At 34.1% G+C, this 72089-nt stretch overlaps 7 protein-coding genes, 1 long non-coding RNA gene and 1 other non-coding gene across 11 annotated transcripts in view; 1 reads left to right on the top strand and 8 right to left on the bottom strand.

The window, feature by feature from the left end:
• LOC148929715 (uncharacterized) overlaps positions 1-1256 on the bottom strand; it is a 3235-nt gene extending 1979 nt beyond the window's left edge. Inside the window, exons 1-2 of one of the 2 annotated variants that reach the window (XR_016128926.1) lie at positions 968-1256; positions 123-240 (exon numbers count right to left, since the gene is read on the bottom strand). This is a non-coding gene — a long non-coding RNA (uncharacterized LOC148929715). The remainder of the gene's footprint in view (positions 1-122; positions 241-967) is intronic. The other variant, XR_016128927.1, reaches the window with a different exon arrangement.
• A 12103-nt stretch (positions 1257-13359) lies between these two features.
• On the top strand, positions 13360-15623 carry LOC148929714 (uncharacterized). Its single transcript, XM_089056999.1, has 4 exons — positions 13360-13751; positions 14831-15134; positions 15219-15468; positions 15574-15623. Exons 1-4 carry the CDS (start codon positions 13360-13362, stop codon positions 15621-15623), a joined length of 996 nt encoding a protein of 331 aa, XP_088913125.1.
• A 16314-nt stretch (positions 15624-31937) lies between these two features.
• LOC148929713 (receptor-like protein EIX2) lies at positions 31938-34966 on the bottom strand. Its single transcript, XM_089056177.1, has 2 exons — positions 32264-34966; positions 31938-32154 (listed from the first exon to the last, which is right to left on the bottom strand). Exon 1 carries the CDS (start codon positions 34961-34963, stop codon positions 32276-32278), a length of 2688 nt encoding a protein of 895 aa, XP_088912303.1. The 5' UTR covers positions 34964-34966; the 3' UTR covers positions 31938-32154; positions 32264-32275.
• A 4234-nt stretch (positions 34967-39200) lies between these two features.
• On the bottom strand, positions 39201-42271 carry LOC148929712 (receptor-like protein EIX1). Its single transcript, XM_089055980.1, has 2 exons — positions 39486-42271; positions 39201-39375 (listed from the first exon to the last, which is right to left on the bottom strand). The coding sequence occupies exon 1, from the start codon at positions 42261-42263 to the stop codon at positions 39498-39500; it is 2766 nt and encodes a 921-aa protein (XP_088912106.1). The 5' UTR covers positions 42264-42271; the 3' UTR covers positions 39201-39375; positions 39486-39497.
• Positions 42272-49514: 7243 nt separating this feature from the next.
• Positions 49515-52321, bottom strand: LOC148929711 (receptor-like protein EIX2). 2 transcript variants are annotated; one of them, XM_089070042.1, is made up of 3 exons: positions 51474-52321; positions 49881-51404; positions 49515-49749 (listed from the first exon to the last, which is right to left on the bottom strand). In XM_089070042.1, exons 1-3 carry the CDS (start codon positions 52290-52292, stop codon positions 49744-49746), a joined length of 2349 nt encoding a protein of 782 aa, XP_088926168.1. In that variant the 5' UTR covers positions 52293-52321; the 3' UTR covers positions 49515-49743. The 2 variants fall into 2 exon arrangements, with proteins under 2 accessions (XP_088926168.1, XP_088926167.1); XM_089070041.1 differs by having other exon boundaries at positions 49881-52321.
• A 2394-nt stretch (positions 52322-54715) lies between these two features.
• On the bottom strand, positions 54716-54823 carry LOC148929710 (U6 spliceosomal RNA). The gene has a single exon (XR_016129841.1). It is a non-coding gene; the product is annotated as a U6 spliceosomal RNA (small nuclear RNA).
• A 1877-nt stretch (positions 54824-56700) lies between these two features.
• Positions 56701-57141, bottom strand: LOC148929709 (receptor-like protein EIX2). The gene has a single exon (XM_089056998.1). The coding sequence runs from the start codon at positions 57139-57141 to the stop codon at positions 56701-56703; it is 441 nt and encodes a 146-aa protein (XP_088913124.1).
• A 5705-nt stretch (positions 57142-62846) lies between these two features.
• Positions 62847-64283, bottom strand: LOC148929708 (receptor-like protein EIX2). Its single transcript, XM_089056997.1, has one exon. The coding sequence runs from the start codon at positions 64281-64283 to the stop codon at positions 62847-62849; it is 1437 nt and encodes a 478-aa protein (XP_088913123.1).
• A 2260-nt stretch (positions 64284-66543) lies between these two features.
• LOC148929707 (receptor-like protein EIX1) lies at positions 66544-69674 on the bottom strand. The gene is made up of 2 exons (XM_089057355.1): positions 66932-69674; positions 66544-66776 (listed from the first exon to the last, which is right to left on the bottom strand). The coding sequence occupies exon 1, from the start codon at positions 69648-69650 to the stop codon at positions 66945-66947; it is 2706 nt and encodes a 901-aa protein (XP_088913481.1). The 5' UTR covers positions 69651-69674; the 3' UTR covers positions 66544-66776; positions 66932-66944.
• Between the last annotated feature and the right edge of the window lie 2415 nt (positions 69675-72089).

Raw genomic sequence — 72089 nt, 5'->3', positions numbered from 1 at the left:
TCTGTTTTGCTTCATTTAGCCTTAAAAATTGTTTACTACTATAACCTTTGGACTTAACATTCTCCAAGTTTTAAATTAGGCATTCCTACCATTCTTATCGTACTGATATTTTGATTTGTTACCTGTCAATCCAGCAAACGAACGGATGCTCGAAGACGTGGTGCTGATATAGGCGAGCAGACTCGGAGAAACAAACTGCTGCATTGGTAGAACAAGTGAAAAGCCTTTAGTCAACAATTCCTACAAATGAAAAGAAGCTAAGGATAGATTAAGCAATGTAGACTCCATGAAGAGTGTAAAACAATTTTATTTAAATGAATACATTTCTGAATTCCATTTACTCTATTCATTCGTTTGATCATAATTAATAAATAAATGTATATAATAATCCCATGGTGCTTGCAAGTTGCTTGCAACTCCCCATTTTTGCGAGCATATGGGCCTATTTGCGACTGAGAAATTTCAGAATAAGGGGTTAAATTTGCTGACCTTTCGTAATTAGGGATTCAATTCGCTGACCTTTCGTAATTAGGGATCGAGGCATGCGTATTCTTCGGAATAAGGGATTTCTGATGTTTTATCTTATTTAAGTTCTTTTTTAATATTATTTCCCTCTAAACATTTATCAATTGCCTAAATTACCCCTTCAAATTTTTACCTAAATTCAATAATAAAAAAAAAGAAATCAGCGCCGTTTTCTTCTATAAATGAGCGTTTGTTTTGTAGTGCGAAGTAATATATATTATGATGAACTGATTACTCTGTTCAACTAAGAACTAAAAAATTCAGAACTCAAATGATAAATCCTAATCAAACAATAAATTATGCTACTAGTAATTAAGATTCAAATAAAGAGATTCAAATTAAAGAATTAAATCATCACAACATTGTTCAACATCAAATAAACCAAAATCCAAAAATCAAAAAAATCCCAAATCGAAAGAAATAGGGTTAGGAAGAAACGGACTCGGATCGGAGCTCCGGCGACGGCTACGGAGCGACCTCAGCTGTGGAAAACCTCTATTACCACCCAAATTGAAAGCTTTAACCACGAGAGAAGACATGGAGTCCCCACTTCATCAGATCTGATATCTTAGAGTAGGGAGAAGGAGAGAGTGAGTTGAGTTAGAGAGAGAGAAGGAGAATAGCGTGTGGGATAGTGAGAATGGAATCTTAGATATAGATAGAGTATCTGAGAAAATTCCACTCGATTATTTAGAGGGAATTCATGCGGGCCTTGGCCGGGCCGATAAATAAACATGGGCCACAAAGATAAAGTTAACTAAGCTACCAAATAGATGTCTACCCATGATAACTTCTTTATCTTTGCCTCATCATGCCTACCAAACGGACACTTAAATATATCGGCGAGGTTGACCTACATCACGAGACTCCTGAGGCTCGAATTGTGGAGGCGGAGAGGGAAGGAGGTGGGGGGCCGCTGCCGCCATTGGTTTGTGGAGTTTTCGGGAAAACTCGGGTATTTTAATTTGAGGATTTTTGGGCATCAAGTTACCCGATTATCCAAAATTATTTATTTTTATAAATTATTACTTAATTTAGCGATATAGTACTGTTTTGGTCCTTAACATATGGTTGATTTACGATTTAGGTCCAGAACATTCACTTTTAGAAAATCAAATCCAAAACATATGAAAACACCGTCGAATAGGTTTTTTTAACGGTTTCCGTCATTTCTGTTTTTTTAACGGTTTCCGTCATTTCTTGACGGCCAACCGTCAATTAGTCCAAATTTGACCCGATTAGACTTAATTTGAGATTATTAGTAGGTTAATATTAAGCTAATTATTTTGCTAAATAACTAAATTTTTAATATTTGAATTTCAATAACAAATCTTCTAAATTCACTTAAAATATCTATTAACTTTTCATTTGAGAAAAAAACGAGACGTCAAACTCTCTCTTCTCTCGTCACTCTCCTAAGAAACGCTAGTTTGATTCCTACCAAGAACCAGTCCAATTCCGACCGATTATTGTGTTGGTTGCCATAAGTTTGAAGTTGTCGTACCCAAACTTCCGTTCTAGCGACGGTCTATGAGACGTGAAAGCTGCATATGCGAGGAAGAGGAAGTTGACACATCCGCCTGAAAATGAAGCTGAAGAAGGTCCATCGGCTACTGGTAGTTCTGAAAAGAACGATTCTTTGAAGCAAAACGGACAAGGCCCGTCAGCGGCATCAGGGTTTTTGGTTTCTTCTAACCCTAGTTCTCACGCGGAAGTCCATTCTTCTCCGATTCCAGAAGTTGAAGACGAAATTGAGTACTTGATTTCGTTGGTTTTTGGGTTTTTTATGGTTTTTGGCTTTTGATGGTGTTAGGGTTGATACAGTGCCTATGACAACATTTTTTTGGATGTAATTCGGCACTGGTGTGATTAAATTGAATATAAGGGCAATATATCAAATTAACATTATAAATAAATGTTACAATAATATATTTGGGTTAAATCCCAAAATCTTCGGCCATGATATTTGGCAAATCATTAAAATCAAATGTAACTGGGAAAATATTGTCACGACCACAACTCCCTAGTGCTAATGAGCATAGCTATTTCGCGACTGATATAAGTTCATCAAACATAGTTTTAAGCATAAAAGACACAATTTAACTCGAGGACATAGTTTCGAAGACAAAAAGGTACATAGTTGAAGTGATGTCAGAACGTCAAGACTAAATTATTACATTCCTAGGACATAAGTTTTACTGCAGCGGATGAGTCCAAGACAAAGTAGTATGTATGGAGACATACTACCTTGGGCTACCTATCTACTTATTTAAAGGTCGTTCCCAACACCTTTGCTTGCTCGTCCACGTTCAACCTGGACATTTGAAAATAATATGCATGGCTGAGTATTTGGTATACTCAGTGGGCACATTGCCAAAAACAGTTCTATTTTAATTGTCAAGCCCTAGTTGAGTGATCACGGGGTTTTATTTAAAAGACCCGAGTCAGTAAATACTTTTCTTTTCACAAAGATTTTGATTGCACAATCACATACTTAAATATACCATATCTGAACATTGTGTGAACCGGGAATGTGGCCACATTCCACGACGGTCACTGGACCGGCCAACTCTTATGTTAGCTCACTGTCCCCTTATGTGTACATGACTCGACTTATTTTAACACAAGTGATACCCGCAAGTGTACGGGGCTAGTGTAGCAATTAGCAAGCAAGAGTATCGTATCCCACAGAGACAAATTCGTATCAACTTAACTACAACGAACAAATGTTGACTACTATCTAGAGAATCAGGAAATGTTTGGTTTTGTTCTAACACTATGAAAAACATATAATGAACAATTAATTAAATGAAAGCAAGTAAACACGGAGTGAAAACATAATATGGAGAAAAATGTAGAACTCAAGGATCTGATGCACAATTTCAAGCTCTTATCCAATTAAATTGTCTTACCTTTTGGTGTCTCTAGAGTTACTAAGTCGACCACAATTATAGATTAAACCCCCTCCCGGGGTGAGAAACCTGTAGATTAGATGCTAGGATTGAAGTCCCCTTCTAATCCTAAAACCCCTAACTCCCAAAAGCTCGATTAGGTCCAAGACCTCAGTCAAAACCTCAACTCTCCCGAGTTTTATTGCATTAAGGTGTGAACTATTCCTATTTCCAGATTAATTATTTCATCTCCCGATTAATTTAATTAATCCTACACAATCTCAAGTGGTGATCAAGCAATTGAAAGGAACAAACCCAAGAATAATCAAATAACTACAAGAGCAAGATAAGAACAAGATTAATTGGATAAAAACTATGAAATTAATGCATCATCACCAAGAATTCTACAAAAAGGTGTTTAGCTACTCATGTTCTTCACAAAAACCATGTTTAAAACAAAGAATTTAATGAAAGACATAAGAGATGGATACTAAGAACTCCTGTGGAATGAATCTAGGGATGAAGTCTTCAATCTTCCGATCTAGAGTCTTCAATCTTCAATTCTCTCTCCAAGTGTTCTTGGGGGTGTGTGTGAGTGTTGGAGGCGGTAGATGTTGAATGCTCTGAACCCTAGGCGTTTTCCCTTTAATCTTCCATCAAAAATCGTGTTTTTGCCAAAAGAAGACGCCAAAATAGCGTACCCGGCCGGGTAAAATTATAAAGAGTAAAATTCACCCGGCCGGGTGGTCACTTCGACCCCTTTCTGGCCATTTTCCGCTGAGTTACAGTACCCGGCCTGGTGAATTTACAGTGTATAAATTCACCCGGTCGCGTGGAGGTTTCTGGACTGCGCAGTGTTCTTATAACGGCCATAACTTCTTCTACCGAACTCCGATTGAGGCGTACAAGATACCCACGCGAAGCTCTTTCGAAGAGGAAGAGACTGATATGCATTATAGGCTGATTGGACTTCAAAATCTCTAGTAAATATTGTCTCAAAATAAGGCTGCTGCGCATCCACATATTTTGTACTTTTTCTACACATTCTTAACAAAATGGTCAACATACCGATATAATAGAGAAGTATATATAAACATGTCCAATAATAGACAAAATATGATCAAATTCATACATAACCACCCTCTAAAACCATGTAAAATCCAAGTATATCAACTCCCCCAAGCTTAAATAATTGCTAGTCCTCGAGCATGAAGAATTAGAACTAATAGAAGAATTGGATTTAAAGGGGTTTAGACATCATCATTGTTTCAAAGAGTATGGAATAAAACAGCATATCAAAATACAAATTCTATCAAGTCAAGCCGTCGGGTACACTTTTACTACTAACTCGTATATCACCTTGGATTCATGCTTCTCTCAAGATATTGTGTATGTGTATCTCACTCTCAAAAGTGTATGTATAGAAAATAATACTCTCAAATCAAAATACAAGTAGTGTATACCATAGGCTTGCTCAAAATCAAACATCTCCTCTACTAGAATATGAAAGTGAATCTAAAATCAGAAAGGACTTTATTAAGGTTGTAATATGGCTTTTTGGACGGTAGGGAACATTTTGGCTAAAGTGGCTGAAAAGTAAGAGAAGCCCAAGTACTCGCATATTACAAATCCCAACAAAAGACCATTTCCCATAACAAATCTCAGATAAGTAAGACTTTGTCGAACTTCTTCCTCCTATCCGGTCCCCACTTATTTAGGAACCCAACCAATAACTCTTCTAGACTTCGTCTAGCTTATACCTCCACAAATTTATTATTTTTTTTTCCTTTTTTTTTCTTCCTCTAGACTTCGTCTAGCTTATACCTCCATTTTTTTTTACAACGCCCCATAATGTGCTTCCAAGTTTGTAGGCTTATCACTCTTGACAGTGACTTAACATATATTTGACATTTGGACACTTTTTAGGCTAGGAGGGCTAACTAGGGATTAAGACAAAAATATAAACATTTGTGAAGGGGAAAACAAAGAATGCCTAACGTCATCTCCTAAATTCACATTCATTATGTAGACTTAATATGATTAGGAGCAAGTTCTAGAAACAACAACGAGCATATGATAAATCACACAGAAACGAAGTTTTGGCTCAAATCTCACTCGGGTAATAGCATGAATCAAGGCAAACAAGCTATTCGTAAAATTAAAAAATAAAAATAAAGCAAATTAAATCTAGACTAGTAATCTCAATTATTATCACGATATTAAGCTCTAACGACACAAAATTGTCCCCGGCAACGGCGCCAAAAACTTGACTCGACTTATTTTAACACAAGTGATACCCGCAAGTGTACGGGGCTAGTTTAGCAATTAGCAAGAAAGAGTATCGTATCCCACAGAGACAAATTCGTATCAACTTAACTACCACGAACAAATGTTGACTACTATCTAGAGAATCAGGAAATGTTTGGTTTTGTTCTAACACTATGAAAAACATATAATGAACAATTAATTAAATGAAAGCAAGTAAACACGGAGTGAAAACATAATATGGAGAAAAATGTAGAACTCAAGGATCCGATGCACAATTTCAAGCTCTTATCCAATCAAATTGTCTTACCTTTTGGTGTCTCTAGAGTTACTAAGTCGACCACAATTATAGATTAAACCCTCTCCCGGGGTGAGAAACCTGTAGATTAGGTGCTAGGATTGAAGTCCCCTTCTAATCCTAAAACCCCTAACTCCCAAAAGCTCGATTAGGTCCAAGACCTCACTCAAAACCTCAACTCTCCCGAGTTTTATTGCATTAAGGTGTGAACTATTCCTATTTCCAGATTAATTATTTCATCTCCCGATTAATTTAATTAATCCTACACAATCAAGTGGTGATCAATCAATTGAAAGGAATAAACCCAAGAATAATCAAATAACTACAAGAGCAAGATAAGAACAAGATTAATTGGATAAAAACTATGAAATCAATGCATCATCACCAAGAATTCTACAAAAAGGTGTTTAGCTACTCATGTTCTTCACAAAAACCATGTTTAAAACAAAGAATTTAATGAAAGACATAAGAGATGGATACTAAGAACTCCTGTGGAATGAATCTAGGGATGAAGTCTTCAATCTTCCGATCTAGAGTCTTCAATCTTCAATTCTCTCTCCAAGTGTTCTTGGGGGTGTGTGTGAGTGTTGGAGGCGGTAGATGTTGAATGCTCTGAACCCTAGGCGTTTTCCCTTTAATCTTCCATCAAAAATCGTGTTTTTGCCAAAAGAAGACGCCAAAATAGCGTACCCGGCCGGGTAAAATTATAAAGAGTAAAATTCACCCGGCCGGGTGGTCATTTCGACCCCTTTCTGGCCATTTTCCGCTGAGTTACAGCACCCGGCCGGGTGAATTTACAGTGTATAAATTCATCCGGCCGAGATAAATTCACCATTTAAAATCCAAGTATATCAGTACACTAGTCCGAGTAGGGTTTGCGGCCCTACTGGGACCCGAATTCGATTTAACTTAATTGGCATAGCCAAGCAGATAGGTAAGTATAAAACAAAACATGACATGGCAACATACTTGAATAAAAAATAACATTTTCATACTAAAGTCAAAAAATAACATTTTCATACTAAAGTCACGTTTTGAAAGAATGGCCACCTCAAAAGCTAAAACTCTTTCCGTAATTTCTTTAACTTGGCCTTAGACGACGTGCGAAGACGTCCCTTTAGGGAAATAAAATAAAATAATACTTAATTAGACTTTGAGAAATCAATTAAGCTTAAACGTGAATGCATTCTAAGTGCGTGCTCTTTTATTCTTTTCTTATTTTTCTAGAAAAAGTTCTAGAATTCTTGAATATTAGTTAAATCAGTAGATTTAATTAAGTTGCGAAAATTATTCGCTTAACTAGAGGGTGTTACTTCGCTCCTATGCCATTTATTTAAGCACTAAAAGGTAGGTTCGAGGTCTATTCATCGTTAGCGTATCATAAATTCTTAAAAATAATTACTCGAGCACTTAAATTAAGGTCCGGAAAAATTAGACTTATCTTCGTGAAAATAATTAGCGGACTAATAATTATTTAATCGATAACATAGGAGAGCCCCTAATTTAATTAGATTCCTAGTCCATACTTTAATTTAGTTGGTGGCCCAACTTAATACTTTATATCACTAGCCCATCTTCCATTTAAACTCTAGCCCATGTTTTTTAGTTAATAGAGGCCCAAACAAGATAATAAAAGAAAGAGAGAGGCCCAATAACTAATAAAATCAAAGAGGCCCGACACTTTCTCTCCATTTCCATCGACCTCTCTCTCTCAGCATTCTCAAATCAAACAAAAATCCCGAAGAACAACAGGCGGCTCCGCCTCTTCTCGCAGCTCGCCGTCGCCGCCTTACATCTCGACTACATCGCCGGAGCACCGCCGGCTCCTGCTCCTCGACGTCACGGAATCGCCGACGTGCGTAGCTCGCCGCTGCTCCGCAGTCCTCCATCGTCGTCCAGATCGGGCAGCTCATGTATAAACATAAAAGCTAAGTTCTTTCACTCCTTTCATTCCTTAGCATTTTGTTTAAAAAATCTGGGCAGTAGCTATGTGATTAAAGACTGGATTGTGGAGCTCAACTCACTGGAATGAGCTTGAGTTGTTTATCTTGCTAGGCTAAGTGTTGCTTCTATAATTCTAAGAGTTGGAGTTTTACTGGGGCTTTACTAATCTGAAGTTATCCTATGAGTTTGGCTAAGAAATGTTGATCCCTTGATTATTAAAGCTTGCTACTTGTTGTGAGGCTGGATTTAGTATAGTTAACACTTGTGCGACTAAGTTCTTGTACTATGTTGTGATTGTTCTAAACATGATGCAAGATAAGGTGTTGGGGTGTTGAGGTGTTTACCTCTTGAAACTGCGGCTGCTTCGAGAAAATCAGCCCTTAACCTCAGTTTTCTCCCTCTCAAACTTGCTATGTTGATGGAAAATTTGAAGGTGTGAAGGAGAGTGTTCAAAGGTGGTGTGGAGGGGTGTCTTTATAGGAGAACTTTAGTGTACTTAGATGAATTAAATGGCTGCTATGGTAGTTTGTCTTCACCTTGCAGCAAGATCTCTTATGATTCATTTTTTTGTAGCATTAATTCAAGTTGTTTTGGTTTCATTTGATGGTACTTGGTACTTAGCCATAAAATTCTTTGTTTGTTCTTGCATGAGATGCCAAGGGAATGCAGGGGCTGCCTTGATGGGAGGAGAAAACAGACTTTGACTTGCCCTAAATGGTAAGTCTTGGGTCTTCAAGCTAAAAAGAATGTTGTTCTTTTTCTTTAATAAGAAGATCTCTTAGAGCATCCACAATGGATGTCCTAGTGGAAGCCCCTAGAGGTTGCCACATCAGCATGCCCTATCTTTCTACAATGGTGGAGCCCTAGCGGATGCCTTATCTCTTATCCATTTCTCATTTTAATTTTAATATTATTTTTTTTATATTTTCACATATTATAAATAAAAAAATTAAATACTAAATTAAATGAAAATCATGCATTACTTAATTTTAAAAAAAGAATTTGTAAATTTCATATTTAATTTTAATCAAATAAAAAATAGCAAAAATTAATACACTATTATAGAACACAATAAATTTAAATAAAACACTTACATTAATCAAATAAAATGAGAAAAGTATAATAAAAAAAATATGTTGAGTTTGGGGCTTGAACACACAAACTCTATAATTTAACAAGATACATTTACCATTAGACTAACCTAGATTATGTAATGAAATCAAACAAATTTTTACATAAAGCAAAAAAAAACTCTCTTTTAAGTTTAAAACTAATTGTCCCACATCGAAATCACAAAGAAATTTGGAGTTGAAAATCTATCTATAAAACTACCATTTGTCCCACATCGAAGTCACAATGAAAGTTAGAGTTGAAAACCTATCTATAAAAGGTTTACTCAAGTAATGCAGAACTTGCTCACTAATTCACGGATCCGTACGGATCGTTGTGAAATTATAGTTTTTTTTTATTTCAAGTTAAAAAATGATTTTTTAATATAAAAATTGACTTTTTAGAATTAAAAAATTGGTTTTTATAATTAAAAATTGATTTTTTTATAATTTTTTTTTAGATCGGGCTCGGGCTTTGTGCCACAATGGGTGTCCGATCTCACGCCCGATCGATCGGGTGGACGATCGGTCGCGACCGACGCCTGCAATGGATGCCCGACCACGCCCGAGCCCGATCTCGGCCGATCGGGCATCCATTGTAGATGCTCTTAAACCTCTTGTACATATGCATTAAATACTTTGTTTTGGAGCTTTGTAGGTGAGGAAGGAAGGTGTGGCTGTTGTGTTGCTCTCAGCTCGGGCCGCTCCCCTCGGCCCGACGGACTGCTCAAGGCCGGCCCGCTTTTTCGGCCCGAGAGAAGGCCCGAAGCGCCCTCAAGACTTTCTCCTTTTTTTTTGTTTTCTTTCTTTGAGGCCTTTGACCCATGTAAACTTATTTTGTTAGTTCATTTTATTGAATATGTAATGCCATTCGAAAATCCTTATTTTCCGTAGTCTATTTTAGTTTGTTTTAATTAGCTCGATTATTTCTTTAGTTTTTACTTTGCAACTAAAAAGATAAAGTTTCATTAACGGCTCGAGTTCCATTTATTTTCACGAAAGAAGAGATCATTACATCTTTCATTCGACATTAATATAACGAAAGAAAAGAAATAAGGGTGCGGGTATTACAAATATCTTAATCTTCGCAAGTCTCTCAATATTCGCGCAAGTCTATATTCAATGCTCCCAATATTTGAATGGTCATCTATGCTTTGTATATCATTGTCTTTATGTTATAGCTTGTTATGGATTGATGATTGTTGAGTTGAGATAAAAAAGTTTTGCTCCTATTTGCTCTTCTACTCAGTCCATTGATTCTCTCATGTCATGACTCTAGAATGATCTTTGTTTCCATGCATGTTAAGTTCCATCCCTTTTAAATTCTGTTTGCAGCCTGACTTCTTTGGAAGTTGTTCAAGTGTTTAGATAGAAAAGTTTCCGGCCAATATCTTTCATGCTTCAAGTTCTGTTTTATGTCCATAGTTCCCTAAACATGATTACATTCTCTTTTGAATAAGCTGCAATCAGTCTAAGTTTTGTTTAATCTTTAGATGCTTCACCAACTCATTTCTCCCTCGTGATGTGACATGTACGCTTTTAGTCATGAACTTATTGATAGGTGTTGTGTTTGGTTGGTTTAAATGAAAGTATTGTTGGTTATTAAGTAACATTTGTCTGCCAATCTATTAGCAGAATTCACATGGTTGATTTATGATTTAGGTCTAGGGGTGGGTAGGTACGTTATACCTTACCGAAACCATCATACCGTATACCTTACCGAAAATTCGGTATGAGAAAAAATCACATTTTGGTTCATGTAATCTACAATTTGTGCATTAAGTTCGTGTAATCTACAATTAACACTATATTTAATTAGACAGGTAGCATTAAAAAAACTAAAATTTGAAAAATATATGAAAAATATTAGAAAAATCTTTAAAACATAGTTGACAAAATAGCCATGCACTCATTCAAAGATATTATCAAACAAATGTTAGGCCATAATTCGATATGATGTCTCATTAAATCTCAAGAGATAGAAGGCAATGTGGTAAAAACTGATTGCATAATATATAGATGATTGATTACCCAAATCCATTAGAAATCTAAATCTCTCTCTATATATGTATTAAACCAAGGAGAGAAAGAAGCAAGACGGTGGAAATGGGAAATGGGTGCTTCAAGCCTTTATCAGAGCCCAAGGTTTGCTTCATTTACTTGTTATTTTTTCAAAACTCATATTCTATTTCTATTTAGATTATCTTAAGCCTCTTTAAATTTTATGATATATTTTGGTAATTATGAAGGATGATTTGTTTGCAACTCTACCACAAAAGATTATAAGAGAGATACTGCGCAGACTCACGATTTGGAGCATTATGCAATGCAAATTTGTTTGCAAATCATGGCACCATCTTATACAGACATTGTACACTCCGAAACAATGCCTGGCATTCTCTCTTCCAGACCATGAGTATAGAGTCTGGGATGAGGCCTTCAGGCCACTTCTCCGAGTCTTGTTTCCTTGTCCTAACAAAATATGTTCAAAACGACCTAATTATCGTGTAATTGATTCAGCTAATGGTTTGTTGTGGTATGCATGCGTTAAAAATCTTTTCGTGTGCAATCCAATGACTCGTGAATATGCAGTGCTTCCTCCTCCGCCTATAACTGAGTTTATCTGGAATGTCATTTTTGGAGTTGGATTGAGTAAAGTAAGTGGACAATATAAGATATTATGCGGTACTTATATTATGCCGTCTTGGTCTTTTTATTTATGCACTCTAGGAGGAAGAGGAAGGTTGTGGAGACCCATACCGGTTCCAACGCTAGACGGAGATAGTTCTACACAAAACTGGCAAGTGGGACTGCCATATGTTGCTCCGTATTTTAATGGAAATCTTCACTGCTTGACATCTAAAAATGGGGAGAATCTCTTGATGTGTTGCATTGATCTTGAGATTGAGGTGTTGACCAGTTTTTCTGTTTCTCTTCCCGATATATCACAATATTCTTATGCTAAACTATGTATTTTAGAGGATCGACTATGTTTATGTTTAAGTGATACTACTTTGGATGATTCCCGTATTGTTATATGGAGGATGAATACCTATGGAGATATGGATTCTTGGATTAAAGAATATGCCATCAACAATCTACTACGTGAGAATGGACATGTTTACCCACTCAAAGTATTGGCAGACGGTGACTTATTGTTTGTAATGAATCATAGTAAAGAACTATATATCTACTCCAAAACCACAAGATCCATTGTGACAAAATGCCATCTTAAAGGTTTTTATTCACTGTTTTCTTGCAACCTCTCTTTTTATTCCCCAAACTTTCTTTCGCTCAAGAGGACACTGGGAATTCACCGTGTTAAATCATTAAAAGGCAATATATTTCCTGACTTTTGAGATTCAAAATCTTGAGGTCTATTATATATCTGTGGATTCTTACATTTTTGTAGTCTAATCGATATGTGCATGTTAAAAGTATTATTATATGATAAATTTTAAGTATATATTTCAAAGCTAGTACCATAGAGAAATTCTTTAAAGATATAGTAATTCATAATGACATAACATTGAAACCGGGCCGGAGATTTAAACGACGAATGAATTTCCTACATATAAACAAAAATTAAGTGAAAAAAAACACATAGAAAAGTGAAGGAAAAAAATTAACTTATGAATATTCAAAAGGGTGCGTTAAAATGACAACACCTCTTAAAATAACATCATACCACCATTCCTAGCCGATCATTTGTACACGTGGACGAATAATAAGCTTCCATGTGTCAATAAAAAAAAAAACCTCAAGTGTAAAAATCTCGGCCAGCAATATACAACACTGTATACAACAATTTTTTCTCGGTCAGCAATATCCAAACGCTATACAACAATCTATAGATTGTTGTGTAACGTTTATAATATTGTTGTGTAGCGTTTATAATATTGCTAGATATGTGGTGTCACGGTGTCACTTTAAGAGGTGTTGTCATTTTAACACAAACCTATTCAAAATAAATGAAAAAAAACACATAGAACAGTGAAGGATGACTAAACTACAACCACTAATAGTCTACTTAATAAATTGGAAGATAACTCGTGATGATTATATATATATATATATATATATATAGGATTGTGATCAATTGAGATTATTTAGACTAATTGAGAAATGAGATGCAATATCAGCCCCTCATTTTTATTAAATGAGTGGTCCAGATTTTGCCACACAATAAATATTTTTAGATTAATTTAATATGAAAGGGCAGAATAGTAATTTCTGGTAATTTTAAAAAGCCACTCTAAGCCACTGCACCAGCTTCAGTCGCTTCTCCTTCAAGCTTCCGCCGAGCTCGCCTGATCAAGTGACGGCGATGAAACCGCACCGATCATCGGACTCCTCGTTCCAGGCGATCCGCCTGAAATCGAACCTCACGTTCCGCGATTTCAGTCTCGTGCGCCAGATCGGCAGTGGCGACATCGGCCACCTCTACCTCTGCCGCCTCCGCGGCGCGGCGGACGACGGCCACCTCTACGCGATGAAGGTGGTGGACAACGACGTTCTCGTGTTGAAGAAGAAGACGCAGAGAGCGGAGATAGAGAGGAAGATCATGCGCCTCATCGATCATCCGTTTCTCCCTACACTTTTCGCCGAATTCGAAGCTTCGAATTTCTCCTGCGTCGTTATGGAGTTATTCGTCGGCGGCGATTTGCACACGCTTAGGCATAAACAGCCGCAGAAACGATTCTCTCTCAACGCCGCTAGGTAATATTCAGATTTTTCAAAATTGAATTCCACTTAATCGCAAATCCTCAATGAAATCAATTTTTAATTTACTAATTTAGTGTTGTTGCAATTATTTAATTAGTTAGAATTAGTGTATTTTTGCAGATTTTATGCTCCGATTTTGACCTCTCTCTATGCTTTGCCGCTGTCCCCGCCGTCAAGTACCCTGTCTTCTCGCCGCATCTGCCGTCACCGACGAAATCCTCTGCCGCGTCTGCATTGACTACGTTCACCTGCATCTCCAACCACTTCATTTGATCTGTGATTTGGTGATGGTAGTGGGGAGGAATTGGATTGGATTCGATTTGGTGATGACAGTCGGGAGGAAATGGATTGGATTTGATTGGAGAATCAAGCTTAATCATAATGCACTCTAGGTGTTTAGTGATATTCCCCAATTGGAAATTAGTTGCTAAGAGTTAGATTTAAGATTTAACTATCTCCCTTTTTTTACGGTTAACTAATGTCAACCACATACACAAATTCATGTCAACTATACACATATTTGGCTGAATTGAATTTTTTTATGCAGTTGTTCGAATTTCGATAAATCTCGTTGTATTTGCCTATGACTGAAGGTTCAATTCGTAGGAGAAATAGGAGTACATAGGAGTACACTGCATATTCTGTTCAATTCGGATCGTTTTGAGTTGTGTATAAAAGGTGTTTGTGATATTGTCTAAATTATTATTGTTGACATAAATTATATAAGTTGTTGACATAAAGATGTTTATTTTTTACATGAATTGTATAGCTCGTTGACATAATAACGTTTGTTGTTTTTTTTTTTTTTTTGCCTTGTAGTGCTTGCTGTGATGACTGTAGACTAAGTAGTTGTTTTTCCTTGATCATGATTTGATGAGTTGCTATTAACTTGTGTTTTTGCTAGCAACATTTTTATGAGATTTTTGCTTCTGTTGCAACCATATTACCATATTTTTGCAGTAGATGATTCAATTGTATTGGATGTGAACTCATTTGAGAGATTGATTTTCCAATATTTGCTTTTGTTATAGGATTTGAACTTTTTGCAAGCTTAATTGTTGATTTGTTTATAGAATTGGAAGTATTATCAGGAATTGGATGTCAACAAAACTTGGATTTGGGTTGCAGAATTTACCCCAAGAGAAGATGCCTCAACTTGTACAGATAATCAGGAAGAGGGATGAGCATTTGGCACAGGATGTCAATGAAATTGAGCTTGATATTGAGGCTCTTGATACGGAAACGTTGTGGGAACTTGATCGGTTTGTGACCAATTCGAAGAAGATGGTGAGCAAGACAAAGCGGCAAGCGTTGATGATGAACAACAATCCAGCTGCTAGAGTTTCTATTCCCACCAGTCCTGTTACTGATGCTGATGTGGTAAGTTAAATTTGCATCAAGATTTTTGTCTTTTTTGTGGTGTTTTCACTGTTTACTCATGTTGTTGGTAATGTTGTGTAGGGCGCATTGAGCGACAAGAATGATGATTGTGGCAAGATGATGAAACAAAATGATGAAGAAGATGTAGATATTGATGACGATATGCCAGCAACGAGTTTCCCTGCTGTTGTGGAGATTGAGTCTGTGAAAGAAGGTGTTGTTGGGCAGGAGAATGATGGTGTTGTTGGACAGGAGAATGATGGTAGAGGCAATGGCAGCAGTAGCTCAAGCAGTTCTGGCAGCTCAAGCAGCGATTCGTCATCCTCGAGTGGTATTGATACTGATTCTTCTTGCGTTTCTACATTGTGTTGGGGGTGAAAGTATGGAAAACGGAAACAGAAACAGATGTTCATTCGTTTGAGCTTGTTTTTTACAGATTTTGCTTCAGGGAGTTCCTCTGGTAGTGAGTCTGACGCAGATGATTGACCAATTTGATGATTGAACTTTTATTTGATGATTGAATTGGATGTCTGGCAGTTTTATTGCTTTTTCTTGCCTGTTAACTGTGATATCTCAACTTTGTTTTAGTTCATTTGATATTTTGGCTATTGATATGTGAATTATAAGTGTTATTTTTTAGTTGTTGACATTCGATATTTTCGGTATTGATATGTCAATTGTAAGTGTTATTTTTTAGTTGTTGACATTTTAATACGAGTTATTGACATTCGATATTTTCGGTATTGATATGTCAATTATAAGTGTTATTTGTTAGTTGTTGACATTTGATATTCTCGATATTGAAGAAATGTTAAATGTACAATTTTTTTATTGTTGTTGGATGATTTATCAAGTATGAAAGGAACGAAAAATACGTAAAGAATTCTGCTTTTGAGGCAAATGTTACGTGTCTCTCTCTTTTATTTCTCCAAATTAAAGCATGAAATATTTTGCACTCTGATTGTTTGGTAATATTTCTCATTTGAAAATTAGTTGCTAAGATTTAGTTATCTCCCCTTTTTAATATCAACTATGCATGTCAACTACCTATATAATCTATGTCAACTACATATACAATTAATGTTAACTACACACATATAATGTCAACTACATTTACAATTCATGTCAACTATGTGTACAATCCATGTCAACTATATATACAATCCATATCAACTACACACATATAATGTCAACTACATATACAATTCGTGTCAACTATACACATATAATGTCAACTATAAGTTGTTAACATTTGATGCAGGCTATTGACATTTGATGTGCAAGCTATTGACGATAATACCCCTAGTTGACATAAACTACACGCTGTTGACATCGCACGAAAATTATGAATGAGTGGCTGCATCAAATGTCAACAACTTATAGTTGACATTATATGTGTATAGTTGACATGATTATGCCAACTAGGGGTATTATCGTCATTTTATTTCTAAAATGGCGGAATATCGAATGTCAACAACTCGTTTAAAATGTCAACAACTAAAAAATAATACTTATAATTCACATATCAATACCGAGAATATCGAATGTCAATAACTCGTATTAAAATGTCAACAACTAAAAAATAACACTTATAATTCACATATCAATTGACATGTAGTTGACATGGCTCGAAAGTGTAGTTGACATGGCTTGAAAGTGTAGTTGACATGACTTATAATTTCGTGACATGGCTTGTACATGTAGTTGACATGGCTTGAAAGTGCAGTTGACATTACTTATAATTGTTGACATGGCTTGTGCATGTAGTTGACATGACTTGTATGTGTAGTTGACACGTTTTTTTTTTAATTTTTTTTACATTTTAAAAAAAAATTAATTTTTTTTTTTAAAAATTTAATTTTTTTCAATTTTAAATTTTTTTTTTATGTCAACTACACAGTTGTTGACATTTGATGTCAACTACATAGTTGTTGACATTTGATATGTAGTTGACATGAATTGTACACATAGTTGACATTATATGTGTGTGCAGTTGATATGATATGGCTTGTACGTGTAGTTGACATGACTTGTACGTGTAGTTGACATGGTTTGAAAGTGTAGTTGACATGGCTTATAATTATTGTTGACATAGCTTGTAGTGTAGTTGACATGGCTTGAAAGTGTAGTTGACATGACATATAATTGTTGACATGACTTTTACGTGTAGTTGACATGACTTGAAAGTGTAGCTGACATATTACTTACTTTCAGAAACATCGCAGAGCTTCCACCAACATACACAAAATCTATTAGTCAATTAAAAAATTGAACAATTTCGACACAAGGATTCAATATCTCACAAATCTTATTGTTCCAATTTTTAGATCTACAAATTCCAATTCAGGAAAAATGAGTAAAATTGCAGATCTCACTACAAAATCCAACAAAGAGTAGAAATCAATGCTGTCGGCGAGGAGCTCTCGGCATCCATCTCGAGATCGGGCAAAACGTCGCCGTCTTCGATTCCGAGGAAGAGATCGTTGAAATCAATGCTATCGAGCAGAATGACGCCTAAGAAATCGGGGAACTCGGCAGCGTCGATCGAGAAGCCTTCCATTTCGCCTTCCATGTCGGAAGGCGAAATGTCAACATCTTGTCAACAACTTGTATATAGTGTCAACAACTAAAACAATTCTTGTAATTAAAAGATAACTACTATTTTATGGCTCTGCACATCATCATCGTCATCATCAATATTGAGAGTGCTGCTTTTCACTCTATTCCTTACAAGATCAAGATGTTTTCCTCTCTCTCTCTCACTCTTTCTCTCAAATAGATCAATATGTTTCTTTCAGGAACCAAGAAGCTATGGAAATCTTAGCTCAAGAGGCAAACAGAGAGAGAGATTAGATATGGTAAGATATCAAGACCAATAAAAAATCAGCAGAATTAAGTAAGACAGCAACTCCATCAAGAACAATTTCAGCTCAAGAATAAGAAAAACAATCCACCAAAAAAAATCCCTCATAGAAAAGAAAGGAAACATTTGCTAGAAAAACAGAACACATTCAACCATCACTATAAACAAGAAAAAAGAACATTTTATTCTGGAAAAAAAATCGAATCTTAATAATTAGATTAGAGAGACAATTCACTCTAAACTTTAACACGCATAAACGCACACACCTTCTGAATCAATTCATCAAACACCTGGAGAATCCGATCGAGCTCCACCACCTCTGCCGCCCCCTTGCGCTGCTGGTGGCTCCAAAACGGCACAAACGCTCTCTTCACCTACTGCAGCACGGAGAAGAGCTCCGGCGGCACGCCCTGCGGCGGCTGCTGCTGCTTCGTGATCCACCACGGCGACAACTCCTCCCTCGAAGCCTTCCTCCTCTCCAACGGCTTCACCGTCCCCCCCTCCCTTAGCTCGATCCCCTCAAATTTGCCATGGAAATCCTCACCGACCTCCAACCACTGGAACAACATGAGCAGTAGCCGGAAAAATCAATCGAATCCATCTCTCCTCCTCCAATTGAACACAAAATCAGATCTGGAAGCTCGAGAATCCATGAAATCACACTCCTATCCTTCCGATTCTGGAAATTGATTTACAGAACGAAGCAATTGCTCGTCAGCAACACATTGCAAGCCATAGGAGTCGGAATCGTGCTCGGCACGATCTACATCAACATCGGATTAGACAAATCGGGGATCGAGAAGCGATTAGGTCTCTTCGTGTACACACTCACCTTCCTCCTCTCCTCCACCACCGAAACCCTCCCGATCTTCATCAACGATCGACCAATCCTCCTCCGAGAAGCCTCCAGCGGCGTCTACCGCCTCTCTTCCTACCAATCCGTCTTTCAGATTTTCCTCTTCATTCGTCATTTAGATCAGCGAGATTTTGAATGTTGAAGATCAGCGAGATTTTGCAGATGAAGATTTGAAGATTTTGGAAGAGAGATTTTAGAGAAATTTTAGAAATTGGTTTGAAATCAGTTTGGATGTTTCACGCTTTTTTTATTAAAGAAATTACAATTTTACCCCCTTGTTGACATAATGTTGTATTTGTTGACATTTTGTTTAGCTTGTGGATTAGTGGCCCATATTGCATCTCATTTCTCAATTTAGCTAAATAATCTCAACCTAACAAGACCCTATATATATATATATATATATATATATATATATATATATATATATATATATAGAGTCCTATTATCCACAAATCCACTCTTAAAGACCGAACCACCGAACCCTACCAAATTAGGGCTTTTAGATCTAGTTTTTTATGGATAAAATACAGAAATTTATAAATTATTTTCGCTTTCATCACGAGCCTATTTTAATTCATCCGAAGGTAAATAAGTCATACTAACATGTTACGAAGATTTAACTTCGTTCCAGAATGTATTACTTCATTCTAGTAGGTTTTTACTTCATTCTAGTGAGTTTTTACTTCATTCCAGTAGGTTTTTACTTCATTTCAGTACGTAAATGTGGTTTCGCCGTTGCGTGTCGGTCTTTCTCTCTACAATATCTATCACCAACGCCATGGCGCTAATATGGTTTAATAAACACATTGAATAATGTAATAAATTGTTGGAATGAAGTATGTGTAGAAGCATTTGAAGTACAGAATGAAGTAATAAACCTATATAATGAAGTAACATGGGCTAGTAATGAAGAAGAAAAAAATTTCGCAGCAACACATCTCATCAAAAAAACTAGATCTAATACTTGTCGGTCTTTCTCTCTACAATATCTATCACCAACGCCATGGCGCTAATATGGTTTAATAAACACATTGAATAATGTAATAAATTGTTGGAATGAAGTATGTGTAGAAGCATTTGAAGTACAGAATGAAGTAATAAACCTATATAATGAAGTAACATGGGCTAGTAATGAAGAAGAAAAAAATTTCGCAGCAGCACATCTCATCAAAAAAACTAGATCTAATGGCCCAGATTTGGTCTCTAGTTCGGTCTTTAAAATTGGTTCGACATTGATCACACCTCTATATATATATATATATATATATATATATATATATAGGGGTGCGTTAGGCTCCTTTGCACTCTAAGTGTCCTATTTCCTTCTTAATCTCAGCCCTTGAATCCTTGAATTGGATGGTTGTGATCAATGCATTATTAGTCTATAATGTTGCATTATTAGCCGCTGTGCATTATTAGAATGAAAATGTGCATTATTAGTCTTTAATGTTGCATTATTAGCCGCTGTGCATTATTAGAATGAAAATGTGCATTATTAAATGACACGTGGCATTAATCTAACCGTCAGATGACAAAATCGTGGGGCTAGGATTAAGAAGGAAAAAGGACAAAAGATATGAAAAGGATTTGAATACATCCCTATATATATATATATAGAGATGTGATCATATCATAACCCCCAAATCACATAATAACTCTATAACTAAATCTGGACCACACATATTTGATAATCTTGTGGTTGAGATTCAAACTTAGATTTACTTCATAAAAAAGGTGCAGAGGGGTAAAAGTGTAATTTCCTCATTTAATTTCTGAATTTTACTCTAAACGCGTGATTCACGCTTTCATTCTGTTTGAACTCAATTCTCTCATCTTCATCTTCATCTTCATCTTCATCTTCACAATTAACAGATCGATTCTCTCATCTTCATCTTCCATATTTCTCGCCTATTTTATTTCAACATCTCCAGATTTTCTTCGATTGTTCATTATTCCGTAGTCTCCAGATTTTGTTTCCATATTTCTCGCATAATTGTGATCGGGAAGATGTTTTGAATTTTGCGTTCTTATTTTCATTGATTACCTCTTCAATTGCTGTGAAAATTTGCTTCGATGGAATCTGTAGCAAATAACGAAGATAACAATCATTATTGATTGTGTTCATATTCATGTATTGAATTTGATTTTAGATTAATATTAGTTGTCGATTGGTTTATGTTTCTGATGTACTGAAATTCTTATTTGATTATATTATGTATTGTCGATTCTGTGTTAAAATGATACTTTTGGCTTATAAATATGAGGTTTACTGCATGACATGATAGTTTTGTCGGATAAAATGATACTATGATAAAATGATACTTTGGGCTGATAAAATGATAGTCATAGCTGATAAAATGATACTTTTCAGACGTGTCATAGCTGATAAAATGATAGTCCTAGGTGATAAAATGATACTTTTGGCTGATAAAATGATAGTCATAGCTGATAAAATGATACTTTTTGCAAATAAAATGATACTTTTGGCTGATAAAATGATAGTCATAGCTGATAAAATGATACTTTTGGCTGATAAAATGATAGTCATAGCTGATAAAATGATACTTTTGACTGATAAAATGATACTTTTCAGACGTGTTATAGCTGATAAAATGATAGTCCTAGGTGATAAAATAATACTTTTGGCTAATAAAATGATAGTCATAGCTGATAAAATGATAGTCATAGTAGTTGATAAAATGATACTTCTTACTAATAAAATGATGCTTTTGGCTGATAACATGATACTTTTTAGCTGATAAAATGAGCAACCTTTGGAACAAAGTTTCTACAACGGTTTACATCTACAAGGAAACTTCTGTGACAAACTATCTTTGAAGAAGGCTTCCAAAATAATTTCAATTGAACAATACAGAAGAGTTCTCTTTCACATTGCACATACCTACAAATGAAAAGTCTAATCTAGTTCAAATTGAACCACAAACAATGGCAAAATAATGTTTAAAGCCTACATAAGTAAATGTCTACCAACAGAATCTATGCTGAAGCATGGTAATTAAAACAAGCGCTGAGTTTCAGTTAGAGATCCTATCATGCTCGCGCTTGGCTTCACCATCTACGCACTTCATGCCTGTTAGGCGGCATCTTCCTGGGCGCCATTAACAGTAGGCGTTGGCTGTTCACTGTCAGCGACAACAGCTTCTGTTTTCTTCCGCTTTGTGGCGGACTTCTTTCTCGTTTGAGCCGCAGGACTCTTCGAAGGCTGCGGAAGCAATAAGCACCAAAATATTCAGGAAGCAGAAAAATCTAGAAAGAAGAATTCAACATCATCAATGTGCTTACCTAATAAACAAATGATTTCAGTGTGTTAAACAATTTATGTAATTATATAAAGTCAAAGTATCATTTTATCCCATGAAACTATCATTTTATCTCATGAAACTATCATTTTATCAAGAGCAATTATCATTTTATCTTCTGAAACTATCATTTACTAAATTTCAGTGAGTTCAAAAAAGCAGAGAGGGCATAACTTGTCAATTAAGTAGAACAAAACACTATTCACAAATTATCATTTTATCATTTTCAGAAACTATCATTTTATGCACCCAAAGTATCATTTTATCAAGCAAAAGCAAAATTTCTACATTTAAACAGATCATCCAAACATATAGCAACACACACACACACACACAAAAACACAGAGACACACACAACAACACACACAAACACAGCAGCAGTAGTCTCAGGACACACATACACACAAACATAAAGTATCATTTTATCCCATGAAACTATCCTTTTATCCCATGAAACTATCATTTTATCTTCTGAAACTATCATTTTATCAAGGACAATTATCATTTTATCAACTATCATTTTATAATCTGAAACTATCATTTTATCCCATGAAACTATCATTTTATCTTCTGAAACTATCATTTTATCAAGGGCAATTATCATTTTATCAACTATCATTTTATAATTTGAAACTATCATTTTATCCCATGAAACTATCATTTTATCTTCTGAAACTATCATTTTATCAAGGGCAATTATCATTTTATCAACTATCATTTTATAATCTGAAACTATCATTTTATTCCATGAAATTATCATTTTATCTTCCGAAACTATCATTTTCAAGGGCAGTTATCATTTTATCTTCTAAAACTATCATTTTATAAATTTCAATGAGTTCAAAAAAGCAGAGAGGGCATAACTTGTCACTTAAGTAGAACAAAACACTATTCACAAAGTATCATTTTATCATTTTCAGAAACTATCATTTTATGCACCCAAAGTATCATTTTATCAAGCAAAAGCACAATTTCTACATTTAAACAGATTATCCAAACACATAGCAACACACACACACAACAAAACACACACAAACACAGAAAAACACACACCAGCAGCACACACAACAAAATGTAAATCTAAATATATAGACTGTTCTCAATATTGTTATGCATGAATGATATTGTATAAATATAAGAAATATCTACACTAAAAAACTACAGAATCTAAAAAATCGAGAAAATCTCCAGCAAAATGATAAATCGAGCAAAATCAAAAGTGAAATAAGTAATAAACTTCATCCAACCTTTCTTCGATGATGCTTGATCGTTTTCCTTCGACATTTTCCAGAATCGGATGATTTTTCCTTCGATTCGAAGGCTTTGAAACGTGATTCAGAGGGTTTGATTGTGAGAGAAATTGATGCAGGGTTTGAGTCAAGTTTCCTTCTTTCCCACCAAATTTTAAAATGAAATGACAATTTTGCCCTTAATATATCCGAAAATGATAGTTTTATTTGATAAAATGATAGTTTTGTTAGATTAAATCTAGACCACATATTTTAAAAATGTGTGGTGGAGATTTAGTTATAGGGTTATCACATAAATTGGGGTTATCATTATAATGCACCCCTATATATATATATATATATATATATATATATATATATATATATATATATATATGATTTTGATCAAAACAAAAATCCCTTTAAACCAAGAAATACAGGCCGAATGTCAACCATAGGATTAGGCGAGATCATCTTAAAATTAGAATATCTAATGGCTAGATTAATTTATGAAATATTATTAATTTAATCACTAATAATCCTATAAGGTTACTTATGTCATATCATCTGATCGGCTGTTATGGAAAATCCTATAATGTTGCCTCTCAATAACAAATCATCTGCGTGAGTGATGAATCAATATTCCATAACTTCAATCTCCTTCATATCTTCCATATTCTTCACACGATGTTCTACTCATCGTCCATTAAACTTAAGTCCAAGGAGAGTTATTATTCTCGAGCAATTAGTTTCCAGATTTCGTCGTTGTCGTGTTCCAGATCAATCTGTTCCAATTTCAATTCTATACCATCGTTGTTGGCAGATCTCACATATACTGACATCGTTTCTCAAATTATTTTTCAATTCACCCGGAGGTCAGAATCGTAACCTACAATTCTAGTTTATGAAACTTCATTGTTTTCGTTTAATGTTTTGATAACATGTTCTTGAGAATACATGTTATGGTTATGTTTTTCATTTTCATTTGTTTGTTATGCTCTGATTCATATTTTTGTATATGTGACTGTCATCGTCTTCTGTTTTATGAATCTTTTCACTTATATTATCTTATCGATTTTTCTGTTATGCTTCGATTTGTGTTTAGTATGACCCGTTTTCATGGAAGATAGTTTGTACGCGTTGTATGCCATGATTTGTCTTTATTATGACCTATTATCATTCTAAATCTAGTAGATGGAAACTTGTCTTTACTTCATCGTTAGTTTTTTAGGAGTGTTCTAATTATGAATTATTACACATTTAAACCAGAATGTCCTGTAGAGCTTAAACCATTTGTTGGTCGTAGCTTCCCAACATTGGACAATGCCATTGAGTTTGAAATCTCCTCTAGTTAAGGTTGTTCATGTTGTCCAATGCCAATATGTAGCAACACATATGAGAAGAAGAAGGCACTAGCAATTTTGTTGGGAGAGATTTTGGGTTTGTACCAGGCTATATGTGTTGACATGGATTAAATTCATGAGCTGATATCTATAGTTCGTGAAGCAAGACAACAGATTTTCGCCAACGGCGTAGTAACATCTACATCCTAGAAGAAGAAACTAATTGAGGAATTTTATGGGACAGAGGCACCCCAGGAAGTAGATGTTCGACCACCTGAAGTCGTCAGCACGAAGGGATCTGGTAGTAGACTCCCTCAAGAGTGGAAAAGACTTTGAAGCTTAAGAGCAAGCCTTTGCGTCAATACAAGATATGTCAGAAGTGGGGTCACCACGATTCAAGGAATTGCGAAAAATTCAAAGAGAAAGAAAAGCGACGGTCTAGAAAAAATTCTGAAGTTTGGAACCATGTATTTTGTTTTTTGAAGTAACGTCAGTTTAAGTTTTTTTTTTTGGAGTCCATTTTATTTGCAATGTCACATTGTTTGAAATTACTCAGTTCATTCAGATTTGTATTAGGCATTCTGGTAGGTAGTAGTTTTTTGTAATGACTCGAATATTGGATTATTATGACTCAATTTATCTATAAACTTCCATGACCCAAATATTCATCTAGTATGACCCGAAAGAATAGATTATGTTTTGGGAATTATAACGGTATCCTTGTACTCAGTAGTTTTATGTCATGTCTAGAATATTCAATTATTATGACTCAATTTACCCATATGTTTCCATGACTCAAATATTCGTTTAGTATGACCCAAAAACATAGATGATGTTTTTGGTTATTGATTGTGTATTCTTCTGTTGTACTAATATTTGGTTTTTTTAATATGTTTAAAACATGAGAACAATCGTGTATTTGGTTTTTTTAATATGTTTAAAACATGAGAACAATCGTGTATTTGGTTTTTTTAATATGTCCAAAACATGAGAATATTCCACGGTCGTACTAATATTCAGTTTGTTTGATACGAACATTTCGATCAAATTGTATGAGACATACTCAGTAGTTTTATGCCATGCCTCGAATGTTGGTATATTATGACACAAATTAACCTAACAATGCTATGACACAAATATTCATTTACTATGACCCAATGTATCGAGTAATGCTCATCACATGGACTATCGTCTACAAGAAACAAGAGGAAAGCATTCCAAGGCCATTGTAATGGAAGTTTTTCTCATCTTACATATTAAATAATATATAGTAACAATGACATCCAGCCGACATATAAACATGGTTTAAAAAATGTGAATTACAAGCTCTAAACATCGTTTCATTAAAATAGTGGTAATCTAAACATCCTTTCGGTGCTTTTGGGATCGGCGATATCTTCTTCTTCACCGTCGTTCTCTGATACACTACGAGACATCCAACCAATTGAAGTGAAAATTTTTCCAGATTTTGTCAATTTTAAGCAATCATTGTACGAAATCTTACTAACCTTTTTCCGTCATGCCTTGCCGATCCAGAAGCTCGAGTGTCGACCATTGTTGAAGTAGGCTTTTGGTTCACCCTCCTCGTCGATTTCAGAATTGTAAATTAGGATTAGGGTTTTTGTGGAGTAGCAGCTTTGTGTGGAGGTAGGGTTTTTCTTGATTTTGTGGAAGAAGAAGAAGAAGAAGAATTGAGGGAAAATAGAAGAGTTTAGCGTGTGGAGTAATTATCCCAATAAATCCGCTCTTAAAAAACGGAAGGGCGGTTCATTATATTTTCAGTTCCTCTTTTACCCTTACATGACACAAAATGCTTATATTATGACCCACAGTCATGCTCTTCTCTATCTTTAGTCAGGTACACATTATCACCACTGCTTTGCGATGGAAATAGAAGCACACACAGTGTAGTACCTTTTTGAAAGACAGAATGCAAAGAAAACCTATATTTTGTAACATGTTAGGCATGCTGTCAAAAAAGAGTGGAGTTTTCTCTAACAAATTTTGAATTTGTATCATGGATGCAGCAACATACCATATCTATGTCTCCCCATCTGAAGTGTGGTATTTCGCTGACCTCTTTGTCAATGTTTGTGGCAAATTCATTTAGTTTGTCTGCATCATCAGTTTTTCCATTTGCTTCCACAACCCGTCGTATGTGATGCACTGCCACCACTGTGTAATGATGTACCAGTATTTGGGTTGCGCTCCTGATACTCACTCTATAACAGTCATAGATAATAAGTACTATACACTAACTCAACAAACATTTCAGTACATATAGTTTTTGAATTACATTATAACATAATCATTTACCTTCGATGCACATAAACGTGCTGCTCCGGAACCAAAACTCATAACGGATTTTTCTGTGTCTGAGCATTGATTTCTTCCTATAGCCGTGAAACTACTGATTTGTGAAACAGACTAAATAAAACAGTAATATTAATGAAGGTTTAAGTATGACATTCATATGCAAACAAATGTAATCTAAAAATCATCATACTAAACACATATCTGAGTCAAACTAAATGCATATCTGAGTTTGGGTCATACTAAACGCATATCCGAGTCATGGAAAAATAAGTGATTACTGGGTAATAGCAAGCGGTTCCTGGGTCCCATATCGTCATTGCACCATTACAAGCTTATCTGATATGAAGCATCAATAGATTAGTGTTTTATATTTACACAAATAAAGCATAATAGTATTGCCTTTTTACAGTAAATATATCCCACGTTTGTCCTATTATAATAGTAAATCACATCTTTCCTCATTCACTCTACTCAAAACAGAGGTACATAATGTAAATACATATATGTTTAACCTGTATACCAAATCCAATTTTTTAATTACGAACTTTCAAAATTCAGATTATGAAAAAAACAACGAACAAAAATCAGATCTCACAAAAAGAATTAAAACTTCATTCCTTCAAATAATAATTCAGTAAAAGGAATTCGTCATACCTTTCCGTTCCTTAGGATTTGGGGGTGCCTTCTGCTTCCCAGTATTCCGTTTATAGACTAGGTTACATCAAAATAATGAATTCGATTTTTGGTCAGATTTCAGTCGAGTTTCGCTCATATTGTAAAAAAAAACATACAAACCTTTTCTGTCATGAAGCGAGTTTCCTGAAGATCTTGTTTCCACCATGGTTGGAGAAGACGATACACAAATCGTGCTTCACAATGTGATTTTGATTCCGACTCGATTTAGGTGATAAATCATGGGGAATTGTTGGGGGTTTTTGGTTTTAGTGGTGATTTTGGGAGAGAGAGGGAATTGAATGACGTGGGAACTGAAGAATCAACTTAATATTGTGGGGAGTAATTACTATCCCAATAAATCAGCTCTTAAAAAACGGAAGGGCGTTTCATTAAATTTCCAGTTCCTGTTTTACCCTTGCATGACACAGAACGATCCTATTATGACCCACGAAAATTAAAAACCAATCCAGATCGTGGCCATTCATCTCCAGATCTAACGGACCATATATGGTCTTTATTTCTTTACTTAGGGGGCTTACTTTGGTAGATTAAAACCCTATATATATATATATATATATATATATATATATATATATATATATATATATATATATATAGATATTTCTTGTACATGATTTTTCCAACATATAAACAAAATCAAACGTTAGAATTGCGTTCAAAATCAATGAAAAAAAATCGAAGTTATTGACTAAATTAATATCACTATAATTATGCATAATAAATTGAAAGATAATCCGTGATGATAATATACAAAGATATTTTCATCAATTTAATGACGAATTCAACTGTATTTTAGGTTGCTGATGATTTTTGAGGAAAAAGTATTGTCCGTTTTATGCTACAGTGAGATAGTAATTGTGAAATAAATTATAAATTGATTATGGAGTAATCGTAATTAATAGTATGCTTACATATAAAAATTTCACTCATAATTACAGTAATCTAAATAAAATTATATAAATCAACATGCATTTAATACGGGGTCATAAACTATGCATAAACTAGATAAAACAAATACCTACCAATAGGCCTGTCGAAGTGGATATCGGATATTGGATACCCAATATCCAAACCCGAAAAAGTCGGGTAATTGAATACCCAAAACCCAAATTTTCGGGTTTCGGATCGGGATCGGGTAGTGAAATTTTGGATTATCGGATATCGGGTTACCAGATACTCGATCGGCTATACCCGAATTATCCGATTTTTTTTTAAATTTATGATTTATGTATTTATTCTGATTTTTAAATATGTTTAAATATTTAAGCAATTAAAAAATTAAAACAGTGATTGCATGTTTTCAATAATCAATATAATCTTTTTAAATCCAATTTTTTTATGGGTTGTATTTTTTTAAGAGTTAATGTGCATATCTATACATATATAAAAGCCGAGTTTTGACCTTAATTGCAAATATTTATAAGTTTTGGATTGTTTTGTAAAATGTAGATATTTTGGTTGGTCTATCAAAAAATTAATTCAATTTATGAATATGGCTGTTACAATTTAATCACCAATTATACAAATTATTATTTGAATTAATTCATCTAATTATATTTCATTCATACGATAGACTGTGACACTAATTAGAGTGCTAAAAATGTTGTGGAAGTTTTCTTCATAAAGGTTTATAAATTTTAGGCAGTTACAAATTTTAATAATTAGTATGATTTAATCTCAGTATTCAATTATACATAGTAACCGCCACATTATTGCACACTATTTGGAATTGTGTTAATCATAATTTAATATAAATTTTAACACATTATAACTTCTCTATAATTTTTGTCTATATATATGTGTCATTCACTAGCTTATTACTAACTTTCTCATTACCTTTATCTATAATCTATTCCATCACTAAATTTTCTGCAAAACGAATTTGTTTCTGGTATGGTTCTTGCTCTTTATCAATAGTATCTTTTTATATTTCTTCATTTTACACATTCTTTAAGTGTGATTATTATATTACTAATATTTGTTGTTATGTTTTTACCCGATGATAGTTGAAACCATGAACATGGAATTAATCTATCTTAGTGATCTACAATCTACCATAACTTTATCAATCAAGGGTTGAAATCATGGAAGCATTCACTTTGCCAAATTTGGTTTTGAAATTGGTAAGTACTTTATGAAATTTTATTGTACAAACGCTAAGTTGTATTCGCATTATTCATGAATGAAAATATTTCTCGAATTTGCAATATGGAGTCTGTAGTTGACTTTTGTTTGAAGTTCTTATCTACATGTAAGAACAAATTGGCGTGACTAAGAAGATGGTGTCGATGCAGGATGATGAAAGTGTTGGAGACGATGAGCGGAGAAGATGAAGGCTATTGGAAATAGATGGTGGCCAATGGGCGATGGGGCAGAGTTGCATGAGCATAAATGCTTTTGGATTCTATTTTTCATTTCTTGGTTGCAATTCTGATTATTTTTTTATTAATGGAATTGACTAATTTATGTTGTTAATCAATTTTCTTATTAGTGAAATTATTGAATGTTGTATGATTAGTAATTAAATGGATAGATGAACAATATGTATAATTAGTTTCAACATTATTTAATTAAAATTTCAATATTTTAAGACAATCGTGAAAAGCTATTTTATTTTTTCAACATTGCCAAAATTTATTAATAACATAATCAAGATTGCGTCTTAATTGATGCCATTGGTTTGAATTGGATTAGCGATTTAAAAACTCTATATAATTCTATTGAATTTATCATAGTTTATTTAATTTATATTTTCAATTTTGTATGAAAAAATTCAATAGGTCGTGCAACGCACAGGGGTTGATACTAATTTTCCTAAAAGCCAACTCACTTATAATTTAAAATTTCTAAATCTGTAAGATCTAAATCTGTATGCGACAAAAAATACTTAATTAGTACTGTTCGCATCGATAAATTAAGGTGCACGGATAAGTTATACTCCCTCCGTCCCCATTAGCAGTCACAGTTTGACCGGACACGAGTTTTAAGAAATGTAATGAAAAGTTGGTTGAAAAAGTTAGTGGAATGTGGGACCCACTTTTTTTATATTGGTTTTATAATAAAATGTGAGTGAAGTGAGTTAGTGGAATGTGGGACCTTAGTGGAATGTGGGACCTACTACCATTTATGGTAAAAATGAAGTATGACTCTTAATTGGGGACGAACCGAAATGGAAAAAAGTGACTTTTAATGGGGACGGAGGGAGTAATTTATTTACGCTCGCGCAAGAATTAATCACCTAAAATTTTGAAAAAATTTAATACATCCAACCTATGCAATGTTTTCATCTTTAACTGTAGAATATAGGATGCTTATCAGAAATGAATAATATATCATATCCATATTGTTATGTGCAATTTAATTTTTCTAATCCATTGACTTTATAAAAACGAATAATTTATTTTAACAAAATCACAATCACAATCGGGACTGGAAACCCGAGTCGGGTATCCGGGTACCCTAAATAAAATTTGAGCTGGGTATTGGGTATGAGATTTTGGAAATTTCGAGGTCGGGTACCCAAAAATTTCGGATCGGGTATCCGCAAGTAGTATATGATAAATTTTAAGTATATATTTCAAACCTAGTACTACCATATATAAATTCTTTAAAGATAATTCATGATGACATAACGTTGAAACAGGACCGGAGATTTAAACGATGAAAGAATTTCCTACATATAAACAAAAATTAAGTGAAAAAAATACATAGAAAAGTGAAGGAAAAAAATTAACTAAAGAATATTCAAAATAAGTGAAAAAAAACATAGAAAAGTGAAGGATGACTCAACTACAACCACTAATAGTCTACTTAATAAATTGGAAGATAATTCGTGATGACTATATATATAGATATTTCTTGTACATGATTTTCCAACATATAAACAAAATCAAACGTTAAAATTGCGTTCAAAATCAATGAAAAAAAAATCAAACTTATTGACTAAATTAATATCACTATAATAATTATGCATAATAAATTGAAAGATTATCCGTACGTGATGATAATATACAAAGATATTTTCATCAATTTAATGACGAATTCAACTGTATTTTAGGTTGCTGATGATTTTTGAGGAAATAGTATTGTCCGTTTTATGCTACAATAAGATAGTAATTGTGAAATACATTATATATTGATAATGGAGTAATCTTTATTAAATTATGCTTACACATAAAAAATTCACTCATAATTACAATAATCTAAATAAAATTATATAAATCAACATATGCATTTAATACGGGGTCATGAACTATGCATAAACTATATAATAAAACAAATACATACCAACATTACAAAGGAAAGTAAAAACACAAACATTAAAATTAAATAAGCTCACCAACTCCAAGTTTGTTCACCTTGTTTCATCTCTAAAGCGAGTAGTGTCACAGCTGAAAAAATTGGAAATGTTATAAATCTAAAAAATAAAATCTTGGTTGCAATATTTTAAAGTAATGTGAATGTAACAAATTCGAGTAAATGAAATGTAGTTGATATTACCTGTATTGCATTTCAATTTCTTCTCCATTTGGATACAAACACAGCAATCCTGACGTAGAACCAATCTCCAGCAGCATCAAACAAGTTGAAGAATGCTATTCTCCATGATTTCTTCAATATGAATGAACCAATGACTCCCCAAAATCCAAAGATAAAACCAAAGCCCATTGATATGCCAACTTCTTGCATAAATGAGAAGACGTTGTCTTTCTCATTCATGTTTCCCTTCGAATTAGTGGTGGATGGCCTCAAGATATCTCCAGGGCACTTTGGTAGCGGGTCGCCACATAGTCCATCATTGTCAGCATAAGCCGATGCATTGAAGCTCTGAAGTTGAGTACCTGTTGGAATTTTTCCAGACAAATCGTTGTTCGACAAATCGAGAAAACCAAGAGTGTGTATTCCTGCCAAACTTATAGGTATCTTGCCAGAGAGTTGGTTGTGAGATAGATCAAGAGCATCTAGCACCTCCATATTACCAATATCTGAAATTATATATCCGGTCAAACTATTTCTTGATAGATTCAAGGATATTAATCCCCTCATAGTGGAAAATGATTTGGGAATCTTTCCGGTCAATCTATTGCTCGAGAAATCAATGAGTTTGAGTTGTTTGATGTTATTCCAATATTCCGATTCCTTGCCTTTCCATTGAAATGATGAATATCCATTGTGCTTATTGTCATTCACAAGGATTATTGGACCAAAACGAGTTTCATCAAAAAATGGTTTTCGGATATACTCATATTCACTAGACAAGACAGTAAAATTGTTGAAGCAATCAGGTATTATCGAAGAAAAGTTATTTATCGACAAATCCAAAACGTGAATATCAGTAAGATTGCATATCTGGGAAGGAATACTGCCATGCAATTTATTTCCACGAAGATTTAGAATCATCATGTTATGCAATTGGCCAATCCAAGTTGGGATCTCTCCTGTTAACTTGTTCCCTCCAACATCAAAGAAACTCAATCTTTGGCAATGTCTCAAACTATTTGGCAACTCACCAGATAAATTATTACCATGCATCTGCAGGGCACGAAGGTTTCGTAACCCGTCCAAAGAGGCAGGTATTTCACCTGAAAATTTGTTGTTAGCCAAGTTGAGGGAGAACAATTTCAGCATTTTCTTCCAGCAGTTGGGTACCTGTCCTTCCAACAGATTATTGGAGAGGCGAAGAGTGTCAAGCTGATCGTGGTGTGTTTCACAAATAGATGAAATTGAACCGGAAAACATATTTCCACTCAACTGAATCTCATAAGTAGTTGCAGGAAATAATGGTATAGGACCTGAGAATTGATTGTAACTAAGATCCATGTAGTAGATGGAGGTGGATGAGAGATTCGGAATCATACCACTTATTTGATTGTCGGAGAGATATAGGGAATATAATAAGGAAGACGTATTCCACAACCATATGGGGACTTCATCTCTTATATTGGCACCCCTGAGATCAAGGAATGACAAATTCCTCTGAGATCGTATCCATTTTGGAAAATCTGGACCCACATCGCACTGAGCTAAATATATTCTACTCAACTGAAAAGGAGGACTCCAATCAGGGGCAATATCCAAGTTCAATAATGGATTGAAGGATAAATCCAGTGTAGTCAACTTATCAAGCTTTATGAAGTGGGATTCAGACACTAAACCTTCCAAAGAATTATGATAAAGATATAGATATTGAAGCTCAGAGAGTTGGCCAAGACTCAATGGAATGGGACCTGTAAAGTTGTTTCTGGAGAGGTCCAAGTCTGTCAACGAAGGAAATGGTCTCAGGTCTGGGAACGATCCGTTGAATTGATTTCCAGACAGGTTTAGTATTTGGAGTGATTCCAACACAAAACCAAGTATAGAAAGAGTCATTGAAGTCAAAGAGTTAAACGAGAGATCAAGTGAGCGTAGATTGGTAAGGTTTCCAAACTGTGGAGGAACAACCCCAGAAAAATTAGAATCCTGAAGAGACAAGTGTTGCAATTGTTTCATGGAACCAATGAATTCTGGGATTGAAGTGCCTCCAAAATCATTTCCACTGAGGTCAAGTAAGTGTAGGTTGGTAAGGTTTTCCAATTGAGGAGGGATGATCACCAAACTATTGAAATTAAGATAAAGTGAGCGTAGGTTGGTAAGGTTCCACAATTGGGGAGGAACGATCCTCAGATAATTCCCACTAAGGTCAAGTGACCGTAGATTGGTAAGGTTCCCTAACTCAGGAGGGACAGTCTCAAAACCATTCGAACCGAGTGCAAGTGAGCGTAGGTTGGTAAGGTTCCCTAACTGAGGAGGAAATTTCCCATAAAAGCCAGAATTTTCAAGAGACAAGTGTTGTAATTGTTTCATAGACCCAATGAATTCTGGAATTGGAACGTATCCAAACTCATTCCAACTCAGGTTGAGATGACTTAAATGATGCAACTCAAGCAATGAAGAACGAACCTCACCTCGCAATCCAAAATGATCACATTTGAGGGTGATGACATGGCCAGTGGTGTTGCTGCACTCAACACCGCGCCATTCACAGCATTCGTCGCTTCGCCATGACGAGAGAATATCAAGCTCATCGATGGTGCCATTCTTGAAGCTAAGAAGAGCTTCTCTCTCACTCTCGATGCATCTCACTTCTGCATCTCCTGAAACAAACACACAAGAAAGAACAACAAGAAAAAATTTGATTGCTATTCTTTTTTCAGAAATCATACTCTCTTTGCTCATGTATTGAAGTGAATTGTTTTTTGTAGGATGCTCCATTGTATATTAAGAGTAACAGGTTAAATAGGCAAAATCTCTTAATTGAAATCCAACATACCTCGATGATTTGACAGTCAACTTGAAAAACAAAACAAGAAAGTGAAACTTGACTAAGTTATAATCACAAATCATATAAAAATAATTTTTTAAGATATAATTCATGATAAGATATAGTAACGTAAAAAGAGGTCCGAGCTTATATATTACGAAATAGTTTTTCAACATACAAACAAATCTGAATGTAAGAATTGCGTTCGAAATCAGAGAAAAGAAAAAGACGTATAGTAAAGCGAAGGTTGGCTAATTTATTATCACTAAAATTATGTACAAAGATATTCTTCTATCAATTTTATGTGGAAATTTAACTGTACAGACATCAATGAAATGAAGAATTGAACGAACCATATTCATTATTTTGGTCGAAGCGAAAATTTATAAAATAAGTAACTACTTATTGTTACTATATTCTTTGTTAATATAATTGTACAAAATAAATCTTTTGAAATTTTATATATATCTGACTCTATTCTGCTTACCAAATTTTTCTCAATCTTAAAATTGTACTATCAAAGACGAAATAATTCGTGATAACATAGAGTGGAAATTGGGTTGGTGTTATAATTTTCCAAGATAGAGTAGTGATATAGGACAACTATTACTTTAATGCATAACTATACACTAGAACACGGAGTTCACTATGATTGCGTTTTGGTCACTATAAATTTGTTAGAGTTCATTATAAAGGCGTTTTAGTTCATAACATAAATTTGAAAACACGGATTGAACGGAAATGTCATTATAGTGAAGGGTATAGGTTTAGATGGTTCATGTTTTCAAAATTCATCTAATCTCATCCTTCCATTTTTTTCATCTAATGGTTGAATTTATTTTTTAATTATGCATTTTATTTAGTTGTACATTAATCGCTTCTCCTCCAAGATATAAATAAAATATAACGTAATAATGTCGTTCAAAATCAATGGAAACAAAAAACAAATAGTAAAGCGAAGGTTGACTAATTCATGATCACTTAAAATATACAAAATATAATGGAAGACAAAAAATAAAAGATAAAATATATGTGGTATTCAAAAACAAATACAAAAAATTCAGATGAGTTTGACTGATTCATAAACAAAAGGTAGTATAATTTCGCGTAAGAACTTGAGTCCAAATTCAAAGAAAAGTTATGTACAAAATAGCAAATTTATGTTTGATTATATTAAAAACTAATAAATTTTGTGTTCATTATTTTTTTTCCTATTATAAATTTTGTACTACTATTTTTGAAAAAAAAATCACATACTTCTAAATTGTTGGATTAACTATGGATGATGAAACAAAATTATATTAGTTTAATACTCCTGTAATTTCAACCAATAATTCAGAGATATAAGTCATCCAATTTGTGTGAGTTTAGTATAGTGAATAATGGTTATACTTATAGATAAGAAAATAAAAATTACAGAAATAAAACGATTAAAAGATAGTGACATTAATTATTGGGCCCATTAGGCCCAGCTTAATTTTACAAACCTCCGTTGTGGTCTTTGTTTCAGCAATATCAGTTTAGGCCCATTAGTTTTGTCGTTTAATTAATTATTATTCATTACATTAATTTCGTAATTCATATATATATAAATCATTTGGGTTAACATGTTTTTCTTTTCAAAACCAATTTTTAAATATTTTTTGTTTGACCTAGATTAACAAAAATTGAATATTTTGGCGGAATTTAAATATTGTACATGATTTTCTCATTAGTAAAATCAAGAATTCACTAATTAGTTCAACACGAACTATATTTTTCATTTTAGTTAGAGTCGATTAGTAAAAGAGAAATTATTAAGAAATGTGTTAATTTACTAATACGTTGAACGAACAATGTAGGGGTTCATTTTCTACGTATATATGTTTGTTCTAAAATTTTCATCCTACTTTTTTTCTCTTCTAGAATTCTAGAATTCTCTACTTTTTCATTTTCTCTTTTTTTTTCCTTAGGACTTATAGAATTCTATACTTCTATAGGGGTTCATGTCTACAGCTCGTTCATTTTTTTTTCATATTTTAGTTTCCTTCTCGGGTCTGGACCTCATATAAATAGTGTGAAAGAATTGGGTGTTTTAGAAACTAGACTTTCTTAATAATTTTTCTTTTACTAGTCGACTCTAATTTTTCTTGTTTAAGTATAGGAGTAGTTTGACCATGATTACTAGAGTTTTATCATCAACAATATGAAGAATTTATATATTTATAAAGGTGAGGGAGGCGTTTTCCCCGACTGCTTAAGGACTGGCTCCGCCCCTGTATACGAGTAACGTGGAGTCGATGAATTCGTGACTATATTCAGTAAATTTCAATTCTATCCAGACTTTTGAAATTAAGGTTAATGCATTGTGTATTTGTCTGTCTTAGACTACGAAAAAAACACATTTTCATTTAAAGAAGCAAGACACACCAAGTCACCAACATAAAGTATACGAATAAAAGTAAATACAATGATAATAAATTGAAATATTATACGATGATTATAAACAAAATTGAGCACTTAAAATATTTCGTAAATTGAGCACTTATTCCAAGATATAAACAAAATTTAACGTAAGAATTGCATTCAAAATCAATGGAAAAAAGACAAAATAGTAATTCGAAGGTAGACTAAATCATCATCACTTAAAATATTGTACATAATAAATTGAAATATTATACGATGATAATAAATTCTCAAATAAAAAAAAAAATAAATGATAAGAATATATCTGGTATAGTACTGATCATAAATTAATAATATAATTTCGCGTAAGAATTGAAAATCAAAGAAAAATTACAAATTAGCAAAGTTATGTTTGACAATATTACAAACTCATAAAATTTTATTTTTATGATTTTTTTTTCCTAGTTGTTTGTGTCATGTCATATCTTATTACAAATTTTAGTATTTTACGCAGTACTCACTCCGTCCATAAAAAATAGATCACTTTTGTCATTTTGGGACGTCCACAAAAAATAGATCACTTTCTAAAAATGGAAAGTTTATCTCTCATCATTTTCCTACTTTTTCTTCCCTCTCTCATATTTTACTCACTTTTTCTTCCCCTCTCTCTTACTTTCCCTACTTTTTGTCCCTCTCTCTTTTACTTTACCAATTCTACATTAAAACCCGTGTCGAACAACAATAGATCTATTGTTTGTAGACGGAGGGAGTACTAGTTTTTGAAAAAAAATCATACAATAAATTGTTGGATTAGTAAAACACTACTCAAATATCAACCAATAATTCATCACCCAATTTGTGTCAGTTTAGTTAGTGAATTATAGTTATACTAAAATTGTCGAAATAAAAACGATATAAAATGATTAAAAGATAGTGACATTAATTTTCGGCCCATTTTAAGCCCAGCTAAAGTTGATCAACCTTCCTTAGGTGGACTTTGTTTCATCAATATCAGTTTAGGCCCATTAGGTAATTTGACATTATAATTATTACTTCCTCCGTGTTTTAAAAATAGCAACTCTCTCCATTTTAGTACTGTTATTTAAAGATAGCAACTTTCAAGCTTTCTATTTTAGGAAATCTTTACACCTCTATATATCAATTTAATTATCACTTATACCACTACAATTAATAACCTAAAGTGGGCCTCATAATCCACCAACATTAATTCCATTACTTTTTTCTCTCCTTCTCTCCTACTATATCAATTTTTTTTTTCTCTCTCTCTCTTACTTTATCTATTTTTTTTTCTTTCTCTTACTATACCAAATTGTGCATTAAAACCCGTGTCGTTTCAAATGTTCCTATTTGTAAAAAGCGGAGGAATAGTATTCATTACAAATTAATTTTGTCATTCAAAATACATAACACATTGGGAGTAACATGTTTTTATTTTCAAAACCAAAACTTTTAAATAGTTTTTGTTTGACCATGATTAACAAATTCAATATGTTGGTAGAATTAAAAATTGTACATGATTTTCTCATTAGTAAAATGAAGAATTCACTAGTACGTTCAACGAAGAACTATTATATATTTTTTTTATTTTAGTTAGAGTACTCGACTAGTAAAAGAAAAATTACTAAGAAACCTCAAGTTTCTTAAACACCCACCAAGGTATTTTGGCTATTTATAGTTTAGAGAAAAATAGTGCATAAGCATAACATTTCCCTACTATGAAAACAAAGTGAGTGAACGTACAAAAACACAAACATCCATGTCTAGAAAAAAACAAATACATACCAACATAGAGTTTACAAAGGAAAGTAAAAACACTAAAAAATTAAAATTAAAATAACTTAGAAATAAGATCACCAGCTCCGAGTTTGTTCACCTTGTTTCATCTCTAAATCAAGTAGTGTCACCGCTGGAAACAATTGGGAATGTTATAAATTCAAAAAATAAAATCTAGATTGCAATATTTTAAAGTAATGTGAATATAACAAATTCGAGTAAATGAAATGTAGTTGATATTACCTGTATTGCATTTCAATTTCTTTTCCATTTGGATACAAACACAACAATCCTGACGTAGAACCAATCTCCAACAACATCCAACAAGTTGAAGAATGCGATTCTCCATGACTTCTTCAGTATGAATGAACCAATAACTCCCCAAAATCCAAAGATAAAACCAAAGCCCATTGATATGCCAACCTCTTGCATAAATGAGAAGACGTCGTCTTTATCATTTATATTTCCTTTCGAATTAGTGGTGAATGGCCTTAAGATATCTCCGGGGCACTTTGGTAGAGGGTCGCCACATAGTCCATCATTACCGGCATAATACGATGCATTGAAGCTCTGAAGTTGAGTACCCGTTGGAATTTTTCCAGACAAACTGTTGTTTGACAAATCGAGATAACCAAGAGTGTGTATTCCTGCCAAACTTATAGGTATCTTGCCAGAGAGTTGGTTGTGAGATAGATCAAGAGCATCTAACACCTCCATATTACCAATATCGGGAATTATATATCCTGTCAAACTATTTCTTGATAGATTCAAGGATATTAATCCCCTCATAGTGGAAAACGATTTGGGAATGTTTCCGGTCAATCTATTGCTCGAAAAATCAATGAGTTTGAGCTCTACGATGTTATTCCAATATTCTGATTCCTTGCCTTTCCATTGAAATGATGAATATCCATTGTGCTTATTTTTATTCATAAGGTATATTGAATCAAAAAGATATTCATCAAAACCTGGATTTTGGATATACTTACTAGACAAGACCGTAAAATTATTGAAGCAATCAGGTATTATCGAAGAAAAGTTATTTATCGACAAATCCAGAGTTTGAATATCTGTAAGATTGCATATCTGGGAAGGAATACTGCCATGCAATTTATTTCCACGAAGATTTAGAATTATCATGTTATGCAACTGGCCAATCCAAGTTGGGATCTCTCCTGTTAACTTGTTCCCTCCAACATCAAAGACACTCAATGTTTGGCAATGTCTCAAACTATAAGGCAATTCGCCGGATAAATTATTACCATGCATCTGTAGGGCAAGAAGGTTTTGTAACTCGAACAAAGAGCCAGGTATTTCACCTGTAAATTTGTTGTTAGCCAAATTGAGGGAGAACAATTTAGGCATTTTCTCCCAGCAGTTGGGAACCTGTCCTTCCAACAGATTATTGGAGAGGAGAAGAGTATCAAGCTGATCGTGGTGTGTTTCACAAATAGATGAAATTGAACCGGAAAACATATTTCCACTCAACTGAATCTCATAAGTAGTTGCAGGAAATAATGGTATAGGACCTGAGAATTGATTGTAACTAACATCCATATACATAATGGAGGTGGATGACAGATTCGGAATCGTACCACTTATTTGATTGTCAGAGAGAAATAGGGAATGAAATAAGGAAGTCATATTCCACAACCATATAGGGACTTCATCTGTTATATTGGCACCGGTGAGATCAAGCGATGACAAATTCCTCTGAGATCGAATCCATTTTGGAAAATATGGACCCACATCGCACTCAGCTAAATATATTCTATTCAACTGAAAAGGAGGACTCCAATCAGGGGCAATATCCAAGTTCAATAATGGATTGTAGGATAATTCCAGTGTAGTTAACTTATCAAGCTTTATGAAGTGGGATTCAGACACTAAACCTTCCAAAGAATTATCAGAAAGATGTAGATTTTGAAGCTCGGAGAGTTGGCCAAGACTCAGAGGAATGGGACCTGTAAAGTTGTTCCAGGAGAGGTCCAAGTGTGTCAATGAAGGAAATGGTCTCAGGTCTGGGATCGATCCGTTGAATTGATTTCCAGACAAGTTTAGTATTTGGAGTGATTCCAGCACAGAACCAAGTATAGAAAGAGACATTGAGGTCAAAGAGTTGAGAGAAAGATCAAGTGAGCGTAGATTGGTGAGGTTTCCAAACTGTGGAGGAACAACCCCAGAAAAATTAGAATAATGAAGAGACAAGTGTTGCAACTGTTTCATGGAACCAATCAATTCTGGGATTGAAGTGCCTCCAAAATCATTCTCACTAAGGTCAAGTGAGCGTAGGTTGGTAAGATCCCCCAACTGAGGAGGGACCGTCACCAAACTATTCCTGCTAAGATCAAGTGAGCGTAGGTTGGTAAGGTTCCCCAATTGAGGAGGGATGGTCACCAAACTATCGGAACTAAGGTCAAGTGAGCGTAGGTTGGTAAGGTTTCCTAATTGAGGAGGAACGGTACTCAGATTATTCCAACTAAGGTCAAGTGACCGTAGATTGGTAAGGTTCCCTAACTCAGGAGGGACAGTCTCAAAACCATTCCAACCGAGTGCAAGTGAGCGTAGGTTGGTAAGGTTCCCTAATTGAGGAGGAAATTTCCCATAAAAGCCATAATGCTCAAGAGACAAGTGTTGTAATTGTTTCATAGACCCAATGAATTCTGGAATTGGAATGGATCCAAACTCATTCCAATCCAGGTTTAGATGACTTAAATGATGCAACTCAAGCAATGAAGAACGAACCTCACCTCGCAATCCAAAATTATCACATTTGAGGGCGATGACATGGCCAGTGGTGTTGCTGCACTGAACACCACGCCATTCGCAGCATTCGTCACTTTGCCACGACGAGAGAACACCACGCTCATCGATGAGGCCATTCTTGAAGCTAAGAAGAGCATCTCTCTCACTTTCTATGCATCTCACTTCCGCGTCTCCTGAAACAAACACACAAGAAAGAACAACAAGAACAAATTTGATTGCTATTCTTTTTTCAGAAATCGTACTCTCTTTGCTCATGTATTGAAGTGAATTGTTTTTGTAGGATGCTCCATTGTATATTAAGAGTAACAGTTTAAATAGGCAAAATCTCTTAATTGAATTCCAACATGCCTCAACGATTTGACAGTCATCTTGAAAAACATAACAAGAAAGTGACACTTGACTAAGTTATAATCACAAATCATATAAAAATTAAATTTTTAAGATATAATTTATGATAAGATATAGTATAACGTAAAAAGAGGTCTGTGCTTTTATATTTCGAAATTTTTTTTTCAACATATAAAAAATTTGAACGTAAGTGCGTTCCAAATAGGAGAAGAAAAATGACACATTATAAATTATTATCACTAAATTATTATCACTAAAGCGAAGGTTGACTAAATTATTATCACTAAAAATATGTACATTATAAATTGAAACATAATTCGTGATTATGTACAAAGATATTCTTCCATCAATTTAATATGGAAATTTAACTGTACATGCATGAAGATTGTACAATATGATTTTTACATCAACGAAATGAAGAATTGAACGAACCATATTCATTATTTTGGTCGAATCGAAAAATTATAAAATTATTACTTATTGTTATATTCTTTGTTAAAATAATTCTCCAAGTCTTAGTTTCAATTTGTATATATTAGTTTTAAATGAAATGTGAGTGGAATGAGAAGGTGAGACCCTATTATCATTTATGGTAAAAGTGAACTGGGACTCCTATTCGCGGATGGACTAAAATGACAAAATGAGACTCCTATTCGCGGACGAAGGGAGTATTATTTAGGAAAAATACTAGCACATTTAAAGTATAGGATAAAAATATTGAGGAGACGTAGAGATCAATTTTGGACTTTAGTCTATAATTTAATTTTCGAAGAGTTCGAAGAGTCTTGGGATGACTTCAAAGTCAAGTCTATAATTAATTTGAAAGTGATTTATGAAAAAGATATCGGCCACCTGTTTGGAATTTCTTTATTTTCCACATCAACTCATTTAATGCAATATAATAATATTGTAATAGAAAAATAAAATATCCATGATAATAATTCTAGTTGAAAAGTCCTCCATGAGGAATTTCAATTATGTAAAGTGATTAAGTGATCCTCGTCATTTTTATGGCATCTGACTACATGTTTTGTATTTAAATGACACTACGAAGATCGGAGATATATGTTGAAAATACATTATTACGCAGAGATGAAATTAGACAAGTGTAAATATGAATAAATTTAAAAGTTAGAAAAAAAAACTAACAGAGTTTTATAATATGCCTACGCATATTTTGATGATTAATTATTGCTAATGAGTTATCAAATAATCTAAGAGAATTTTATTAGTAAATGAGGTAACATATCATTTTTATGAAAACAACTGATATTTATATACGAAAAAGTTTGGTCAATAGCTTAAAATACACCAATTTTTGGTCAATTCAAGTTTTTATCATGAACTTTAATTCTTTAAATGTGGTGAAAAATTATACTACCTCCGTTTTTTAAAAATAACAACGCTTTTCTTTTTAGTCCATTCTTTAAAAATAGCAACTTTAGAACTTTCCACTTTAGAAGAAATTTACACCCCTAATAAAGTGAACCCCATCATGCACTTACATTAATTTTAAAAAAAATTTCTCTCCATCTCTCTTACTTCATCAATTTTTCTCTCCCTCTCTCTTACTTTATCAATTTTTCTCAATCTCTCTCTTACTTTACCAAATTATGCATTAAAATCCATGCCGTTTCAAACCTTCCTATTTTTAAAAAACGGAGGTAGTACCAACTTTGAACTTATAGTAAATTTAGCACGATTATAAATTTCTAGCATATTAAATCTTATTTGGCGTGTCTAGTAGCAAATTAAAATCTTACCTGGAGACCACATGTCAATTTTTAGCCACAATATACTAATGATCAACGCAGCATTAATAATGTATATCAAGTCAATGTTGGTGTATATTTACACCATATTTAAAGTTCATAATAAAAATCTGAATTGATCAAAAGTTAGTGAATTCTTTTGGCTATTAACCAAAAAATGTTTTGTATATATAATTGAGAAAATAAAATTCATTATAAAGGTAAAAAAGAAAAGTAAGAAAGACAAAAACTTGTGCTCTCCCTCGTGATATATGAAAGAATTACTGATCTTGTACATATAGATTACTTTGTAAAAAGTTACTACTTTTAGATTTATACATAAAAATTATTTTGTTAAAATCGACTGTGATTACAGACATAGCTGCATGGTGGCTTGGAGAGGTCAAGTGCCCTCCAATAGTTGTGAAATTTCCGAGAATGTTTTACTCTCTCCGTCCCAAGGAAGATGACCCCTTCCTTGAGTGACACAGGATTTTATACAAGTTTATTTGGTGTGTTAAGTGGAGAGAGTAACGTAAGACAAAGAAAATAAAATAGAGATAAATGTGTTTCCATTTTTAGTAAAGAGTTATCTTGATTGGGACAAATTAAAAGGAAAATTGAGTATCTTTAGTGGATCAGAGGGAGTAATAAATTTTGGAGCTAATACAGTAATACATGTGGCTAATAGTTCAATATTAATACTATTTTCGTCCACAAAAATAATTTTATTTATTATTGGGCCATGGCCAAAATTAATCTTTAAATGTCTATCCTATTAATTTGCCTGTGGAGAGTATCGTAAGAATTGGGTTCGAAATCAATAATTCTTCAAAAAAACCAGATTATATTAACTACACAAAGATATTTCTCATCAATTTATAAATGACCGATTGAGAACATGCGTGAAGTTGGACATTATTTTCTCATTAATGAAAGTAGAATAAACTACTACGTTGAACGAACTAGTGCATTTATTAGTTGGTTGGAGTGTGAAGACTCAAGAAAGCAATTGGAAGTGTTCACCAAAGACTTTAGTCAACTTTCATGAATTAAATATCATTTTTTAATAACCCTCGTTCATTATTATATTGCAAAATGATGTTTGAGTATTAATTTTTGAGTAAAATCTCCATATATAGCAAAGTGTTGTCAGTATAAATCTTAGTATTATTTTACACTAATTTTTTGAACTTAAAAAAATCTAGACTCTAATTTTGGATTTGTAAATTATACTAACAATCAATTAGTTAGATTCTTAATTTAGATGTTCGACACACCCAATGTGTCTGGTGCGTGTGTGTGAATTAAAGAGAGTGTATAAAATTTGATTGGATTACAAAACTCTTAATTATCTTAAGTTACACTTATACGAAAATAAAATTGAAGATACTCTCAACAATCCTCCATTAGTTGGCACCAATTTTCTTCTCCGTTCGTCCGAATTTACAAACACCTTTACGTTTTTACTTCCTCCGCCCCAAAAAATATATGCATTTTAAGTTCAGCACGAATTTTAATACAAACTAGTATTACATCCGTGCTATGCACGGCTCATTATAGTTATATCAAATTATGAAATATTTATAACAAATAGTACGAAACATTATACTATACACGAATCTAAATTATAAATGTATTAATAATAAATATATACAATAATACATTTGACAAAAGATAGCAAAATTATATCAAGATTTTAACAAAATAATACATGTAACTGTAAGCAATAAAAAAATTATAACTCAGCAATTTTTTTCTAGTGGTTCTATTTGAAAATGTGGGTGAAATAAAAAATATAATATCTATATATCATTTAATTTTGATTAAATGTGTGTGAAAATTTTTTTATCTTCCCCTTTCTTACTTTATCAACTTTGTATTAAAACTTATCACTTCAAAAATTCAGATTTTTAAGACAGAGAAAGTATATAAGAAAAACATCTCTAATATGTAACTTAATAAAACTACTTGCAAAAAGCACATCTAGTAATAGGTATATAATATTTTATTTCTAAAAAAAGTAAATATCCCAAAATGTAACTTTAAAAAATCGAATTTAATATTACAAAATATATTAAGATTTCTTTGCAAAATATTTTCATTTCAATCACCTCTTCTAAAACCTTTTCACTTCTCTCCATTATTACGCGAACCCAAAAACACCTTTTCACCTCTAAAATCTTTTCATTTCTACTTCCCCATAAACGTTTGATTAGTAGTGGAGCACCATTATTATAAACATAGCTGCATCTGCATGGTGACTTGGAGAGGTCAAGTATCCTCTAATAGTTGTGAAATTTCTGGGAATATTTTAATAATTTTTGGAACTAAAACATGTGGCTATTTCCCGTCTATGTTGACTAATGACTAATTCAAGATTAATATACTATTTTCGTCCACAAAACTAATTTTTTTATTAAAATTAATGTTTAAATGTTTATCCTATTAATTTGATTGTGGAGAGTATCGTAAGAATTGGGTTCGTAATCAATAACTTCAAAAAAGCCAGATTATATTAACTACACGTACGAAGATATTGCTCATCAATTTAATGACTAATTGAACTGAATATGCATGAAGTTGGACATCATTTTCTCATCAATGATATGAAGAATTTACTACTACGTTGAACGAACTACATTTTTTATTTGGTTGGAGTGATAAGAAAGCAGTTGAAAATAAGTGTTCACCAAAGACTTTAGTCAACTTTGAGTATTAAACTATTAATTTTAGTGTAAAATTCTCCATATATAGAAAAGTGATGTTTGAGTATAAATTTTAGTTACACTAATTTTTTTGAACTTTAAAAATCTAGACTCTAATTTTGGATTAGTAAATTATACTAACAATCAATTAGTTAGACATTCTTAATTTAGTTGATTGAGTTACCATTGTGTGTGGAGTGTGGTATTGTGCGTGTGTGTGAATTAAAAGATAATGTATAAAGTTTGATTGGATAAGAAAACTCTTAATTATCTTTGTACTTATTCGAAAATAAAATTGAAGATACTTCCCTTATCCCCAATTAATTGACACCAATTTTCTTTTCTATTCATCCCAATTAATTGATATCTTTACTTTTTTGTTAATTTTTATGATGAACCCTACGTTTCACTCATATTTTATTAATAAAATTAAATATAAAAATAAGACTCATATTTTTTAAAACCTGTACCAAATTAAATAGTGCTAATTAATTAGGGATGGAGGGATTGTAAATTATTTGAAGATGTAGAATTGAAAGTGAACCTAGAATGATCAGCTAACGAGTTATGGTTATTGAGAAATTTTTATGTTTGAAGCCCATTTCAACTTTTTGACCCAATATGCGGCCCATTTGAAGCCAGCTAAATTCGCTATTTGGCCCGTTATAAGCCCAGCTAAATATTAGCACTTCGGTGCTCGAATAATTTTAAAATTTTATTTAAATACTATTTCTATTCAAATCATTATCTCAATTCTCACTCTATAAGTAGCACTAAGTAATACTATAAAAAAATATTAAATTAATAAACAAGACTGTTAATTTATCATGATTACTTTTATTAAAATTTATAACAGTATATTTCTATATGAAGCCAAATCATATTTTATAGCTTTATTTAGTAAGAAAACAAATATTTGAAGGTAAGTAGCACTTAGTAATAATATAATTAAATTAAAAATTATACTATAAGAATATTAATTTAATTATTATTTCTCTTAGTATCTAGCCAAATCATGATTCGATAGCTTTGTTTAATATTAAAATAAATTCTTCAAGGTAGCAACATGTGGGAATCGCATCGATGACCATATCTTTTTGGGGTTAATGCATATTACTAACGTAATACTCCCTCCGTCCCGCTTTAGCAGTCCCATTGACTTTTCTGTACTCATTTTATAAAAATGATAATAAATAATTAAAGTGGAGAAATAATAAAGTAAAAAAGAGAATAATATAGAGAAGAATCTTATCTACATTATTCTCTTTTTTACTTTATTATTTCTCCACTTTAACTATTTATTATCATTTTTACAAAATGAGTGCAGAAAAGTCAATGGGACTGCTAAAGCAGGACGGAGGGAGTATGAAATAGTTTGCGCGTTTAAATTTTGCTTGTCCTAGATAATAAGATAATTTATTATAGTGATGTGACATATCATATTTATTATCGGGACTTGTCAAGTGCCATATATTGAGACACACTCTCTATCTCTAAACACCTCTTTACCCATGATTCATGAACTTAATTTGGGATAGTCTTGTTGGACCGCAAGTTTCGTAGGTATGAAACCATGGAGGAATATGTGATCAAAGCCTGCAAAGGGAATTGACAAGTCAGAATGGCACAATGTCGTGGCTCGAAATCCTTCATTGATGAAGATCATGAGACTACCATATTTGAGCCAAGTGAAATTTATGAGACTAACTTGATAAATTTCACATAAAATTAGTTATTACAGGTCACTGTGGGTGAGAATAACTTTGTTTTCAATAAATAAATTTAATTAATAAGAAAGAAAGCATACATGAGAAGCAACTGACTGACTAGTCAAGTACTAGAGAGTCGCGAATGGATCAAGTACAACTCAACTTGGGCATATCCAAGGTCCACTAAGAATAGCTAAAAAGGCCTTAGCAATACAAGTTAACTCTGTAGCTAGAGTACAAACACAGGCAGACCCATGCTGATGAAATCATGTGCTTTACTTTCGGACTTGATGTCACCCGCTTGAACCCATGATTGATAAGGGCGGGCCTCATTAAAACCTCTTGAGGGAAAAACCCAATAGGAAAAAATCCCCAAGAGGAAAAAGAGTACCCAAATGGATGACACCACGATAGTCTATAGTCTTCTTCCTTCAAGCTCCTTAATACCTCCACAGCTCCATCTCAACAAAGCAATCCTCTTCGCCTTCTGTATAATAGCCGATCTTCTATTCTCTTTTGCTATTCGCTTGATAGCACTCCATATCAAATTATAGTGCTCCCTCCGTTCCATAAATATATGGGCAATGGGTATAGCACGGGAAATAAGACAAAATTGATAAAGTAAGAGAGAGAAGAATGACTTGGTAAATTAAGAGAGAGGTGGACACCTACATTATTAAATTAATATAACTTTTTAAAAATGGAATGCACATATTATTATGGGACAGACGAAAATGGATAGTACACATTTTTATGAGATGGAGGGAGTAATCTATTAAGTAGTATCTGATTGTTGTAAAACATATTTACTCCCTTTGATAAATTCTATGAATTGACATGCATGTTTCAAAATGTTGTTTATTTATTTACGTAGAAAATACCAGAAACTCTTAATTAGACCTATATTGAACAATAACTATGTTAGTAGGAGTACTGTTTAGAGAGAATATAGTGCGTATGCATATCAATTTCCTACTATTCAACAATGAGTTGAAAGTACAAAGACACAAACATTTATTTAAAGAAGAACACAAACACAGACTAATATAAAGTTTACAAACAAAATGATAAAAAACTGAAATTATAAGGAGAAAGTACATTGACATAGTTCACACAAAAAGAGATGAAAATAAACAACCAAATCACATTAACTAGGAAAGATCACTAGTCATGAGGTTTGTTCACCTTGATTAAACGCCAATGCGGGCGGTTTCAACTTTCACCGCTGAAAAAAATGGGGATGTTAGGAATCCAAATATCAAATCTTGATAGTGAAACTTTGAGTAAATTTTTTATGTTATTTGCAAAAATTAACTGAAAAGTTTATTTAAGCGCAATAAATCTAGTTGATATTACCTGCTTTTCAGCTTCGTCCCCATTTGGATACAAACACAGCAATCCTTTCCTGACAGAGAACCAATCTCCAGCTGCATCAAACAAGTTGAAGAATGTAATTCGCCATGATTTCTTCAGTATGAATGAGCCAATAACTCCCCAAAATCCAAAGATAAAACCAAAGCCCATTGATATGCCAACTTCTTGCATAAATGAGAAATTGATGCCGTCTTTCTCATTCATGTTTCCCACCGGATTAGTGGTGGATGGCCTCAAGATATCTCCTGGGCACTTTGGCAGAGGGTCGCCACATAGTCCATCATTATCAGCATAAAACGATGCAATGAAGCTTTGAAGTTGAGTCCCTGTTGGAATTTTTCCAGACAAATTGTTGTTCGACAAATCAAGAAAACCAAGACTGTGTATTTCTGCCAAACTTGCAGGTATATTTCCAAAGAGTTGGTTATGAGATAGATCAAGAGAATTTAGAACCTCCATATTACCAATATCTGGAATTATATGCCCCGTTAAACTATTTCGTGATAGATTCAAGGAATATATATAACTCATATGGGAAAAGGATTTGGGAATATTTCCGGTCAGTCTATTGCTTGATAAATCAATGAGTTTGAGAAGCTTGAGATTTTTCCGGTATTCTGATTCCTTGCCTTTCCATTGAAATGTTGAATATTCATACTCCAAATTTTCATCGACAGGAAAGGTAATTGGATAAAAATATGACATATTCTCACTTGCCAAGAGAGTGAATTCATTGAAGCAATCTGGTATTATCGAAGATAGATTGTTTATTGATAAATCTAGAACTTGAATACTAGTAAGATTGCATATCTCGGGAGGAATACTGCCATGCAATTTATTTCCACGAAAGTTTAGAATTTGCATTTGATACAGCTGGCCAATCCAAGTGGGTATCTCTCCTATTAACTTGTTCCCTCCAACATCAAGTAGAATCAATTCTTGGCAATGTCTCAAATTGTATGGTAACTTACCAGAAAAATCATTACCATGCATCTGGAGTGCACGGAGATTACGTAAAACGCCGAAAGAGCTGGGAATTTGGCCTGAAAAACTGTTGTTAGCCAGATTGAGGAACTGCAATTCTGATATTTTCTCCCCGCAGTTTGGAACCTCTCCAGCCAACTGATTACTTGAGAGGTCAAGGTATGTAAGAGCATAGTGGTCTGTATTGCAAATAGAGGAAATTGAACCAGATAACATATTTCCACTCAAGACAACTGCGTTAGCATAAGGAGGCAGAAATGGTATAGAACCTTCGAATTGGTTGTAACTAAGATCCAGGTACCACATCATGATGTTGGATGTGAGATTCGGAATTGTACCACTTATTTGATTGTAGGAGAGAGATAATTCCTTTAATCGAGGAAACATACTTCCCAACCACCTCGGGGCTTCATCTATTATATTGGCGCCATTGAGATTAAGATATGCCAAATACTTCTGAGTTCGGAGCCATTTTGGAAAATATGGGCCCACATTGCACCAGGCTAAAAGTATAGCATCCAACTGAAAAGGAGGACTCCAATCAATGGCAATATCCAAGATCAATAATGGATTGTAGGATAAATCTAGTACCTTTAAGTTATCAAGCTTGGAGAAGTGAGATTCAGAGATTAAACCTTCCAAAGAATTATGAGAAATATCTAGAACTAGAAGCTTGGAGAGTTGGCCAATGCTTAGAGGAACTGAACCTTCTAAAGAATTATAAGAAAGATCTAGGACTTGAAGCGTGGATAGTTGGCCCATACTCAAAGTAATGGATCCTATAAAGTTATTATCCTTAAGGTGTAGTTGTATCAATGAAGGAAATGCTCTTAGGTCTGGCATCGATTCATTGAATTTATTATGAGACAAGTTCAGTATTTCGAGTGATTCGAATACAGAACCGAGTATTAAAGGAGATATGGAACTCAAAGAGTTGTTAGAGAGATCGAGAGAGCGTAGGTTGGTAAGGTTCCCTAACCAAGGAGAAATGCTCCCAGAAAAGTTAGACAATTGAAGAAACAAGTGTTGTAATTGTTTCATGGAACCAATGAATTCTGGGATTGGAATGCCTCCGAAATCATTCCAACTGAGGTCAAGATGAATTAAATGATGCAACTCAAGCAATGAAGAGCCAATCATACCGCTCAGCTTTGCAGAAGAATTCAAAAAAGGTTGGAGCGCGATGACATGGCCAGTGGTGTAGCTGCACTCAATACCATGCCATTTGCAGCAGTCGTCGCTTCGCCACGACGAGAGAATACCATGCTTATCGATGAGGCCATTCTTGAAGCTTAGAAGAGCTTCTTTCTCACTCTCTATGCATCTCACCTCTGCATCTCCGGTAACAAACACACGGAAAAGAAGCAGCAGAAGAATTTTGATAACTACTATTGTTTTATTGGAAATCATACTCTCTTTACAGATGTATGGAAGTGAACTGTTTTTGTGTATACTTATCAACACCAAAAGTCTTAAATACGCAACGACGAAATAATACAATTTCTAAAATGTAATTAAACTTGCTTAATTAAACTACCAGCAAGTCAACTTTGAATGATAAAATAAGAAATTGAAGTGTGACTTATAATCCCAAATTAATGTAATTAATAGTTGCATTATTAATGATTGAAGTGTATATGTTTCTCTTCAAATCAGTGACAAATACTCCCTCCGTCCACGAATAGGAGTCTCATTTCTATCCGGCATGGGTTTTAAGAAATGTTAAGAAAAGTGGGTGGAAGAAAGTTAGTGGAATAGGGGTCCCACTTGTATTTATTAGTTTTAAATGATATGTGAGAGGAATGAGTTAGTGGAATGTGGGGTCTCTTTACCATTTATGGAAAGTATGAACCGGGACTCCTATTCGTGGACGGACCAAAATGGAAAAACGGGACTCCTATTCGTGGACGGAGGGAGTATAACTTAGCATGGATGAAGATTGAAGAATTGAAGTTTAGAGTGTTTTCATCAATGAAATGAATTCATAAATATTTTCCAATCACAAAGTTTGAAATTTGATAATAATTAATCGAATATAAATATTTTGAAATATAATTCACTTTTTGAAAGAGTGTTGCGACGACCTCGAAGTCAAGTCTATAATTAAATTTGAAAAAGATTCATGAATAAGATTTCGGCCACCTACCGGGGATTTCTTTTTTACCATTTCAACTCATTTAATGCATTATAATATGGTAATAATGTAATCAATAACAAAAGATCTATGATATAATTGATTGGGTAAAGGTATCCAATCATTTAAATTTTATAAGGCATCAGTACATCTTTTGTATTTAACACTTTTAACGATAAAGTTCTATAAAAAAAAACATTGCCAAAAATAGAAATGCACTATTTTTATGGGGTTAGATCAAAATAGGAAGATATTATTTTTATAGGAATGAGAAAATACTTTTTAATAAAATAAAAAAATGGGTCATGTTAAAATGTGTATACTATCGAATCCATAATATGTTGTATTATAAATATCAACACAGTCAGTGATATGAGAATCTCAATACAGGTGCCCAAAAATATCAATACAGTTTTATTGATATTGTACATGCATTATGTTGAAATCGTTTGAGGTAATTATTGATATAAATATGTTTATCAACCTGTACGAAAATTAAAATAATAATTAAATTTCACTATCCGATCATCATCAGAACACATGCAATTGAGATCTTGTTAGAATTCATAAGAAATTACCTTTAATTTGATATATTTCTTTCTAAAAAAACAATTTAAATAGAAAGAATTATGTAAATTTAAATTTTAAGATAATTTTGATGAAAAAGAAAGTGATAAGTTTAACTACCATATATACGAATTGACATTAATAACCTTAAAGTTTATTTAATAATTATTAATTTTAAAATATAATTTATTTAACATAAACGACAAGATCTCATAGTCTATTAACTAATCTTTAGTCTTGCTAATACTTAGCAATTGATTACATCTAAAAAATATATTATTTATATATAAAAAAACCTGAGACATACAATTTCGTAACTTAACACAGGTGTAGAATGGAGTTCTATAATCGCAACAAGTATTCAAATTTACTTAAATATAGCAATATATTTGTATTTTATTGAAGACACTTAATATTTTCTATAAATAATTGAAGATATAAATTCAGTAAGGTGGCTGATAAATGATTTCACATGCATTTCTGACTTTTTCAATCATAATATAATAATGAATCACACTCATAATTAAGTATCAGAAAAGCAGAAATAGGAAAATAAACAGAAAAAAGGGAAAAAAAAAAGGAACTTTACTCCAAGATCAGTGCTACTTTCATCATGAAAAATAATCTCACTTTTTATTTATTTATTTTGGTGTGCCTATTAACATTAACTTTTATTTATTTATTTTGGTGTGCCTATTAACATTAACTTTTATTTATTTATAATATATTGGTAAATAAGTTAAAAGATTATATTAATAAAAAAAATAACAAACCAAGTTTTGATTTTTATAAATTTATAAAATTAAAAAAATAAGTAACACTTATTAGTGGTGTTCAGTTTCCTAGATAAAATTGTAACAGCCCAGGTCACCGCCTGCGTGATATTGTCCGCTTTGGACCATGTCAAGTGCATGCCATCCTCACGGTTTTAAAACGCGTCACACAAGGGAAAGGTATCCCAGCCCATTTATAGAGCTGTTCGTTCTCCTCTCCGTCCGATATGGGATTTGCCTAAGGTAAGTTCATGCCGTGTGCATGACAACTCAGCGTCGCTGAGGTTTGCCCCACCACCGAACCGGCACCGGCTCTGATACCAAATGTAACAGACCAGGTCGCCGCCTGCGTGATATTGTCCGGTTTGGACCATTTCTCGATTTATGTGTGTCATCCTTGCGCAGGGGCCATGCTAATCTTCTCTATATTGTTCCAATTTTATCGGATGTTGTTACAAAAATAGTACTAAAATAATAGGATTGAGTTGGAAGACTACTTTAGTTGGAAGATGTTGTCTATAACTAATCATCATATGATTATCCATCTAAAATTAAGTTGTCGTATTCAATCTTATGAACCAAATATATTATATATTTAATCTCGAGATACAGTCTTACTAAACGAACAATCCTTTTAGTATATTATAATCAAACTAAATATATAAAAACAGAAAAAATAAATTTAAACGTGCATCAACCAAAGACGATTTTTATATAAAAGTGCTCAAGTAAGATATGTATGGTGTAATTCTCTTAGTCTTTATATAAACAAGTGTATATATTTGTTTGAATAATTCTCTCTTGAATACTTCTAGAGAATTAAAAGTATTTGGGAGGACCTCAAAGTCAAGTCTAGAACTTAAATTTGAAATAGACCCATGAATATGACGTCGGTGGTTGGGAATTTCTCATCTAACACAACTCATTAATACATTATACTCCCTCCATCCGGCATTAGGAGTCCCGGTTGAATTGGATGCAAGTTTTAAGAAATGTTTGAGTGTGTAATAATTAGAGTGTGTGATAATGAAATGTGGGATCCATTTACATTATTATTTGGTTTATTCTTTGGATGTGTTTTTACTTTTGTTTTTTGATTTTATATTTTATAATATTTTTATTTTACTTTATATGAAAATGTCTAACTAGGACTCCTAATGTTGAACGGATGAAAATGGTCAATCGGACTCCTAATGCCCGAAGGAGGGAATAATAATTAACACAATAGTAATTGTAGTTGAAAAGTCTTCCTAGTATCAATGGGGTGTGATCCAAGCATAAACTCATAGGAGTATATATGGATGATTTATTAAAGCGTCATAACTATTAGGCTGATTTGTGAAATCCCATTCAAGAGTTGGGCCGAGTATATAGATGTAAATGGGCCCAGCTACCTTCTTTATTTTCTCAGCTCATATTCATTTCTCTAGTGTGAGGTCTTGAGAAAAAGATTTAAATTTGCAGCTCTGTAAATGATTGTAACATTTGCTTTCCTCTTTTTTCTTTTTTCATTTTATTTTGCAATTGCATATGATGTACTCGTATCGTATATTATACACGGATGAGATCATTGACTAAAATTGAAACGTTGTAATTCAATATTTTGTTTTCAAATCTTATATATGTGACTGATAAAAACTTAACTAAATTTAATGAATTTTAAATATTTTCATTTTTAAAAACTATAGATTAGTACCTGATTGTTTACAAGTTTGAATCATACATCGAATCTTCCTTTTATATGTTCTATGCATCAAAGGAGTTCTTTCCTAGCATGAGGCGGAGAGTGTTACAATCAAATTAATTAAATTTAGGAGTTGTAACATATGGATTGGCATGCATATTTCGAAATCTTGTTTATTTTTTATGTGGAAAATATTAGAAACTCTATGTACTCTATAATTATATACTCCTATTTACAGAGAATATAGTGCATATGGTTAGCATTTTAATTCCTACTACGCAAACAAAGTGCTCAAATTAAAGTACAAACACACAAACACAAAATGCACTCCAAAATAAGGTTTACAAACCAAAGAAAATAAAACTGAAACAAGGTGAAAGTATATTAGTACAACTCACAGAAAAAGAGATTAAAAAAAACAACCAATAACATTAAAGATCACTAGCCATGAGCTTTGTTCACCTTGATTGAACACCAAAGTGCGTAGTTTCACCGCTGAAAAAAATGGGGATGTTATGAATCCAATAATCAAATCATGATTGTAAATTTGTAATATTTTGAATGTAATGTAAATATAAAAAATTTGAGTAAATTTTATGCTATTTAAGAAAATTAACCTAAAAAGGAGTACATATTAAAGAACATGAAGTGTAGTTGATATTACCTGCACAGATTTGGATACAAACAATCTCCACCAGCATCGGATAAGTTGAAGAATGCAATTCGCCATGATTTCTTCAATATGAATGAGCCAATAACTCCCCAAAATCCAAAGATAAAACCAAAACCCATTGATATGCCAACTTCTTGCATAAATGAGAAGTTGTTGCCATCTTTCTCATTCATGTTTTCCCTTGGATTATTGGTGGATGGCTTCAAGTTATCTCTGGGGCACATTGGCATAGGATTGCCGCATAGCCCATCATTCCCTGCATAAGACGATGCATTGAAGCTCTGAAGTTGAGTACTCGTTGGAATTTTTCCTGACAAATTGTTGTTCGACAAATCAAGAACACCAAGAGTGTGTATTTCTGCCAAACTTGTAGGTATCTTGCCAGAGAGTTGGTTATGAGATAGATCGAGAGAATCTAGCATCTCCATTTTACCAATATCTGGAATTATATATCCTGTCAAACTATTTCTTGATAGATTCAAGGATATTAATCCCCTCATAGTCGAAAATGATTTGGGAATGATTCCGGTCAATCTATTACTTGAAAAATCAATGAGTTTGAGACTCCAGAGATTTTTCGTGTATTCCCATTCCTTGCCTTTCCACTGAAATGATGAATGTCCATAATCCTTATTTGCATCGATAGCGTACAATTCCCCGAAAAAAATTAAATTAGGATCTGTATCTGCGGTTTCTGTACTAGACAAGACAGTAAAATTGCTGAAGCAATCAGGTATTTTCGAAGACAGATTATTTATCGACATATCCAGAACTTGAATATTAGTAAAATTGCATATCTCGGGAGGAATACTGCCATGCAATTTATTCCCTCGAAGGTTTAAAATTTGCATATCGCGCAGTTTGCCAATCCAAGTGGGGATCTCTCCTGTTAACTTGTTCCCTCCCACATCAATCAATCTCAAATTTGGGCAAAGTCCCAAATTGTAAGGCAACTCACCAGATAAATTATTTGTTAAAGTTTGTCTAGCCTACAAACTTTGACTATTTTGTCAAAATTTTTATCCCACATCGGAGGGGGTTAAAAGCTTTGGGGGAGAGTTGCCTATAAAAGGAACTCTCCTGCCCCATTTGTAACCATCCTTAAACATTTGTTTCTCTTTTCCATTTAATATAATCGGGCTCTGCTGAGGGTGCTCGGAGACATAGGCAATTTGGCCGAACTCCGTTATCAAAGTTTCGGGTGTGTTCTTTCTTTATTATTTATTTAGTTCCGCATTTATTTCTTGGTTTGTTTTTCTGCTGTGATATTGTATTCAATATTATTTGCGGGTTTGTAGTAGTGTTTTGTACACCGACTGATAAATTCTGTTTGGAGTCTGGTAATTAAGAGAGGACAGTGTCCCCACCAGTCTTTCCAGAGAATTTATTTGGGGAAGTAATTTTATCGAGGTAGACCCCATTGGGTTAACTCTAAAATTACTGAATCGGTTCATTTCACTATTTGAGAGAAAATTTGCCCGGTTTTCTCAACAAGTGGTATCAGAGCCAAGGTTCGTCCTTGGTTCTATTTGTTTGTAATATTGAATACATTATTTTGAGTCTGTAATGGCGGGTAATGATCAAGAAGTCAAGGCTAGTTCGTCATCATGGTCGAGGCTTCCACTGTCAAATATGAAATTGACGGTGGAGATATTTGACGGTACTGGCCATTTTGGTATGTGGCAGGGGGAGGTTCTAGACTCTCTTTTCCAGCAGGGTCTTGACATTGCCATTGAAGAAAAGAAACCAGAAGATATAGATGATAAAGATTGGAGTACCATAAATCGGTTAGCTTGTGGAACAATTCGGTCGTGTCTGTCCAGGGAGCAGAAGTATGCTGTCAAGAATGAGACTTCTGCACATAGATTGTGGAAGACATTGGAGGACAAATTTCTGAAGAAGAGTGGTTAGAATAAGCTCCTTATGAAGAAAAGGTTGTTCCGATTTGAATACCGGTCAGGTACCACTATGAATGAACACATTACTTTGTTTAATCAGTTAGTAGCAGACCTGCTAAACTTAGATGTGAAATTTGAGGATGAGGATCTGGCATTGATGTTGTTGTCGTCTCTTCCTGATGAATTTGAACATCTGGAGACCACATTGCTCCATGGTAAAGAGAATGTGTCTTTAGATACTGTATGTTCTGCTTTGTATAGTCATGAATTGCGAAAGGCAGATAAAATGAAAGGCAAAGCAGTTACAGATGAAGCATTAGTAGCAAGGGGTCGTCAACAAGGCCGATCAAAGGAGAGAAGAGGAAGGTCCAAATCGAAAAGACGAGCTGCCAAAGATGAGTGTGCTTTCTGTTATGAGAAAGGACATTGGAAGAAAGACTGCCCAAAGTTGAAGAAGAAAGAAAAGGCTTCGCAGGATGCAAATATTGCTGAATGCAAATATGATGCGGAGTCGGATTGTTATTTGACGGTTTCACCTACAACATCGCATCTAGACGAGTGGATATTGGATTCAGGTTGTACCTATCATATGTGTCCCATCAGGGAGTGGTTCTTTGATTTCGAAGAACTCAATGGCGGACTTGTTTACATGGGAAATGACAGTCCATGTAAGACGGTCGGGATAGGCTCAATCAAGCTGCAAAATCAGGATGGATCCACCAGAATTTTGAAGGATGTACGGTATGTGCCCCAGTTGAAGAAGAATCTCATCTCATTGGGGGCCTTAGAATCTAAAGGCCTAGTTGTGATGATGCGGGATGGAATTCTTAAAGCAACTTCAGGAGCATTGGTGATGTTGAAAGGCGTGAGGAAGAACAATTTGTATTACTACCAAGGTAGTACAGTTGTTGGGACAGTAGCAACTGCAACTTCGAGTAACAAGAAGGATGCAGAGGCGACGAAGCTTTGGCATTTGCGATTGGGACATGCTGGTGAGAGATCATTGCAAATTCTCGCCAAGCAAGGATTGCTGAAAGGTACGAAGTCTTGCAAATTAGAGTTTTGCGAGCATTGTGTTATGGGAAAACAACGAAGAGTGAAATTTGGCACTGCAATCCATAATACAAAGGGAATTCTGGATTATGTGCACTCAGATGTGTGGGGACCTGCCAAGACTCCGTCACTTGGAGGTAGACACTATTTTGTCACTTTTGTTGATGATTTTTCCAGAAGAGTTTGGGTGTACACTATGAAGAGCAAAGATGAAGTCCTTGGGATTTTTCTAAAATGGAAAGCTCAAGTTGAAAATCAGATGGGGAGGAAGATCAAGGTTCTCCGATCAGATAACGGTGGAGAATACAAGAGTGATCCTTTCCAAGATGTATGCCAGGAGTGTGGCATAGTTCGGCACTTCACAGTGAGAAATACACCACAACAGAATGGAGTGTCAGAGCGTATGAATCGAACACTAGTGGAGAAAGTTCGTTGTATGCTGTCTAATGCTGGGCTAGACAGGAAATTTTGGGCTGAGGCCCTCACATACGCTCAACACATTGTCAATCGTTTGCCATGTTCTGCCATTGATGGCAAGACTCCTTTAGAGGTATGGTCCGGTAAACCTGCAGCTGATTATGATTCTTTGCGTATTTTTGGTTCTGTTGCATATTATCATGTCACTGAATCAAAATTGGATCCACGTGCAAAGAAGGCTTTGTTTATGGGTTTCAGTGCTGGTGTTAAAGGATATCGGTTATGGTGTTTGGAGTCTAAGAAGACGATTGTAAGTAGGGATGTTACCTTTGATGAATCTTCCATGTTGAATAAGGTAAATCCAAATAGTAGTGATACTTCGCAGCAGGTGGAGTATACACCCAAGCAGGTGGAGTTCAAAGATGCAGTTTTGATCCCGACTACGAACACCACAAATGACTCTCCTACGGAAGAAGAAGAGTCAGATGATGAAGAGGTTCCACCCCAAGAACCTTCGCAGCAATCAGAGCCAATTGCAGTCAGGCGAACGAGGCGGGAAAATAAGAGACCTGCTCGTTTTGCGGATATGGTAGCATATGCACTTCCAATTGTTGATGATGTTCCAAGTATCTTTTCGAAAGCTGTTGAAAGTTCAGAAAGCGATGGTTGGAAAGGTGCTTTGGAAGAAGAGATGCAATCTCTTCAGAAGAACAAGACGTGGAAGCTGATGCCGTTGCCGAAAGGCAAGAAGGCAATTGGATGCAAATGGGTTTTTGCAAAGAAAGAGGGATTTCCTCACAAAGATGATGTTCGCTACAAAGCAAGATTGGTAGCTAAAGGCTACGCCCAGAAGGAGGGAATTGATTACAATGAGGTATTTTCACCTGTTGTTAAACATTCCTCCATTAGAATTTTGTTGGCTTTGGTAGCACAGTTGAATTTGGAGCTAGCTCAACTTGATGTGAAGACCGCGTTTTTACACGGTGATTTGAAGGAGGAAATCTATATGACCCAACCAGAGGGATTCAAGGTTGCTGGTAAAGAAAATTGGGTTTGCAAGTTGAACAAATCGTTGTACGGATTGAAGCAGTCTTCAAGACAATGGATAAATTTATGAAGGATCAGATGTACACAAGGAGCAAATACGATCACTGTGTGTATTTGCGCAGACTTCAAGATGGGTCCTACATCTACCTACTCTTATACGTTGATGATATGCTAATAGCATCAAAGAGCCAAGTTGAAATTGACAGATTGAAGGCTCAGTTGAGTAAGGAGTTCGAGATGAAGGATTTGGGGGAAGCCAAGAAGATTCTCGGCATGGAGATTACAAGGGATAGAGAGGGGGGCAAGCTTTGGCTGACACAGAAGCAGTATTTGACCAAAGTACTTCAGCGTTTTGGTATAAACGATGATTCCAAACCTGTAAGTACCCCACTTGCTCCTCATTTGAAACTTAGTTCTCAGTTATCTCCAAATACAGATGATGAGCGAGAATATATGGCGAAAGTTCCCTATGCTAACGCAGTTGGAAGCTTGATGTATGCAATGGTGTGTACAAGACCCGACATTTCACAGGCCGTTGGTATTGTGAGCAGATACATGCATGATCCAGGCAAGGGTCATTGGCAAGCTGTGAAATGGATTCTGCGGTATATCAAAGATACTGTAGATATTGGTTTGTTGTTTGAGCAGGATAAATCACTTGGTCATTTTGTAGTCGGATATTGTGATTCCGACTATGCTGGTGATTTGGATAAGCGAAGATCTACTACTGGCTATTTGTTCACTTTAGCAAGTGCGCCAGTTAGTTGGAAGTCTACCTTGCAGTCAACGGTAGCTTTGTCTACGACAGAGGCAGAGTATATGGCTATTACTGAAGCTGTAAATGAGGCAATTTGGCTTCATGGGTTGCTGAAAGAATTGGGTGTTGGTCAGAAACAACTTGAAGTATATTCTGACAGCCAGAGTGCTATTAATTTAGCAAAGAATCAGGTTTTTCATGCAAGGACGAAGCATATTGATGTTCGCTATCATTTTGTGCGGGAAATTCTCGAAGAAGAGGAAATTGTCATTAGAAAGGTTCCGACTTTGGAGAATCCTGCAGATATGTTGACCAAGGTGGTGACGAGAGCCAAGTTTGAACATTGTTTGGACTTGGTTCATATTCTGCGAATTGGAGTTGGCGCTTGACAGCGCCAATATAAAAAGCACCGCGAGTCATTGTTTGGGTGGAGAAGATTTGGTTGTTCGGTGGGATTTGAAATTTTGCCAAGGTGGAGATTTGTTAAAGTTTGTCTAGCCTACAAACTTTGACTATTTTGTCAAAATTTTTATCCCACATCGGAGGGAGTTAAAAGCTTTGGGGGAGAGTTGCCTGTAAAAGGAACTCTCCTGCCCCATTTGTAACCATCCTCAAACATTTGTTTCTCTTCTCCATTTAATATAATCGGGCTCTGCTGAGGGTGCTCGGAGACGTAGGCAATTTGGCCGAACTCCGTTATCAAAGTTTCGGGTGTGTTCTTTCTTTATTATTTATTTTGTTCCGCATTTATTTCTTGGTTTGCTTTTCTGCTGTGATATTGTATTCAATATTATTTGCGGGTTTGTAGTAGTGTTTTGTACATCGACTGATAAATTCTATTTTGGAGTCTGGTAATTAAGAGAGGACAGTGTCCCCACCAGTCTTTCCAGAAAATTTATTTGGGGAAGTAATTTTATCGAGGTAGACCCCATTGGGTTAACTCTAAAATTACTGAATCGGTTCATTTCACTATTTGAGAGAAAATTTGCCCGGTTTTCTCAACATTATTATCATGCATTTGTAGTAAATAGAGGTCTAAAGCACCCAAAGAGCGAGGAATTTCACCCGAAAAATTATTGTTAGCCAAACTGAGAAGCATCAATTTGGGTATTTTCTCCCAACAGTTGGGAACCTCCCCGCTCAACTTATTATTGGAGGGGCGAAGGTATTCAAGACCATCATGGTGAGTTTGGCAAATGGATGAAATTGAACCAGAGAACATATTTCCATTCAAGTGAATATGAAAAACATCGACAGGAAATAATGGTATAGGACCTGAGAATTGATTGTAACTATGATCCATATACTCGATGGAGGAGGATGAGAGATTTGGAATTGTACCACTTATTTGATTGTCGGGCAAATCTAAGCGAAACAATGAAGAAAACACACTCCACAACCATCTCGGGGCTTCATCTTTTATATTGGTACCGCTGAGATCAAGGTGTGACAAATTCATCTGAGTTCGAATCCACTTTGGAAAATATGGGCCCACATTGCACCTGGCTAAACGTATGTAATCCAACTGAAAAGGAGGATTCCAATGAGGGGCAATATCCAACGTCAACAATGAATTGAAGCTTAAGTCTAGCATCTTTAACTTATCAAGCTTGAGGAAGTGGGTTTCAGAAACTAAACCTTCCAAAGAATTGTGAGAAAGAACTAGATGTTGAAGCTTGGAGAGTTGGCCAATATTTTCAGGAATGGAGCCTGTAAGGTTATTTTTGCAAATTTTCAGATGTATCAATGAAGGAAATGCTCTTAGGTCGGGCATCGATTCGAGCTGATTATAAGACAATTCTAGTGCTTCAAGTGATTCGAATACGGAACCATGGCTAAAAGCAGATATGGAATTCAAAGAGTTGAACGAAAGATCAAGTGAGAGTAGCTTGGTAAGGTTTCCTAACAAAGGAGGGAGGGTCCCAAAATCATTCACAGCAAGGTCAAGTGAGAGTAGATTGATAAGGTTCCCTAACTGAGGAGGAATGGTCCCGGAAAAGTTAGACCTTCTAAGATACAAGGTTTGTAATTGTTTCATGGAACCAATGAATTTTGGAATCGGAATGCCTCCAAAATCATTCCCACTAAGGTCAAGATAATTTAAATGATACAACTCAAGCAATGAAGAACGAACCTCGCCTTGCAATCCACAAAAATCACAATTGAGTGTGATTACATGGCCAGTGGTGTTGCTGCATTCAACACCGTGCCATTTGCAGCATTCGTTGCTCCGCCACGATGAGAGAATACCATTTTTGTCGATAAGGCCGTTCTTGAAGCTTAGAAGAGCTTCTCTCTCACTCTCAATGCATCTCACTTTTGCGTAGTTTCCCGAAACAAACGCGCAGAAAAGAAGAAAAAGAAGAAATTTGGTTGCTATTCTTTTATCAGAAATCATATTTTCGAAATCATACACTCTTTACTGATGTATGTAAGTGAAGAGCATTGGATACTCCAACGCATTAAATAGGTGTAGATAAAATTGATACAATTTCTAAAATTCTTTGTAGATAATTCATGATTGGACAGCTTAGCGTAGCGTATGAATTGCGTTGTGATCCGTTGCTAACTTTTCTTAAATTGCTAACTTGATAATTCATCAACGTAGTGTATTAAAAATATCACCACAACGATATTGAAATGTCATAAACTTAAGTTGATATTTTAATATATTGTGTTGATATTAATATTTAAATGTCTAACCCAGTAGTTTATTAAAATGTCAACAAAAATATGTGTTGACATTTTAATGTAATCATGTTGACATTTTTAATACATTACGCTGAAGTTGATGACTTAGCAAGTTAACAATTTAAAAAAAGTTAGCATTAAAACGCACTCCTAGTGATGATTATATGCATAGATATATTTCTCATGCAATCATATGTTATGATGGCTCCTCTCTTAACAAAGAATCTCATGTCAACGTCTCACACAACACACGATTCCGGCGCCTCAGAGGTGAGGTCGGCGGCTAGAAATCGAAGGCTGGCGCGGATCTTTCCGTCGGCAGCGAAAAAGGATTTAGAGTGTATTGCACAAGTAATGAGGGCAAAATATATCTTCATTAATTGAGTGACGGAATTAATGAATGCCCTATTTATAATAACTAGGACCCTAGGGATAGTTCGACCTAATCCTATACATCAGGAAAGAACCAACAAAGAAAACCTGACGGAGCTTATAAATCGCTCAAATTAAATAAATTCGTTACATCATGAAATTGCAAAAAATTAAATAAACTTGACTCAAAATAAAATAGAAAACTAATAAAAAGACAGCAGCACTCTTCCTATTTGGCGACGTAGTCGTGGAGCCTATCTGGTGGCTTCAGCTACGTCATATTTATTATAAATTTAGTATACTAATTTTGTGTATTTATAAAAATTAATTTTGGATTTAATTAATTTAAGCAATCATGCAACTTGTTATTGATAACAAGACACTATTAGTTAGGCCTAGTGGTAAAGTGCTTAATGTTCTCGGGTTCAGTTCATATCCACCGTGACACAAACCTTAAATTTATGTTCTTTTAACATAAAAAATCACAATTAGTAAAAACGATTATCCACTAAACCCAAACTATTCAGGAATTTGAGTCATCCTGTTTGAGTGGATGGCCCAGCTAAATTGTAGCACTAATTCGGTGCTTGAATATTGTTTAAATTTGATTTAAATACTGTTTTTAATCAAATCATTATCTCAGTCTATAAGAATCACAAAGAAATAGTAATTCAAAAAAAATTTAAATATTCAATAAGACTACTAATTTATTATTATTCCCTTTATTAAAATTTATAAAAGTATACTTCTATATCAATCATTCAATCATGACTGCGTAGCTTTATTTTTTTTGGTTTGATCACAGGTGTTCCGAATCCACCTTCGGCGGAATCGGATTAATCCTGCTCGATGGACTTGCAGATTAAGGCCGAAAGTCTCCTAGCAATTGGTGAGGTTTGAACCCTTTATTGAATAAGAAAACAAATAGTTGAAGGCAAGAAGCACCAAATAATAATATAGAGTATAATTTTTAAAAATATTATACGTATAAGAATATTAATATGTCATAGTTCCCTTTATTAAAATTATAAAAGTATAACAAAAGGTGGGAATCGTATCGAGTACCAGAGCTTTGTGGGGTTAACGCATATTAATATAAATTCATATACTCATTAGTTTGAATGATAACAATACCTACTATTTATAATAGAATTACCCTAGACTTACTTACAAGAAAATAATATATGGAAGATATGATGGATTAATAATAGACTAAATAATAAGATGTGGTAGATATGCTTGTTGATTTGTGCTCGTATCAGTAAATCAAATTATTTTTGTATAATGTAAATAGAAGTAAGACTAATTTTTATGGAAAGGATTAAAATAGAAAAGGAATATATTTTGTGGATAGAATGAGTATAATTTAATGGACAAAATCTACCAAAATGAAAGTATCATAGTCCAATAACGTATTGGGCTGATTTATTAAAGCAACCAATGGGTTTGTTACACTCAAATTAATTAAATTTAGTAGTGGTAGCATATGGATTGGCATGGATATTTCAAAATGTTGTTTATTTATTTATCAGAAACTCTATATTAAACTTATACTATACTAAACACTAATTATAGCGCATATGCATACAAAGTGCTAAAATTGTAAAAACACAAACATTCATTTATAGAAGAAATCAAATACACACCAAAATAAAGTTAACAAACCAAAGGAAAAATAATTGAAATAAGGTGAAATAAGATTGACACAATTCACACAAAAAGAGATGATAAAAACAACAAAAATACTACATTAACTTGGAAAGATCACCGGTCCTGAGCTTCGTTCACTTTAACTAAACACCAATGCGCGCAGTTTCAACTTTCACCGCTGAAAAAAATGGGGATGTTATGAATTCAAGGATCAAATCTCGATTGTAATATTGTAAAAGTAATGTGAAACGTTGAGTAAAATTTACGTTTCTAGCGAAAATTAACAGAAAAGCGAAAACTGTATTTAATGGATAGAAATCTAGTTGATATTACCTGCATTTCATCTTCATCTCCATTTGGATACGAACACAGCAATCCTGACATAGAACCAATCTCCAGCGACATCGAACCAATTGAAGAATGCAATTCGCCATGATTTCTTCAGTATGAATGAACCAATAACTCCCCAAAATCCAAAGATAAAACCAAAGCCCATTGATATCCCAACTTCTTGCATAAAGGAGAAGTTGTTGCCATCTTTCTCATTCATGTTTTCCCATGGATTATTGGTGGGGCAGTTTGGCAGAGGGTTGCCACATAGTCCATCATTATCAGCATAAAACGATGCATTGAAGCCCTGCAGTTGAGTACCCGTTGGGATTTTTCCGGACAAATTGTTGTTCGACAGATCAAGAAAACCAAGAGTGTGTATTTCTGCCAAACTTGTAGGTATCTTGCCTAAGAGTTGGTTATGAGATAGATCAAGAGAATCTAGCATCTCCATTTTACCAATATCTGGAATGATATGCCCGGTCAAACTATTTCTCGACAAATTCAAGGATATCAATCCTCTCATAGTGGAAAATGATTTGGGAATGTTTCCGGTCAATCTATTGCTCGAAAAATCAATGAGTTTGAGAAACCTGATATTTTCCCAATACTCACGTTCCTTACCTTTCCAATGTAATGATGAATATCCAAAGCGCTCAATATGAGGTGCAAGATTATTGCGCTGGAATTGAATAGATATTCGTGGAAAAGAACGATATAAAAATTGACGGACATCCATTGGCACCTCCTTGCTCAACAAGACAGTAAATTTGTTGAAGCAATCAGGTATTATCCAAGATAGATTGTTTATAGACAAATCCAGAACTTGAATATTAGTAAGATTGCATATCTCGGAAGGAATACTTCCATGCAATTTATTTCCACGAAGGTTTAGAAAGAACAATTCATACAGCTGGCCAATCCAAATTGGGATCTCTCCTGTCAACTTGTTTCCTTCAACATCAATGAAACCCAAACTTTGGGAAAGTCTCAAACTATTAGGCAATTCACCACATAAATTATTACCATGCATTCGTAGTGTCCTAAGAACTGTTAAACCGCCCAAAGAGAAAGGAATTTCACCCGAAAAGTTATTGTTAGCCAAATTAAGGATCTCCAAGTTGGGCATATTCTCCCAGCAGTTGGGAACCTCCCCTTCCAACTGATTATGTGAGAGGTCAAGATAGTTAAGGTTCTTTTGGTGAGTTTTGCAAATAGATGAAATTGAACTAGAGAACATATTTCCACTCAATAAAACAACAGAAGCATTGACAGGAAATGGTGGTATATGACCCGAGAATTGATTGTAACTAAGATCCATAAACCCAATGGACATGGATGAGATATTTGGAATCGTACCACTTATTTGATTCTCGTAAAGATATAAGGAATCTAATGAAGAAGACATATTCCACAACCATATTGGGGCTTCAACTGTTATATTGGCACCACTGAGATCAAGGTAAGACAAATTCATCTGAGTTTGAATCCATTTTGGAAATTGGCCCACATTGCACCTGGCTAAATTTATATAATTCAACTGAAAAGGAGGACTCCAATCAGGGGCGTTATCCAACCTCAATAGCGGATTGAAGGATAAGTCAAGTGTATATAACTTGTTAAGCTTTATGAAATGGGATTCAGAGATTAAACCTTCCAACGAATTATAAGAAAGATCTAGAATTTGAAGCTCGGAGAGTTGGCCAATACTTGGAGGAACTAAACCTTCCAAAGAATTATGTGAAAGATCTAGAAATTGAAGCTCGGAGAGTTGGCCAATACTTACAGGAACGGAGCCTGTAAAGTTATTTTTTGAAAGGTCTAGTTCTATCAATGAAGGAAACGCTCTCAGGCTTGGCATTAAACCAGTGAATTGATTCTCAGACAAGTGCAATGTTTCGAGTGATCCAAATACGGAACCAAACATAAAAGGAGATATGGAACTCAAAGAATTATGCGAGAGATCGAGTGTGCGTAGGTTGGTAAGGTTCCCAAACTGAGGAGGAATACTCTTAGAAAAGTTACACCCATTAAGATACAAGATTTGTAATTGTTTCATGGAGCCAATGAATTCTGGGATAGGAATGCCTCCGAAATCATTCCTTCTGAGGTCAAGTGTGCGTAGGTTGGTAAGGTTCCCTAACTGAGGAGGAATGCTTCCAGAAAAGTTACAAGTTCTAAGAGACAAGTGTTGTAATTGTTTCATGGAGCCAATGAATTCCGGGATAGGAATGCCTCCGAAATCATTCCAACTGAGGTCAAGTGTGCGTAGGTTGGTAAGGTTTCCTAACTGAGGAGGAATGCTTCCAAAAAAGTTACAACCGCTAAGAGACAAGTGTTGTAAATGTTTCATGGAACCAATGAATTCCGGTATAGGAATGCCTCCAACAAAGATCCCAAGGAAAAGAGAGTTTAAATGATGCAACTCAAGCAATGAAGAACGAACCTCACAACCTTGCAATCCACCATCATATTCCATATAAATCTGGAGGGTGATAACATGGCCAGTGGTGTTCCTACACTCCACACCGTGCCATTTGCAGCATTCGTTGCCTCGCCATGACGAGAAAAAACCATCCCCATAATCAATGAGGCCATTCTTGAATGTTAGAAGAGCTTCCCTCTCACTCTCTATGCATCTCACTTTTGCATATCCTGAAACAAGCAAACAGGAAAGAACAACAAAAACAAATTTGATCGCTATTCTTTTTTTAGAAATCATACTTTCTTTGGTGATGGATGGAAATGAAATGTGTTTGTGGGATAATCCATTGTATCAACTCCAACGCTTTAAATAGAGGCGTAAACATTAAATTTGGACATAATGCATGATTAGACAGTGTAATAGAGGCGTAAGAATTGGGTTCGAAATCAACGAAAAAGACAGATAGTAAAACAATTAGAAAAAATGATCACTGATCACCAAAGACTGGAGTCAACTCTCACGAATTAAAAGTCTTTCTTTTTTTTTTGCAATGTAAGGATAAATGCATAAATATATCGGGGGTTCTTTTGTAGTCGACACTGTTTTTCACGATAATCATCATATGTATTATTTATACTCCCTTCGTTCCATAATAGTGGAGTCATTTTTTTCATTTTGGTACGTTCCATAGTAGTGGAGTAATACAACATATTTCTTTTCACTTATTTTTTCTTCTCTTTTACTTTATTCTCTCTACTTTTTCCCCTCTCCTATTTTATTTTATCTTTTATTTAATATATTACAAACTTTTTTTTTTAGTCATCATGCCGAAAAGAAATGCTTCCATTAGTATCAAACGGAAGGAGTAGTTTCTATTGGAAATGCTAATACTCCGTACTTTATTCTTTGATAATATAATTATCCAATATGAAAGTGGAATCTCAGGAAACAGACTTTAAAAGGAAAAGTAAACTACTTTTGAGAGAGTGGAGTAAATACAAAATAGAGTATAAGATTATATATATGTGGTATATATTCGAAAAACATACTATAAAAAGAATATCTACTCCCTCCGTATCTAAAAAGTATAAATATTTAATTCAACACGAGTTTTAATGTATAATTAGTAAAATAATAGTAGATAAAGAGATAAATGGTAGTTTAAATTATGCTAGTGAAGAATGAGCTCCATATTATTATTAATATAGTGTAATGATATATAAGTTGTTAATAAAATATAATATTACGAGTAATGTGTTGTTTAACTATTTTAATACGGAGTATTAAATTTCCTAGATAACCGGCCTCTACATTAACGATATCGATTCTATAAATTGCATATATATATCTAATTTCAAAATTTGGCCCTACAAAGCACTACGCAAATAGTATATGTCTGTGTTGCAATCACTATCTGAGAGGGGGAATATTATTGCTATTGAAACGACAAATATGTAAATTACAACCTAGAAAACATTAGCAAATAGAGTTATTAAGCTCCTCTGAAATTAACAATATGAAATGAACGCTTGCCACGATTTGATCCATTTTATTTGAAATGAAAAAAATTAATTTTTGGTAGGAAATTAAAGATATTTAGAGAAAATCACTAAAAAGCGAAAGGAATAAGCTGAAGCTTGCAGTTAATTTACGATTCTTAAGGGGTTGTTTCCTGAAGTGCATCGAACGAACCATTTGTTTTACTGCTCCTTCCATTTTCTCATAGTTGAGCAATTTTTTTTTTTTATTTTGAAAAATTTCTCATAGTCAATCATTTTAAGAGTAACACTTTTTGTCATTCTTACTTTCTCTTTCTTATTTTATTTCCTCTACTTTATTCACTTTATCTTTTTCCTTTTCTTACTTTTTACTCTCACTCTCGATGCATCTCACTTCCGCGTCTCCTGAAACAAACACACAAAAAGAACAAGAAGAACAAATTTGATTGCTATTCTTTTTTCAGAAATCATACTCTCCTTACTCTTGTATCGAAGTGAATTGTGTTTTTAGGATGCTCCATTGTATATTAAGAGTAACAATTTAAATAGGAAAAATCTCTTAATTAAAATCCAACATACCTCGATGATTTGACAGTCAACTTGAAAAACAAAACAAGAAAGTGAAACTTGACTAAGTTATAATCACAAATCATATAAAAATAATTTTTTAAGATATAATTCATGATAAGATATAGTGTAACGTAAAAAGAGGTCCGAGCTTTTATATTACGAAAAACAATTTCAACATACAAACAAATCTGAAGCGTAAGAACATGCGTTTGAATTCAGTGATAAGAAAAGACACATACTAAATTATAATCATTACAAATATGTACATTATAAATTGAAACATAACTCGTGATTATGTACAAAGATATTCTTCCATCAATTTAATGTGGAAATTTAACTGTACAGGCATGAAGATTGTACAATATGATTTTTATATCAATGAAATGAAGAATTGAACGAACCATATTCATCATTTTGGTCGAAGCGAAAAAATATAAAATAAGTAACTACTTATTGTTATATTCTTTGTTAAAATAATTCTATAAAATAAATATTTTGAAATTTTAACTCATTTATTTATATCTGACTCTTTTCTATTTACCAAAATTTTCTCAATCTTAAAATTATACTATCAAAGACGAAATAATTCATGATAACATAGCGTAGAAATTGGGTTGGTGTTTTAAAAGATTGAAATAATTTTCCAACATAGAGTAGTGATACAGGA

This window comes from Salvia hispanica, chromosome 4 (assembly GCF_029641045.1).
Source record: "Salvia hispanica isolate PSC_SH4W2 chromosome 4, Shi_PSC_v1, whole genome shotgun sequence".
Taxonomy (NCBI): Eukaryota; Viridiplantae; Streptophyta; class Magnoliopsida; order Lamiales; family Lamiaceae; genus Salvia; species Salvia hispanica.
The sequence above is the reverse complement of the archived record's forward strand: the minus strand, read 5'-3'. Positions and strand labels throughout refer to the sequence as shown.

Bases quoted from the DNA above. Each gene is read 5' to 3' on its own strand.
- LOC148929714 (XM_089056999.1), top strand. From the start codon at position 13,360: ATGAAACCGCACCGATCATCGGACTCCTCGTTCCAGGCGATCCGCCTG. The intron at 15,135-15,218 runs GTGGTAAGTTAA...AATGTTGTGTAG, and splicing joins GTCCTGTTACTGATGCTGAT to GGCGCATTGAGCGACAAGAA. The intron at 15,469-15,573 runs GTATTGATACTG...TGTTTTTTACAG, and splicing joins CGATTCGTCATCCTCGAGTG to ATTTTGCTTCAGGGAGTTCC.
- LOC148929713 (XM_089056177.1), bottom strand. From the start codon at position 34,963: ATGATTTCTGAAAAAAGAATAGCAATCAAATTTTTTCTTGTTGTTCTT.
- LOC148929712 (XM_089055980.1), bottom strand. From the start codon at position 42,263: ATGAGCAAAGAGAGTACGATTTCTGAAAAAAGAATAGCAATCAAATTT.
- LOC148929711 (XM_089070041.1), bottom strand. From the start codon at position 52,292: ATGATTTCCAATAAAACAATAGTAGTTATCAAAATTCTTCTGCTGCTT.
- LOC148929709 (XM_089056998.1), bottom strand. From the start codon at position 57,141: ATGGAGATGCTAGATTCTCTCGATCTATCTCATAACCAACTCTCTGGC.
- LOC148929708 (XM_089056997.1), bottom strand. From the start codon at position 64,283: ATGATTTCTGATAAAAGAATAGCAACCAAATTTCTTCTTTTTCTTCTT.
- LOC148929707 (XM_089057355.1), bottom strand. From the start codon at position 69,650: ATGATTTCTAAAAAAAGAATAGCGATCAAATTTGTTTTTGTTGTTCTT.